The 69,338-nt window shown below is 55.1% G+C and overlaps 2 protein-coding genes across 4 annotated transcripts; one reads left to right on the forward strand and one right to left on the reverse strand.

Moving 5' to 3' along the window:
- The first annotated feature begins 3,026 nt into the window (after positions 1 to 3,026).
- Ttyh3 (tweety family member 3) lies at positions 3,027 to 30,149 on the forward strand. 3 transcript variants are annotated; one of them, XM_051161125.1, is made up of 15 exons: positions 3,027 to 3,304; positions 16,602 to 16,771; positions 17,033 to 17,144; positions 17,248 to 17,468; positions 17,804 to 17,899; positions 19,007 to 19,079; positions 19,324 to 19,399; positions 20,434 to 20,489; positions 21,072 to 21,164; positions 23,240 to 23,332; positions 23,509 to 23,645; positions 26,409 to 26,582; positions 27,214 to 27,289; positions 28,218 to 28,318; positions 29,879 to 30,149. In XM_051161125.1, the coding sequence occupies exons 1-14, from the start codon at positions 3,182 to 3,184 to the stop codon at positions 28,296 to 28,298; spliced, it is 1,581 nt and encodes a 526-aa protein (XP_051017082.1). In that variant the 5' UTR covers positions 3,027 to 3,181; the 3' UTR covers positions 28,299 to 28,318; positions 29,879 to 30,149. The 3 variants fall into 3 exon arrangements, with proteins under 3 accessions (XP_051017082.1, XP_051017084.1, XP_051017085.1); XM_051161127.1 differs by lacking the exon at positions 28,218 to 28,318; XM_051161128.1 differs by lacking the exons at positions 27,214 to 27,289; positions 28,218 to 28,318.
- Positions 30,150 to 39,181: 9,032 nt separating this feature from the next.
- Positions 39,182 to 46,526, reverse strand: Lfng (LFNG O-fucosylpeptide 3-beta-N-acetylglucosaminyltransferase). The gene is made up of 8 exons (XM_051161134.1): positions 46,015 to 46,526; positions 41,820 to 41,868; positions 41,295 to 41,394; positions 41,027 to 41,180; positions 40,799 to 40,884; positions 40,358 to 40,523; positions 39,686 to 39,771; positions 39,182 to 39,528 (listed from the first exon to the last, which is right to left on the reverse strand). Exons 1-8 carry the CDS (start codon positions 46,441 to 46,443, stop codon positions 39,462 to 39,464), a joined length of 1,137 nt encoding a protein of 378 aa, XP_051017091.1. The 5' UTR covers positions 46,444 to 46,526; the 3' UTR covers positions 39,182 to 39,461.
- Positions 46,527 to 69,338: the final 22,812 nt, after the last annotated feature.

Consider the following 69,338-nt stretch of genomic DNA (forward strand, 5'->3'; position numbering starts at 1 on the left):
GTTTGTTTGTTTGTCTGGTTTTGTTTTTTTGTTTTTCGAGACAGGGTTTCTCTGTGTAGCCTTGACTGTCCTAGACTCACTTTGTAGACCAGGCTGACCTCGAACTCACAGAGATCCGCCTGCCTCTGCCTCCCGAGTGCTGGGACTAAAGGCGTGCACCACCATGCCTGGCTTCATGTGTTCATTTTTATTCAAGAACACTCACCCATGTGTTCGGGTATGGAGGCCAGAGGTCAGCATCACGTATCTTCCTCTTTCAGTTTCAGCCTTATTTTTGAGATGGGGGGGGGGGTCTCTCACCAAACCCAGAGCTCACCAATTGGCTAGACCGGCTGGCTAGGAAGGCCCCAAGATCCAGCCGTCGTTGCCTCCTCCTACCTCCAACATGGGAGTTACAGGTACATATCACTATAACCCGGCTTGTACATGAGTGTTAATGGATTCGAACTCAGGTCCTCACTATAACCCGGCTTGTACATGAGTGTTAATGGATTTGAACTCAGGTCCTCACGCTCGCACAGCAAGCACTTTATCCAGCCCCTCATCTCTGACCTCAGCTCACAAACCCTACTTAGTCAAACGAAGGAAGAGAGGGAGAGAGAAAAGGCGGGGGGGGGGGGGGGGGGGGCGGGGAGGAAGGAGGGAAAAACGAAGGGTGGATGGCCTGGCAAGGAACCATGGTGGGTCCTTGACTGACACGATTTTCTGGGTGTCCTGAACAATGGCTTCTCTTCCCATCAAGTGGGCAAAAGTCCAGCTTCCAGCCATAGTTATGCTGGGATGAGCAGGAAGACTAGCTGGAGCTCTGGCCAGACTGTGCCAGCCAAAGTGGGCAGGGTGCTGGCCTTCCCTCCCGCCCTGGGCCCAGCATCACGACTTGGCACTCTCTCCTTTAACTCTCCTTCCCCCTCGAGACAGGATGCCTATTTCACAAGGTTCCTTTCTGCAGCAACTGTCTGAACACCATTAGGGTGGGGGCTCAGCCCCACCAGGGGACATGCTGGCTGTTGGGGGTGGGGCTGGTCCCCCACTGTACAGGAGAGTCGAGGTAACAACCTAGGCAGGTCCACTGGAGCGGGCATCTTACCTGCTGTCCTGACTTCAGCCTGCACTCTTCTGACACCAGGGAGCAGAGCTTGGCAGGCCAAGTGGCCTTAATCTTGGAAGACTTGGGAGGCCACTCATTGCTATTTGGTCCTAGAGTAAAAAACGTAAACCAAGCCGGAAGCAATGGCTACAGACCTGTAATCCCAGCACTCAGGAGGCAGAGGCAGGTGGATCTCTGTGAGTTCAAGGCCAGCCTGGTCTACAAAGCAAGTCAAGTCTACATAGAGAAACTCTGTCTTGAAATATCAAAATAAAGCCTGGCATAGAGGTGGCACACGCCTGTAATCCCAGCACTTGGGGAGGCAGAGGCAGGCAGATTGCTGTGAGTTCGAGGCCAGCCTGGTCTACAGAGCTAGTCCAGGACAGCTAAGGCTACACAGAGAAACCCTGTCTCGAAATACCAAAAAAGAAAAGAAAAACCAAAATAAGAGGAGGAGGAAGAGAAAGAGGAAGAAGAGGAGGAGGAGGAGAAGGAGGAGGAGGAGGCAGCTGCAGCAGCCACCTAAGTCAGACTTTAGACATTAGGGACCTTTAGGAATGGATAGCTTCTTGCCTACCGCCCCAGGCTATTTTCCCTCTGGGTGGCTTCCCCCAGCCACCAGAGCACTGGAAACCCACAGCTCTGGAAGGGCCTCCGCCTTTGGGCCATAGTGGAAGAAAGCAAGTGCCTCAGGCAGTTGGATAAGCTGAACGAAAGACAGGCCAGTCAGGAAGCCACTGCCCAGCGGGTCAGGAGGGGGCGGGGCTAGCTGGCGGATGAAAGAGAAGCTGATGTGTACCCAGTTTCTAAGAACACTGGGGTCCTGAAATAAGGCCCCAGGGTTGTGAGGGGACAGAGCCAAGAGGATATGTAGGCCAGCCACCTCTGGGAGAAGAGCGAGAACATGGAAGGTGGGGCCTCGCAGCTACCCTTTCTATAGGCTGTGTCCTGACCTGTAGCCTAGTTTCCAAGAGGCGGGTACAGGGAACATCCTGTCTTAGGTTTTTAAAATGATGCAACTTAAAGGGATGCAGTGGCCCGGGCCTGTTACTGTTATACTACTACCTGGGAGGTTAAAGCAAGAGGATTGCAAGTCTGAGGCTACCTTGGTCAACTTTCTGAGATTCTGCTGTCTCGATATAAAAAATAAAACAGGAGACTGGGGATGGAGGGCAGTGGTAGAATGCTTACCTAGCGCGCATAAGGCCCTGGTTCAATAACTTAAAAACAAAGCAGGCCACTCCACAGGAAGGGTAGGTGGGTAGACAACCCATCTGCCATCGTCGCCTTACACACGTCTTTATGGCTTATGTGCCAGGCTTTGTTCTGAGCACTTTACACTCGGTTTTTTGTGTGTGTGTTTTTTTTTAAATCTCCACAAAGCCTTTTCGAGGGGCTGTCACTCGCCCAATATCACACAGCTAGAGTTCCAGAATGCAGATCGTGTCCATGTAGACAGGCCACTGAGTTCCTGGCAAGCTCCTGTGAGGAAACGTGTAAAGACAAAACCAGCCAGCAAACGCATGGGTCAGAGGGCAAGCAACACGTGAGGCTCAGGTTCCAGCCTCCGAGGTCTACAGGGAAGAAATGGCCGAAGAGGCTGAGGGTCTTGCCAATCCGAGGGGTGGAACTAGTAGGCAAAACGACCAATGGCAATGCAGGGGCGGGAGAATAGGTTTGTTGAGGGCAGGGCCTATGGGAGATACGCCAATGACAGCCCGGGGGTAGGAACTGAGCTGGTATGGGCGGAGCTTGGGGACTGCCGGCCAATGGAGGCGTGGGGGCGGAGCCTAAGGATGGGGAGGAGGGCTGGGGTGGGGCCTGGGGGCGGCCGGCCTATGGCGGAGTGGGGGTGGGGCCTGAGGGCGAGCAGGCGGGTGCACGGAGGGGGCGGCGGCAGCGGCGGCGAACAAAGAGGCGGCGGGCGCGGGCGGCCGAGCGGAGCCGAGCGGTGCCGAGCCGGGCCGAGCCGGGCCGTGCCGTGGCCCACTATAGCAGGCACGATGCGGGCAGCTGAGCAGGGGTCGGCGGGTCCCTGAGCCCCGTGCACCGGGCGGCGAGGGAAGCCCGGCGCAGCACCCGTGGCCTCCCGCCATGGCCGGGGTCAGCTACGCGGCGCCCTGGTGGGTGAGCCTCCTGCACCGGCTGCCGCACTTCGACCTGCGGTGGGAGGCTACCAGCAGCCAATTCCGGCCCGAGGACGTCGACTACCAGCAGGTGACGCGCGCCCCCCGGTTGCGGGGTCAGGGGCCCCGCGGGGGTCATGGCCCCTCCCGAAAGGCTAGAGTTTCCCCATCCCCATACGAGGCCGTGGCCCTTTTCTTCTAGGGGCCCTCTCCTGTCCACTGATAATATCTCCAGGGGTTAACATCGAACCCCCCCGGAAGGTGCTCAGTCCCTCCGTATAACCGAGGCTTCCTATCTGGATTGGTGGAGCTGCCTCTCTCCCTTGTTGGACCCCGTCTGATCCTATGGGTTCCTGCCAGGTCCATCTCCATCCTTTGGACTGCCAGGGGCTCCCCAGTAGAGCACCCCAGTAGCCAAGGCTGGGATCCTGGATTCAAACAGGAGGTTATTTCTCGCCCTCGTCCCCCAGCTAGGGAATCCCATTGCCAGGCTGTTGGTGGGTGAGTAGCCTGGGCCATGGCCAACCCTCTGTGGCTCCTAATGACTCCTTGCTTCACGGTCAGGCTGTGGGATGTACACAGGGTGTCGCGTGGTTGTGGGAAACCAAGGTGCCAGCATTCTCTCAACCCAGGGTAGCAAATAAGGACTGGCTGAAGTGGGGGTGAAGTGGGCCTCAGTCTGGGCGGGAGGGGGCGGAGGGGGGCATGGGACACTTGGCAGCCCTCTCCCCGCGAAGCCCTAAGTCTGGCGTCATGCCAATTCCCAGCACCACCCCCCACTACTGAACCTCTGTCATTTGAGTGCAGAGCAGGGGGCCAGTCTGTGGGCTTTTCCTTCCTGCTCCATATTCCAGCGGGTGATCATCCGCTTGGTCACCGGAGCACGAAAGAGTTTCTCTGTCCAGGTATCCCTGGACAGTAGCCTGGGAGTCAAGTGCCCCTGGGGCTGTGTCATACCTTTCTCTGCAGCCCCCTTTATCCCCATGAGAACTGGAAGTTGAGGGTGAAAGCACAGGGTTGTCCCTGCTCCGGCTCTATGCCTACCCAACCCCAGCTGCAAGCAGCGTTCCTGGGCAGCCTGGGCAGATTAGAATGCGAGAGCCAGGGGTTAGGACGGAGCCTGAGCCCCTAGATATAGCCAGGAGGAGAAGATCTGGAACTCACCTGGGGATTTTTGGAGTAGGACCAGCCCTGGGTGGGGGTAGGGGTACACATGTGCTTCTCTTACTGTGTGATGGTGTTGTCATTTCTCCTTCCTGGAAAAGCAGTATGACCTGTTCTGGAAGGTTGAATACCTAGGGTTTGCCTCCTTTATCAGTCAGTTTTGACGGGTCCAGCTGGCACCTGGGGTGGCCAGGTTGCATTTCCCGAGGTCGATGGGCCGCCACCTGCACCTGCCGTAGACTTGAACTTGCTGTTGCTTTTTCTGGCACTGTTGTGGATGGGGTGAAGGGGGTGGGGGATGGGGGGGCAGGGGGGGTGCTTACAGCCCCAGGGAACTGAAGGTAGTGGTTGAAGCCCTTGGCTTTGTGGGTCTCCAGATCCGTGGGCCCTCAGGTCTGTGGCCCCAGCTGAGCCTGGTCCTGCCTGCTTTTGCAGCTCCACTGTGGGAGGCCTCTGACTCACTCTCCCTCCTGCCTCCTCTCCCAGGAGCAGAATTAGCCACTGAATAATTCACAGTGTGGAACCCAGCCTGGCTCCATCCCCCGCCGCCTCCGCTCCTGAAACCGGGGCTGTGGTGCCCGTGCCCGTGTCCCTACCCTCTATGATCTGGTGCTTTGAGGCAACTGCTCAGTGTCTTGAAGTAGGAGCTGATGGTGATGGTTTTCTCACCTGTAGGGAGAAAGGCAGGAGCTCCCTTTCTGGGTGGGGTGGGCAATGGTTTCTCACAGACTCCCATCCGGTTTTCCCTGGTGAGGTTTTGCTAACTGTGTGGAGTTGCATATACATGCCTCTGTGGGGGCTTTCCTGTCCCACTGTGTCCAGTGACCTTTCTCACCCATCTTGACCTATGGTACCCTCTGAGCCATCCACCCTACCCCTACCTGAGCTGTTGCCCAGCAGTCTCTCTCTCAACCCAGGGTGGGAAATTATGCCTGGCTGAAGTGGGGTGAAGTGGGCCTCAGTTAGGGGGCAAGGGAGCAGCACGGGGGTACTTGGCAGCCTTCTCCCCTCGAAACCCCTAAGTCTGGCGTCAGGCCAAGGGGAAAAAGAAGCTTCTGTGTCTCCTGGCATTGGGATACCACCAGGCTTGTCCTTTGCTCCCTTCTCCACTCACGGCCCACTGTCTGGAACCTAGTGGAACCCACAATTAGACTCCCAGTCAAACCCTGTGTGGAGCTGCCTGTACTCGTCTCCTTTTGCATGGGGTGTGCAGCTGTCTGTAGTATTGTACAAACTAGGGCTTAGCCTCATTCAGGGAGCCCTGGGGGGGGGGCAGCAGAGTCTTGCCTCAGACCTTTTTACCCATACCTCCTGGAGCCCACAGCAGGGTTGGACTGGCTGTTGCATGGGTGTCTTGGGATTCTGCTGGTACTGGGACTCCAGAGCGCCAGCGTCCCATACAGCTTGCACCCAGATGATGGCGGAGTTAGCACCCTGTCCTGTTGAGACTGGGTCTCTCAGACCATGATGTGTCTTCCACTTAGAAGCCTGTAACCGTGTTGAGTGGAAGGACCACCAGTAGTCAGTCAGCCCCCAGGTGGAAGATGATGGTGACTTCATGACAGAAAGACCTTCTGCAGTCTGGTCCACCTTCTATACTGGCTTCTCACTAGGCTGTCCTCAGGAGCTGCTACCTAGGCTCCTTTGGGGTTGGGCCATCCCCCAGCATTTCCCAGCTCCCCTACCTCACCGGGGTGGCTGGATTTTAGAACCATCTGTGCACACAGGTGCATTCACCTCACGGAGAGGCACCGAAGTCCTAGCAACAGACAGCATGGGACCCAGAAGCTCTGGGGTGACATGGCCTGCTGCCATCTTGTCCTGACTAAAGTCTTGATTTTCATTTGGTCCTGCCCTGGCTGTCCATGGTCCCTAGGCTTAGGTATCAGACCTCTCTCAGAGCAGAGGGTTGACATCTGCTGACCTCATTCTGCTGGGGGTGGGATGGGGGGAGATATCTGCTTCCTTGTCCTTTATCTGTCCTCATGACCCAGCACGACCCTGCTTCCTCTGGTAGGGGGTTCAAATTTACGTTCCTTGCCGCCGCCGTGTCTGGTTTACTGTCTCTACCAGTTCAAGGCAGGCAGGAGCCGTCTGCTGATGGAGAACTGTTAGTGATGGGGCTAAGAGCAGGGGCTGTGGGCCTTGGCAGTCTGGTAAGGCGTCCCTGAGGAGATATTACCTAGCCTGCCTTAAAGACTACCAGCCAAAGCTTGGGATTCACCAGCCTTCTCTCTGACTCACTATACACCCGCCCGATCCTGGAACACAGGGGGCCGGTGGCACACTAGCCATTCAGATAGCTGGTAGCACTTGCCTGCAGTTTAGTCACGTTGTGGGACCATTTTCCATCAGTCTGGAGGCTCAGATGGCTGATAAGACTTAAAGGAAGCCAGGCACGGTGGTACAAACCTGTCATCCCGGCCACCCAGGAGGCAAGTTCAAGGCCAGCCTGGCCTGCAGGATGAGTTTAAAACCAGCAATTTAGCAGATCCTATCTCTTTTTTTAAAAAGGGGGGAGGGGGGAAGCAGTGAGGGGTGGGTGTGGAGAACACAGCTCAGTGGTAGAGCACTTACCTAGCATGGGCAAGACTCTGGGCTTGGTCTGCAGGAACGTTAATTAAAAGGGAGGGAGGGACCCAGGCGGTGTAGTCAGGGCTTGAGAAAGGGCCTAAGTAATGGGAACACAGTAGACAAAGGCATGAGGCAGAGAAGCCCAGGCGTCAGCTCCGAGACCCCATGCCTGGGAAGGTGCCGCCTTGGAGGTCCTCCTGGGTGCCCTGTGTTGTGTCACCATCTAGGCTCTAGGTGAGTAGCCCCTGGGGCCAGGAATCTGTTCCCAGAACTTGCAGCTGGCTCATAAGAACTGGGCTTCTCAGCTGGGCGTGGTGGTGCACGCCTTTAATCCCAGTCCTCGGGAGGCAGAGGCAGAGGCGGGCGGATCACTGTGAGTTCGAGGCCAGCCTGGTCTACAAATGGAGTCCAGGACAGCCAAGGCTACACAGAGAGACTCTGTCTAAAACAAACAAACAAACAAACAAAAAAGAGAACTGGACCCCTTGGTGTACAGGGCCAGCAGCCTGGCAGGCAGGTTGGCAGCCTGTTTGTGTCCTCTGGGCAGGGCTGGCTTCATTGCCATCCTCAGGAAATGAGCTCTGTCTGAAAAAGCAGCCTTATCGCCTGCTTCCAGCTTACACAGGCAGTGCACGTCTGTGGGACACTGGGGGGGGGGGGGGGGCGGTGACCATGCAAAGAAGACAAAGGAGCCACCCAGCTGGAGTCCGTCCATGCGCTTGCATTTTTGGGATGACGCCACGTAAAAGCAAGAGTTGTATTGCATGCTGCTGTGTTACTTTCCTTCTATCCCTCCTTCCTCCCTCACCGGTGCTGGAGATCAAACCAGGGCCTCGTGTGTGCTAGGCCAGTGGGCTGACCCCGAGCCACGCCCCCAAGCTTTGTCTCACTTTTTAAAAATTGCTGGCTTTGTTTTTGACTTGTGTGTATAGGTATACGTATGTCTGTCTGTGGTGTGTGAGTGTGTGCGAGTGCCCGCACAGTACATATGTGTGCATCGTTGAGTATGTGCACATGCACGCGTGCATTCCTGCCCTTGCACCGTGCATGAGGTAGGGTCTCTTGTTGGCTGCCACTGCATGTGCCAGGCTAGCGTGGCCTGCAGGATTCTGGGGAATCTCCTGTCTCTGCCTCCCGTCTCACTATACAAAGGAGTTCTGGGTAATTTGAACTCGGGTCGTTCAGAAGTGCTGTACCCACTGAGCCGTCTCGTGTCAGGGCTGGCCTTGAACCCAGTATGTTAAGGATGAGCTCACGTTCACAGCATCAACAGCCCATAGTACTCCACCGGGTCTAGAGCTGAGTGGAAGCTTCTGGAGCAACCCCTGGGTGGGAGACGGTGGTCCAAGCAGGGGCCCTGTGGATAGAACCCAGCACGTCATGCACTCTAGGAAAGTGTTCTACCAACTGGCTACATCTAGAGCCTTTGTTTAGATACTCTGTACTTTGTTTGGTTTTTGGTTTTGGTTTTGTTCTTCGAGACAGGGTTTCTCTGGGTAGCCTTGGCTGTCCTGGACTCGCTTTGTTAGACCAGGCTGGCCTCAAACTCACAGAGAACAGCCTGCCTCTGCCTCCTGGGTGCTGGAATTACAGATGTGCGCCGCCACGCCCGGCTGATACTCAGTGCTGTAGACAGACTTGCCCATTCATGTGCTTCTGGGTGCTTCCCAGTGTCTCATAGCGCCAGCCAGTATTCTGAAGTTTCAAGTGAGAGAAGAAGGCCAAAATGCAGAACCCTTCTACCACTGCCCCACCCCGCCCCCCAAGTCTAGAGCTGGATGGAGGCTTCCCGAGCAACTCCTGGTGGGAGATGATGGTGCAAGAAACGGGCCCTGTGCTGGGGGAGGCAGGCACATCCCTACCAGGCCCACTTGGCTGTGTGTGTTTTTGCATGGTGGCAGTTAGTACTGAATCCCAGGGGAAAATCATGGACCACGTCTGAATCAGACCTACTTATGGCCAGGAGTAGTGACCTGGACCATGGCACCCACTCTCCTGAGGATGGTTGCCAGGGCCAAGCTGCCTGGATCTGGAAGATGATGGGCCTTCATCAGGCCCTGGTGTTCAGCTATGCCATGGCTGCTGCTATAGGAGACTCAGAGTGGAGTGCCATGATCAGCCCTGGGACCAGTAGGCTATGGATCTCTGGCCATGCAGTCCTTGGTCCTCCAGAAGTCACAAGAAGAGAGTCTTTAAGAGAGCTTCCACTGGCCAGACATGTTGCCTCACACTTTTAATCCTAGAGGTAGGCGGATCTCTGAGTTCGAGGCCAGCTTGGTCTACAGAGCAAGTTCAGAACACCAAGGGCTGCACAGAGAAACCCTTTCTCAAAATCCCAAAAAGAGCCAGGCATGGTGGCACACGCTTTTAATCCCAGCATTCAGGAGGCAGAAGCAGGCGGATCGCTGTGAGTTCAAGGCCAGCCTGGTCTACAAAGTGAGTCTAGGACAGCCAGGTGTGGCGGTACGTGCCTATAGTCCTGGTACATGAGAGGCTGAGACAGAAAGGAATATCATGAGTTTGAGGCCAGCCTGGTCTATATACCCTGTCTCAAAAGCAAGCAAATAGACCAGTGAGGTGGCATGGTGGGTAAAGCCCAAAGACTTGAACTCAATCCCCAGGTGCCATGTGAAGGGGGAGGGGAGAACCAGCCTCATGGAGTTGCTGCACACATGTGCAGGGGCATATATGTCTCCTCCACACATGATAAATTTAAATATAATGATAAAATTAAAACAGCAAGTTGTGTTAAGATTGTAGCTTGGCTGATAGCATGTTTGCCTAGCCAGTACAAGGTCCAGCACCATATAAAGTAGGGCAGCCATGCATGCCTGTAATCTCGGCATTTAGAGGTGGAGGCAGAGGACCAGGAATTCAAGGCCACCCTGCTCTATATAGAGAGTTCGAAGCCAACCTGGGCTACACATGACCCTGTCTCCAACAAACACAAAAATCAAGCCCAGAGGCTCCTGCATAGAGTAGAGGTTGCGGTCAGACTTCCCCAAAGGCCCTTCTGGGCTTTCTCCAGAGATGCCTGCCTTCCTCTGGCTTCCTGGTAAGCTCAGCTCATAGCGCAACCTTTCCCCTCCCACGTCCTGTCCCTGACCCCACCTCACCCCATGAGGACGCCCTGCCCTGTACCTGGGGCCCATGCCGGGTCATCTGGCCACTACCTGGAGCTCTCGGTCATGCTTTGGAGGGAAACTGTGTGCTCTGTTGCCCTGCCCGCCTGGGTGACAACTGCCTTGCTCCAGGGCCTTATATTACTCGTTTCTACAACTCTTTTCTAGGGTAGCACTGGAGTTGGACATTTGGGTCCTCCCTAGGCAGAGGCCCATTGGGCTGGACACATGGACCATAGCTCCAGGGCTCTCTCTATGGACCCAGCTTTAGAGCAGTTGTGTGGTCTCCTGCCTGCACGCACCCCCTCACCCACAGGCAGTTCTGGTAAGGCCTGAAAGAGGAACCTTGCTCTGGAGCCCAGGGCCTTGGGGTGAGGGGGATGGGAAGTACGTCACGTGATCACCGAGGGATTAGACATGTGACCACATAGGCCAGACAGACCATTGGACTTGCAGTCCCTTCTACAGCCACGCCAGCCTGGGGTACACATGTCTCTTAGTGGTTTCTGGTAGTCTTGGTCTAGGCTGGGTGGCTGCTGCAGCTCAGAACAGAGACGCTGTGTGGGCACTCTGGGGACTGTGTCACGGGACTGGGAGCCACTTGCCCTGCTGGATATGGACACACGGGGACACTTTGCTGAGGGTACCCCCGAGCTGAGGTTCGAGGAGGGGCCTGTCAGCCTATCTGACAATGGCTACCTCTAGAATAAGGCCTAAGGGACACTAGTGTCTGGCTGCACAGCCCTAGGCACCTCAACTTAAAACCTCAGGGAGGAGGGTGAGAGCACAGTGGTAATAAATTGGGCCCCTGCTCCCCACTTACTCCTGGCGCCTGCAGAGCAGCCATCAACTGCACTCTCCCTAGGCCCTGCCACGAACTCACTGTCATGGAATTTGTGAAACCCAAGCCTGGCCCTGTGGAAAATCTGTTTTTAATTCCTGGCCTGCATCACTGGTTCCTCAGCCCAGTTCGGGGTGGGGACCCCCCCCCCCATGGTCGTGCAGCCAGCTCAGCACCCTGGCAGCCTATCCAGGACAGTGGGTGGAGGACCCCAGATTCCCCACTGTGGGGGCGAAGAGTGGGCTTCCTGACTGGCAGTAGATGTCTAGAAGCACAGATTGGGTGGGCTCTGGGGACCCTCCCCCCCCCCCCAAACCTCAGCTCAGGGAGGCTGGCCTGTGGCTCAAACATGCTGAGGCAGCTGGACACATACTCAGCTAGTTGTGTGTCCCTCGTGATCCCTGGGCATGGTTTCATCCTGATGGGCCCGCCCCTTTCCTCCCTCTGTCCCGACTCCACATGTGGAGTCTTAGCCTGACCCAGCAAGCCCCCCCGCCCTCCCCATACCTCATAGGTTGTCTCTTTCCTCTGGCAGATGCAGGCTTGTCATTGAAAACTTTCTGTACACGAAGGCAGGGAAACCTTTCCCTACCTTCTGTCACCCCTCCTGTCCATGTCCCAACCTTGTGCCCTAGGTCTTGTCCTCCTCCCTGACCCCTTCCTGGGCTCTGTATCACAGAGCCATCTCTGAGCCCTGGCTCTCCTAGGGTGCCCAGAGAGGAACCCATGACCCCACATGGCAGTCTACATGACCCACTTCTACTTCCTGTTTCCTATGGCCACTGAATTATGCTACTGGGGTCTTAAGAGCCCTCTGGTGGCCCAGAGGGAAAGCACTCTAGGCCCACATCCTCAGGTCTGCTCTGCGGTGATCGATCCCTACTCTGGACAAGCAGGTGTCACTCTGTGATGACTCCCTGTGACTCTAGGCAGACAGGCCGGACTCTGGTAGCTCATCGCTATCCAGAAACATAGTTGTTACTGGCGGCCATATGTTCCCTCTAGACAAGTGTCCAGACGCTTCCACACTGGTGGACCCAGGGCCTCTACGACACTGTGCTGGCTGGTCTTGTGTCAGCTTGACACACAAACTAGAGTTATCTGAAAGAGAATTGAGAAAAATGCCTCCATAAGATCCAGCTGTAGGGCATTTTGTTGTTGTTTTGGTTTTGGTTTTTGGTTTTTGGAGACAGGGTTTCTCTGTGTGGCCTTGGCTGTCCTGGACCTACTTTGTAGACCAGGCTGGCCTTGAACTCACAGAGATCCGCCTGCCTCTGCCTCTGCCTCTCAAGTGCTGGGATTAAAAGCATGCACCACCACCACCCGGCTTGTAAGGCATTTTCTTCATTAGTGATTGCTAGGAAAGGGCCCAGCCCATTGAGGGTGGTGCCAACCCTGGCCTGGTGCTCCTGGGTTCGATAAGAAAGCAGGCTGAGCAAGCCATGAGGAGCAAGCCAGTAAGCAGCAACCCTCCATGGCCTCTGCATCAGCTCCTGCCTCCAGGGTCCTACTCTGCCTGAGTTCTTGTCCTGACTTCCTCCGGTGAAGGTGTAAGGTGAATAAACCCTTTCCTCCCCAACTTGCCTTTTGGTCACGGTGTTTCATCACAGCAACAGATGCCCACGTGGAAGTTTGCTCCTGGCCTTTAGCATGTGCAAAAGGTGCATATATTGTGTGGCTCACTGGTATTGCATCCTGGGAGCTGGGAGACTTACAATAGGAGACCTCTGGGAGCTGGTGCGGGTGCTGTTCCCTGCCCACTTTTGCTGGGAGCCTGGCTCCTGCAGCCACACTGTGGCCAGTAGCTCAGGACAGGAATGGGGGCTTGCCTCACCCGACAGAGCCTCTAGATCACTTTTACCGCAGACGGAAAATTCCATGTGGTCAGAGCCTAGATGCTGAGTGGCATTTCCCACTATCATTCTCAATGGCCTGTGGGCAGCGGTGGCTGCTCTGCCATTGACTACATTGGCCTAGTGCCCTGTGGAAGCATGTCCTCTGGGATCTGGCCTCAGAAACCTGAGAAGGGGTCACGCTGTCTCACTCATCTGTCCCATAGAGCCTCGGGGTGTCTACACTGATGTGCTTTCCCCTCAGTGTAAACTGGAGGGTGCTACCTCCTTCATTCTTGGGGCTGGTACAGTTTTGTTGTTGATTTTTTGTTGTTATTGTTGTTGATGGTTTTTGAGACAGGGTCTCTCTGTGTAGCATTGGTTGTCCTGGACTCACTTTGTAGACCAGGCTGGCCTCAAACTCATAACATCCGCTTGCCTCTGCCTCCCAAGTGCTGGGATTAAAGGTGTGCACCACCACGCCCAGCGGAGCTGGTACAGTTTATAGGCTGTCCCTGGCCTCAGGGACTGACTAAACTTTCATTACAGTTGACCCCGTCTGGGAGGAATAGGCCATGCTAGAAGGTTCCCCCAGCCTTATGGGATTTGGGGAGCGGGGGAACCTCGGTTTATTCCTGCTGTGGTTGAACACATCCTCTGGGCACAGGTCCTGGGTAGATTGGAGGTTGCAGTAGAGATGTTAGCATCATCTTGTCTCCTCCGTGACACCCTGATGTCACTTTCTAGCATCCCACTGGTAATATGCAAGCTGACCCTGAGGCACAGAGAGCAGAACTAACATGGTCAGAACGGCTTTTCTAGAGCAAAGCAGACCAAGATGGAAAAGGGAGGAACGGGTGTGGACACTTGGCTGCCCTGAGAGTAAGGAGTTGAGAATGCCAGACACCTGCCTGGTGTGATTGTCACTGCATATAGGGCTTGACTAGCATTGGGATTTTGGGGTGATGCCCTTTCTTTGACTCCTAAGAGTACCTACCAGTTTTTGGATGGTCATGGCTTGCTTTCTTTTGGGATGAGCGTTTTATTTTGTTGTTTGGTTTGGTTTGGTTTTGAGACAGGGTTTCTCTGTGTAACATCCCCAGCTGTCCTGGACTTGCTTTGTAGACCAGGCTGGCCTTGAACTCAGAGATCGCCTGCCTCTGCCTCCCAAGTGCTGGGATTACAGGCGTGTGCTAACACGCCTGCCTCCATGGGGTTTCTTAAAGCTAATTTCTCCCTCTCCCTCTCTTCTCTTAGACATGGTCTCACCATGTAGACCAGGCTGGCCTCAGACTCACAGAGATCTGCCCCCTGCTGCCTCCCCAGTGCTGAGGTTATAAGAACAGGAGCCCTGGGGCTCAGAGGGACACACCTGTTGGTGTGTGTGTGTGTGTGTGTGTGTGTGTGTGTGTGTGTGTGTGTGTAGGTGCAATTGCGAGCAGATGTATAAACACAGACCCGAGTGTTTGAGTTGGACAAGGGAGTGTGCTTTCCCCAGCTGTAGCCCTCAGTTTATGTAACTTGCCCACGCCCTTCTGAACACGTGGGTTTTTCTAGGGGTTCCCCACAAAGGCAGAACTCAAGGCCTTTACTCTCTTCAGCCCAGGGATTCCAGCAGTGATGGTGACTCCGTTGCAGACTGACCTTGCCTATTCTTTGCCTACAGATTGCCTAACGTCTCTGCCCATCCTTTTTCTTTTTTATTTATGTGTGTACATGTGTGTATGTGTGCACCCATATACATGCCATGGGGTGTGTGTGTGTGTGTGTGTGTGTGTGTGTGTGTGTGTGTGTGTGTGTAGGTCAGAGGACAACTTAGCTCTTCTTCTACCATGTGGGTCCCAGGAATCGAACTCAGGTCTTCAGGCTTGAAGCCCGGTGCTGGCCATGTTTTTCATGTTTCTGAGCTCTATCCCCAGCCCCTCTCCAGTGAGGAGGAGGTGTACATTCTAGATGTGTGGGCCAAATGGGCTGGGTGGCATGGAGAGCCCTAGGGTGGCCCTTTGGCACCCAGGGAGAGAATGCTTGGTCCTTTGCCTCTAACGTGAGGTGGAGACCTACAGGGGATTGGCACCCTTGGTCCATGTAGGTGTGAGCAGATGACAGCAGATCCAGAGGGAGCCAGGGGATGCTGCAGCTCAAGTGTGCTGGGATTTACCCATGGCCACTGTGTGTAGGGCCTAGTACCGGGCTACAGGCCCTGTCTGTGTGAGGCCCCTATGACTGGGCTGATGCAAGCTGGCATGCTCCTGTCCCCACGTCTCTGTGTACGCCTGGGTCAGCCCTCCTGGGCTTTGGAGGCCTTTCTGATGTGAGTCCTAGGGCTCACAGGGATGGCTCTGGCACCCCCACCACACATGTTCCCCTCCACGCAAGAAAGGTGGGTCTTTACCATACATGCAAATATAGCAAGATGCCTCCTACCTCCAGTGCCTCGCAGTGCCCAGGTTGCTGGGTAACTACAGGGTGCAGTGTAAAGGGACAAAGTAAAGCTGGTGGGGGGTGGGCTGCATGTGGCGTCACGGTGGAGCTCTAGCCTTTCCCTGAGGGCTTTTCTGTGCTGTACCACGAGCATAGGCCCAGTCTCCAATGGCGCCCCTCAGCACTGGGCTTTGGATCATAGAACCCTAGTTCTTGGCCCACACTAACTGAACGTGCCAGCAGCACCTTCATGGCCAGATGGAAAGTATGGAGGCCTGCCTCCAGGTGTGAGAGCCAGCTGGCTTCTGGGAGGGCAGGGAGCCGCCATCCTTTTGCTGCCTGGCAACTGTCTCCTGGGAAATGGCCCGCTGTGTTGCCAGGGCTGTGGATGGAACAGCCTGTGGTCCCAAAGGGAGCCTGCTTGTTCTATGTCCATAGCTCCTCAGGCATTGGCCCCAAGGAGGGGTCCCTTGCTCCCCAAGGGCCACAGCAATTTTTCCCTGATGGGGGAAGGTAAGGAGAGGCTGGGAATGGAGCCAAGAGAGGCTCAGTCAGGGAGTCTGGGGACCGTCTGGTAAACCGTCCGGCATCCTTTAGTTGTCCCGGCTGTCCAACAACACTGCGCTTCCGTACCCCTGCACAGGAAGTGAGCTGAGACCACATTTCCCTTCACGTGGGTTACTAAGAGAGCCTGTTTACTGCTCTGTCCTTTCCGTCTGCTTCTCTAACACGTGGGGGAGAGGCACAGCATACTCCCCGGTGCACACGTAGCAGTCCGAGTACTTCCGGGTTTGGGGGTGTTTTCTCTCTCCCTGACACAGGTCCTGGGGTTGAACTCAGGGTGTCACCCTTGGTAGCAGGTACCATTTATTGTCTAGTAAGCTATCTCACAGAACCAGCTTTTTTGTTTTGTTTTTGTTTTTAAAATAAGATTTATTTTCATTTCATATGCATGGGTGTTTTGCCTGCATGTATGTCTGTGCACCACATGCGTGCTTCATACCCTCAGAGGCCAGAAGAGGGCGTCAAATCCCTTTCTGATTGTTGTTTCAGACTGTTAGCAGCTGTATGGGTGAATGAGTGTTGAACCCTGGTCCCTTGGAAGAGAGAGAACAGCCAGTGCACTTAGCCACTGAGCCATCCCTACTCCCGGCGTTTTTGTTTTCCTGAAATAGAGTTCTGTTATGTATTCCATATCCTTGAACTAACCATATAGCACAGACTGGACACCAACTTACAGTGTCTCTCCTGCTTTAGCTTTCCCGGTTCTGGAATTGCAGTCATGAGCCACCCGATGCATGGCTCTGAGGTTTCTTTACTGGGGAAAGCACATGGCCTGGCAAACTAAAACGCAGAGCCACTGAAGGGCTGACATGGGACAGTGCCCCAGCGCCACACTCGCCAGCGTGCTTCTGTCTACCTGCCCACTCTCAGGCGCTGCTGCTGCTGGGGGCCGCTGCCCTGGCCTGCCTGGCCCTAGATCTCCTCTTCCTGCTCTTCTATTCCTTCTGGCTGTGCTGCCGGCGGAGGAAGACCGATGAACACCTCGATGCTGACTGTTGCTGCACCGCCTGGTGTGTCATCATTGCCACCTTGGTCTGCAGGTGAGCCAGAGAGGGCGGCGGCATGGGCTGAGACTTGTTCTGGAGGGCCCTGTGTGGAGAGGGGTGTGGCAGGTGCATGGGGGCAGGGTTGGGGCAGTGTGGGCGGGGCCAGACCCAGGAAAGGGGCGGGACCAATAGCTGGAAAGGGTAGGATCAGGAGAGTATGGGGAAGAGGCAAGGAGCCTAGGGGGCTGCAGGCTCCAGGACGCGGTGATGAGAAGGTTTGGCTATGTATCTGATCAATCGTTCTGCCTCCCCCAGTGCGGGCATCGCAGTGGGATTCTACGGCAACGGGGAGACCAGCGATGGCGTTCATCGAGCCACCTACTCCCTCCGCCATGCCAACCGCACAGTGGCAGGGGTCCAGGACCGCGTGAGTGGCTGGCTGGGGAGCGTCTTGTCTGCTCTAGAACCTCCTGTGTGCATGTGGGATGATCCGGTAGTACAGGTGACAGCTCATATTGCTACTCCTGCAGGTGTGGGACACGTCTGCGGCCCTGAACCGCACAGCAGAGCCAAACCTGCAGAGCCTGGAGAAGCAGCTGGCTGGGCGGCAGGAGCCACTGAGGGCTGTGCAGCGGCTACAGAGCCTGCTGGGGACACTGCTGGGCTACACTGCCACCATCCCCTTTTGGAGGAACCCTGGAGTATCGCTGGAGGTGCTAGCTGAACAGGTCGACCTCTATGACTGGTACAGGTGTGCCAAACCTCTTTCCCACCTTCCCCCTAGGGTCCACCCCACCTGGGTAGAGCAACCTCATCCTGGGACCATTTTGTACCTAGTCCCTGAGGTTGTCAGTCACAGCAGGAATCCCTGTGGGAGGAGTCGCTGCCTTTTTCAAGACTTGACATCAAGTTAGGCTTGGAGGTACACAACTGTGATCCTGACAGCAGGGCAGCTGAGGCAAAGGGGCTGGGAGCACCAGGCCAGTCTGGGGCTAAATGACAATGCCCTGTCAAAAAAAGACACAAGCCCCAGGCTGTTTATTCAGCCCTCATCCATACCCAGCCTTTGCCTGTGTGTGTCCACAGGTGGCTGGGGTACCTGGGTCTGCTGTTGCTTGATGTCATCATCTGCCTCCTGGTGCTGGTGGGCCTCATCCGCAGCTCCAAGGGTATCTTGGTTGGGTGAGTCAGAGGGGAAGGTGGGTCCCTGTGGGCCCATGGATAGAGGGGCGGGGTGATGGCGTGAGGTGATACAGCCCTGTCTCCTCTCCATCTGTCCATGAGCCTCTCCCTAAGAGCAGCCTTTCTCCCTGAGATGCAGTGCTGCTGTGACCAGTGTCATGAACCACTCGCCTGTTGGTGGTCATTAGCTGTGCACACCCCTAGGAGAGTCAGCACAGGGGCTACTTATAGCCACCTAGCCAAGTCTCAAAGTGGTGGAGGGACACCAGGTAGCCTGGCTGGGTTCCAGCCCACCTCTGCTACTTACCATGTCAGCCACCTTGAGCCAGTGACCCACTGGTACCCAACCCATCTCCTCTGAAGGACGAGGGCAGCTTACCAATGGGTTGGCTGCAAGGTGGTGATGTCACTGTTCCACCTGAGCAGTCACCTGTCAGTTACTGTGTGGATCTGGCACTGGTGAGCCCCGAGAAGCCTCCAGCACCTGCCAGTGGTACCCACGTGCCCTGCAAAGATGAAACAGATAAGCTGAGGGTCAGGTGATAGTGCCTAAGTCGAAAGCAAAGCCAGAGACAATAAGTTCAGTGTGTGTGATGCACCCACAGAGCTCCAAGAGAGAGCATGATGGGGCAGAGGCCCTCGGGAGTAAGGGATGCATGGACACTGGGGAAGGTTGGCATGCAGGCCTGCAGTTAGGTGGCGTATAGAAGATCAGGGAGGCCTGTGTGGCTGGATCAGGCCCGAGGGAGGGAGGAGCCAGCCACGCAGAAGAATAGGTAGCATGGCTGGAGGGCTTGATATGGTCAAGATCTTGTGTAAACAGGACATATGAGACCTGGGGTACCATGGATCTTCTAGCAAGCCCAGGCTGCTCACTTGTCCCCAGCTATGGGGTGAGTCTCATCCCAGGCAGGAGGAGCTGGAACATTTGTCTATGTCCTGGGCCTTAAGTGGCGCTCTCAGAGAACTTACTGTCCCGTGTGTGTCGGACCACCCCACCCCCACCCCCACCTCAGGCTGAGGCCCTGGGGGCTTGGCACTCTGTCCCACAGCTGTGTGTGTGGCATGTCACCCTTTCCCAGCCTGACAGGTCTTCTTTGCCCCAAGGGTCTGCTTGCTGGGTGTCTTGGCCCTGGTCATCAGCTGGGGTGCACTGGGCTTGGAGCTGGCCGTGTCTGTGGTGAGTGGCAGGGGGACCAGGAATCGTCATCTGATGGGCTTTAGTGGGGAGGAGGAAGCCACACTCCTGTCCCCTCTCATCTTACCCTGGGTCACACAGGTTCTTTTCCCCTGTATTCCATCCTGCCTCCCTGAATAGAGGTCAGGCCCTAGGGGTCAGAATCTCCCTAAGAACCCTGGGTGGGCATGGTTTCCTTCTGAGGCCCAGCCTGGTCACCCATCCTTTCTTGCCCTACCCACCTCAGGCCTCCAGCGACTTCTGCGTAGACCCTGACACCTTTGTGACCAAGATGGTGGAGGAGCACTCAGTACTGAGTGGGGGTGAGTCTGTGGCCATGTGTGGGACTGGAGTGACACTGGGACAGCCAGGTGGAAGAGGCTGAGGCTGCCCTGCCCTCACAGGCCTTTGACCTCAGGGAGGCGTGGTGAAGGGCAGGAAGTGGGTGCCCCAGGCTGCTTTCACATAAACAACTGGGGGGCGGGGCACCTGCTAACCAGGAGGCTGCATCTCTGGGGGATGCTTGAGGCAGAAACCCCAGTTGTGTTTGTGAGGCAGCTAATGGGGAACAGGGAGTGTGGGAAGCCCCACAGTTGGGAGTGTGGGCTTTCCTGTTGAGAATGAGGGAGAGCCCCAGACATGATGTGATAGCCTCGGAAAGGCTTCCTGGGGTTGGACGCAGCACACACCTGGAATCCCAGTTCTCAGGAGGCTACCACAGTAGGATCTTTGAGTTCTGGACCGACCTGGGTGAGACTCTCAAAAACATAAAAAATAAAATAAACAAAAGCTCCCCAAGGCTGCTGGCAGGCTCAAAGGACAGATGAAGGAGCAAGCTTTAGCTAAGAGAACAGGACAATGGAGCCTTGAGCAGGCAGGAAGTGGGCTGGGCTGAGGCGGGACTTCCTGACACACTTAACTGCAGGAAGAGAGTGAGGAGCTGTGTTCCTGGTCCTGCAGCCCCAGGAGCCCTAGAAACCCAGTGGAACCCAGACCTAAGGCTGAGTGTGGGGCCTGGCATAGAGCTGCCATCCTACTCACTGCTCCAGAGCAGGAAGAACCACCCCCTGAGAGTGCTGCACACTTCAGGGGCCCCACTCTGAGGACAGACTCAGCCACAATCTCCCTGGAGGTCACTGCTCAGCCTCACACCCATGCAAGCATACATGCCTGTGTGTGCGAATGCATGTACATACAAGTATGTGTGAGAGCACGGATGCAGACATGCACCATCTGTAAGCATCGGCGCATGTAGGCACCCAGACACAGGCAGACACACCTGAGGACAATGCGAATGCATGTACTTGCATGTCGACCCAGACTGGACCCTCAGCACCCCCCACCCCTCTTTTCACAGACATTTTACAATACTACTTGGCTTGCTCACCCCGTGCCACCAACCCCTTTCAGCAGGTGAGAGCAAGGCTTGTCCTGGGTGGCCAAGGGCAGGGACACAGTGTCGGGGAGAGGCTGAAAGGGTCACGGGCCCAGCCTCCTGCTGGCCCCTTGGACTCTGTGCCAACCCAACTTAGCAGGTGGCGGGGGGGGGGGTGGCAATACTAACCTGTTACCTCATCCTTGTGGTGACCTGTTTAATGTGGCTCTTAGGATGCCTTTCATTCTTTGGGGCTCCCCCAGCAGCCCCGCAGGACAGAGGGTAGCTGACTGGCAAATGTGAGCAGGTCCCAGTGATGGCATTTGAAGAGTTTGGCAGCTCCAGCTAGCCATATCCTGTTCCTGCTGCTTCTTACCCCAGTGGGGTGTGGGTACCCTTTGCATCCTAAAGACACATCTCCATTGAGAATGTTGTGCCTTGCTCTCTGAAGGGAGTGCAGGCTTTTGGTACCACCTCAGAGGTGTGTATTTTGTCCTCTGTGGAGAAGGGGTGTCCTGGGGCCTGGCCACCCATGTTGGGGAGAGGCGGGGGCATGGTGGAGGAGGGGGGCAGAGGAAGCAGCTGGCAGCCACCGGACTCCGCACTTTTCTCTGGAGCAGAAGCTGTCAGGCAGCCACAAGGCTCTGGTAGAAATGCAGGATATCGTGGCCGAGCTGCTGAGGAGTGTCCCGCGGGAGCACCCAGCCACCAAGGTGAGGGGCTGTGGGCAAGGGTGGCCCTGGTTGCTGGGAATCCGGGGCTTCCTGATTGTTCTCCTCCCTTCCCCACACAGTCTTTTCACTCTCCCCTCCTTCCCTCACCCTCCACTCTTTTTCCCTGGGCATTTTCCACAGATTTGTAAAATATTTGAGAGGCTGGCGAGATGGCTCGGGCTGTAAAGGGTCTCTACTGCCAAGCCTGATTCAACCTGAGTTTAATCCCTGAGACCCAGGATTGGTGGAAGGAGGGAAGTGACCCCTACAAGTTATCCCCTGACTTCCATGTGGTCAGCGTTGCATGCACGCACAGCGCAAACACACACACACACACACACACACACACACACACACAACCCACATAAAACGTAATAAAATGGCTTTGTTCTATACTAATGAGTAATAAGAGCTTAGCATGGTGACACACCTATAATCACAGGACTTGGGAGGCTGAGGCAAGATCTTCAGTTCTAGGCCAACCTGGGCTACATGGCTAAACCCTGTCTCAAAAAAGCAAGGGCTGCCCGGGTATGGCGGTACATACCTGACTCCCAACAAACACTAGGGAAGGATCTGGCCTTTTAGGTCATCATCAGCTATATAGGGAGGGAGGTTCCAGCCTGGGCTACAATGAGACCCTATTTCTCACTAGCATAGCAGTAAAGTGCCTGCCATATATGTGAAAGGCCCTGGGTTCCATCCCAGCTCGGCAAAAAGAAAAGGCTCTCCAGACTATGACTCTCTGGGGCTTTGGGCTTGATCTTTATTAGGCCACGAGCTGTGGACACAACTCAGTCTATGACAGCAGGTTGTTTTCCTAGCACAAACTCTCAGATTATAAGTGAACTCTTTAATAATGTCTTACAGCCAGGTAAGGTGGCATAGTCCTGTAGTTCCAGCACTCAAGAGGCAGGATCAGGTGGATCTTTGTGAGTTTGAGGACAGCCAGGGTTATATAGTGAGACCCTATCTTAAAAATAAAAAATAAATAAAAGGTCTTGCTATGCAGCAATCCTTCTGCCTGTGTTTCTGTACTGCTGGGGTTACAGGCTTGCTACCACAGCCAGCCTAAAGTAAGGCTTTTGTAAAATTTATTTTTAACTTTATTTTATGTGCATGGGTGTTTTCAACTGCATTGTGCATACGTGCCACGTGTGTGCCTGGTGCCTGTGCAGGCCAGAGGAGGGCAGCAGATCCGTGGGAACTAGAGTCACAGATGGCTATGAGCCACCATGTAGGTGCTGAAAATCCACCCTGGGTCTTCTGGAAGCGCAGCCAGTGCTCTTAACCACAGAGCTATCTCTTCCACCTCCTAAAATACGAGTTTCTTCCATGACAGTCAGGGAAATCCAGCCAGGTGTGGTGGCGTGCCCCTCAAGTTCTGGCACTGAAGACCCTGAGGAAGGATGATTGCAACCAATTTGTAGAACTGAGCAAGACTCTTGACAAAATTAATTAGATTTAATCTGTCAGGCTGGAGAAGTGGCTCAGTAATTAAGAGCACTGACTCCTCTTCTGGAGATCCTGAGTTCAATTCCCAGCAGCCACTTGGTGGTTTAGGACCATCTATACTCTCTAATGCCCTCTTCTGGCATGCAGGTGTACATGCAGATATAATACTCATTCATAAAAATAAATAATTTTTTTGTTTTGTTTTTTGAGACAAGGTCTCTCTGTGAAGCCTGGGCTGTCTTGGACTCGCTTTGTAGACCAGGCTGGCCTCGAACTCATAGCGATCCACCTGCCTCTGCCTCCCGAGTGCGAGTGCTGGGATTAAAGGCATGTGCCACCACGCCAGGCCATAAATAAGTATTTTTTAAGAAACTTTTTCATCTGTCTTCTAAGCAGTGACCACATTGGACAAGTGTCTGTGGTTTCAATGGGCCAAGGCATGGGGAACCCAGGCTTGCCATTTCTGAAGACCCTAGGGGCTATACGGAGACAGGGCTCAGGGGACGGTCTCTGGGGCTAGTTGTGAAATGAAGGGATACTGGGGGTGAGATGGGGGGACGCCATGGCTCCTTTGGGTCTTCCCAGTCATCATCAAGTGGTGTGTGGCTTCTCCACCCCAGGATCCCTTGCTCCGAGTCCAGGAGGTGCTAAATGGCACGGAAGTGAACCTCCAGCACCTTACCGCCTTGGTGGACTGCCGGAGCTTGCACCTGGTGAGGCCACCGGGCAGCTGGGGGCAGGGCAGAGGGGAGCCACGGGAAAGAGATGGGTGGCCCTTAAGATAACGGTGGGTCCTCTGACCCGCCTGTGTAAGGATGTCCGGTGTTGCCTGCAGAGTTGATCTCACTGCCGGTCCCGAATTTTCTCATGTCTCACTCCTCCTGCACAGGACTACGTCCAGGCCCTGACAGGCTTCTGCTACGATGGTGTGGAGGGTCTCATCTACCTGGCCTTCTTCTCCTTCATCACAGCCCTCATGTTCAGCTCCATCGTCTGCAGTGTTCCACATACCTGGCAACAGAAGAGGTAAGGTTTTCACCGGGGTCCGGGAGCTTGGTCCTTCCAGATGCTCAGGTCCCAGTGTCCAGAGGTGAGAGACATCCACTCCCTCACCTCTTAATATTTCCCAGGCCTCGGACGCAGGCTGGGGGCTGCATGCTCTTAGGTAAGCCCATGGTGATGATGATGGTGGTGGTATTGATGGCGATGAAATTTCCATCCAGAGCAGGCAAGGGGCAAAACCAGGCTCTCCTGCCCCCTTGTGTTGGCTTTGTGCCCTACACCCTAAAGACTGCTGTGGAATGTCTTCTGTGATCCCAGAGACAGATGTGCGCAGCTGTGGGTGGTGAAGACTTAGCTCCCGCAGTAGGAAGCTCAGGTGGCCCGGATGGGGCCCCTGTGTCTTTATCTTTGAAGTCAGGAGTCTTCATGGCCCCTGCCTCAGTCTCCTCAGCCTAGGACGAGGGTGAGGGGTCATGGAGTTAGGCTTCTCTCTTCTTGACCCATCCATCTCCCAGCCCTCTCACACTCCTCCGTTGAGGCCACGGGTGCTGTTTGTGGCCCAGCTCAGATGGCAAGCGTCTTAGCTCAGGTGTGTCCCCTGCCTGTGCTGTCATTCTGTTCCTTCCCCTGCGATGATGATGGAGATAGCAATAGTAAAGAGGGTTGTGATAATACCAGCACTTGAGGCGAAAGCAGGCGGATCTCTGTAAGTTCAAGGCCAGCCTGGTCTACATAGAGAGTTAGTTCCAGGAGAGCCAGGGCTACAAAGAGAGACTTTGCCTCAAAACAAACAAACAAACAAACAGAAAAACAGCTGAGCATTGGTGACACATACCTTTTAATCCTAGCACTCAGGAAGTAGAGACAGGCCGACCTCTTTTTTGTTTGTTTGTTTGTTTGGGTTTTGTTTGTTTGGTGTTTTTTTGTTTTGTTTTGTTTTTTTTGTTTTTTTTGGGTTTTTTTGTTTTTTTTGTTTTTTTTTTGAGATAGGATTCCTCTGTGTAGCCTTGGCTGTCCTGGAACTCACTCTGTAGACCAGGCTGGCCTCGAACTCAGAGATCCACCTGCCTCTGCCTCCCAAACACTGGGATTAAAGGTGTGCACCACTACTGCCCTGCGACAGGTGGACCTCTGAGTTCAAGGCTAGCCTGGTCTACAGAGCAATTTCCAGGACTATACACAGAGAAACCCTGTTTTGAAAAACCAAACAAGTGCCAGGCATGGTGGCACACACCTTTAATCCCAGCACTCGGGAGGCAGAAGCAGGTGGATCTCTGTGAGTTCACGGCCAGCTTGGTCTACAAAGTGAGTCCAGGACAGCCAAGGCTACACAGAAAGACCCTGTTTTGGAAAACCAAACAAACAGGAAATTAAAAAAAAGGTAGGTGGTGATGGTGGTGAGAGTGATGAGAACGGATGGTGTGTGGTGGTGATAGTAAGGGTAGTGATGGGTGGCGTTGATAACAGCCCAGTGATGGTGGTGCTGATGATGAGGATGATGATTATCATAAGGATGACAGTGACTGTCATGATGAGAGCAATGGTGGCGATAATAGAATGCAAGTGCTTATGGCGGTGACGATGGTGGTGACAGTGATGGTACTGGTGGTGGTAACGGTTGCAGTTGTGATATGATTCCCACGATGATGGAGATGATGGGGGCAATGGCAGAAGTCATGGTGAAAGCAAAGATGCTGGTAGTTGTGGTAGTAATGATGGTGGTAGTGATCCTGATTGACGATGGAGGTAGTGATGGTGGCGTTGGTATGGGTCACGATGCTGCTGATGGTAATGACACTGCGGGTGGGGGTGGTGATTCTAGCCATAGTGAGTGGCAGTCAGTCATGATGTTGGTGGGTGACAGTGATGGTAGTGACAGCAGTAGTAATGCTAGTGGTGATGACAGTGGGGGCATACGTGGGAACTGCAGGAGAGTGGCTAAGAGCCCCAAAATTTCCTATCTGTGTTCAGGTCCTGACTCTACCCTTGCTTACTATGTGGCTGAACAGGTTGCCACGTTGCTCTAGTAAAAAGAGAGCTGCGAGAGGACACACAGTGTGGCACTGGAGTGCTGGCTTAGGGTGAACCGTGCATACTGCCTCTTCCAGAGGATTCATGTTTAGTTCCCAGCACCCATGCTAGGCAGCTAACAATTGCTTAACCTCCAGCTCCAGCGGCGCCAGTGCCCTCTACTGGTCTCTACAGGCACCTGCACTCATGTGCACAGACTCCTTACTCACACAAGTGACCAGAAATAAAAATAAAAAGTAATTCTCGGGCCAGGCGTGGTGGCACATGCCTTTAATTCCAGTACCCGAGAGGCAGAGGCAGGTGGGTCCCTGTGAGTTCGAGGCCAGCCTGGTCTACAAAGAAAGCAAGTCCCAGACAACCAAGGCTACACAGAGAAACCCTAGCTCGAAAAACAAAAAAAAAAAAAAAAAAGTAATTCTGTTTTTAAAGGGCCACATATTGGAGGCCAAGCGAAAGCTGTGTGTGAGGGTCTTGCCTGGGGTCAGCTGGGGTCACACCAGCAGCTCACACTGTCCCGGCTCTGAGGGCTTCCCACCCAGTGGTTCCAGAACAACCTAAGTCTGGCCCACAGAGGACATCAGGGCAGGTCACCTAAGGCCCCTCAAGGTTGAGGACAAGCCCCGCAAAACCAAAAGAGAACATCCTAGCCCAGGCTCGTTGCTGTCTCAGAGGACAAAGATGGCAATCCCATAACTGCCATGCGTCAATGGCCCAGAGTAAGGAGGCTGAGCCTCTGCTGCTATCCCCTCCCTGCAGAGGCCCAGATGAGGATGGGGAAGAGGAGGCTGCCCCAGGGCCACGGCAGGCACACGACAGCCTCTACCGAGTGCACATGCCCAGTCTGTACAGCTGCGGAAGCAGCTACGGCAGTGAGGCCAGCATCCCGGCCGCCGCCCACACCGTCAGCAATGCCCCGGTCACCGAGTACATGTGAGTTGTGGAGGTTGGGGACAGGCAGAGCTAGGGCCAGGGACAGTGCACATAGTCGGCTGGGGGAGTCAGGCTTAGGGGCTGGGGAGGCAGGGCGCAGGGAGGTGTTGGGGGATGGGGGACTTTCATCCAGGCTGGGCAGCCAAGGCTTCAGGCAGAATGGTCTGGTACTAAGTGTCCCCTGTGACCAGGGGAGCCCAGTCACAGGCAGTGGGGCGACTACATGGCCAGGTGGAGGGTGTGTGCCTTGTGGTAGGTTGGTAACCTGGTGGGAAGTAGCCTCTGACTGCGCCAGGAAGGCCGGCGTGCATTGAGGACCGGTCTGAGTTTGATACTGTGAAGTTAGCATTGGCGGAGCTGGCTAGGCACAGGGCCCGGCTGGCTCTGCAATATTCACACCTGTGATCCTATCACTCAGTAGGTGGAGGCAGGAGGCCAGGGGAGCTTAAGGCCATCCTTGGCTGCATAGCAAGTTCAAGGCCAGCCTGGGCTGCGTGAGACCCTATCTAAACCAAACCAAACCAACAGCAAACACCACAAAAACAACAATAGAAAGAGGGGCCCCTCCCCCGCAGAGTGAGGACCATGTGGCCTGTGACTGTTCACATGCTCTCTCTCCCCTTCCACTCAGGAGCCAGAATGCCAATTTCCAGAATCCCCGCTGTGAGAACACCCCCCTCATTGGGCGCGAGTCCCCACCGCCCTCAGTAAGTCTCAGGGCAGGAGGGTGGGTGGGGAGACTCTCGGGCCGTGAAGGCTTTGCCGACCTGCCGCCACTGTGCCCTGGCGTGGCTCTCATAGGCTGCTGTGCTCTTGAGCAGACTGTGGACCTGCAATACCAGGGCCTAAATAAATAGGGCTGGGTGGGTCTTCCAGCTCTTGCCACCTTTGAGGAACCCTGGGGGTCAGTGTGGGCAGCCTTGGGGTCCTGCTACCCATAGGTCAGCCCTTGCTTCTTTCTTGGGGGGGCCCAGTACCCTCTCCCACCTTTCCCCCAGGCTTCCCAAAGCCTTGGCTAGGCAGCTCCATCATCAGAGCCAGCTTTGTTTTCTCCCTCCCTCCTTCCCTCTCTCCTTTACCTGCCCTTCCTCCTATCTCTGTCCTCTCTTGTCTTTCCTTCCTTCCATTTTCCTCCTCCCTCCTGCTCTTCTTCCTTCCTTCCTCCCTGCCTGCCTTTCTTCCTCCCTATCTTCCTTTCTTTCCCTAAACAGCCACCCATGTCTTAGTCCCAGGCTGTTCTAGCCCAGGCCTGATGTCCCTTCCAAGCCCCAGGAGCTGAGACACAAACAAAAGGATCAGGGTGGATTTGGTAGCAAAGAGAAGGAGCTATTGAAAAGGTGGGGGCCCCTGGGACTTGCCTAAGGGCTTGGGCTGTGAAGATAGGACCTAGGAAGCTGAAGGCCGCCTTGCCAGTGTGTCAGCCACATAACCACAATGTCCTCTAGCACAGGGTTGGGCTGGGGTGCCCAGAGCCTGGACCAGGGATTGTCAGGCCTCTGTGTCACATTCAGCTGCCCTCACCCTTGGCCCTCTGGTCTTGTGATCCACTTGGGGCCAGCCACGCCTGGCGTTGAGGACACCCCCCTCTTTCTCTCTCTCTCTCTCCTGCATCCCTCCCACCCTGGGCCCTCCTAGCGCTACCTGGCTGCCCTGGACTCTGGCAGCCATGCAGGCTGGCAATTTAAACCCATGGACAGCGCCCGAACACTGTGGTAGCTGTACCCTCAGAGTGACAGGTACTGACCCGCCCGGCCCCCCATCCCGCACGGCTGCCCGCCTGTACCTCCATGCCTTGCACCCTCTGCTCACCACCATCCTCCACCCACTGTTTGTGGGGCCGGAGGCCTCTGAAGTGGTCCTGAGCCCACTGGTGTCACAGTGAATCCCCGGTCCAGGCTTGACTCTGTCATCAGCTGCAGGTGGCCCTGCCCATCTTGTCACTTCCACCCAGGCCCCGTGTGCATCTGACTTTGGATGCAGAGCTGGGTTCCCGGGTATATGGTCCTGCATGTTGGCCCATGCACACAGGTACATACGGGTATGCTCACATGGGTGTGAACTTCTGCCCCATGTCCTTGTACCTGTTTGGGCTCCTCCAGGCCTCTGGGCTGCCGCCTTCCGTCCCATCCCACCAGTTGTCCCATCCCAACACCCTGTCCCTTGTCACCGCTGCATGTCCATGGAATGACATGGCTCTGGGCCCCTGCTCCTCCCACCCCTGCACCATGGCCGCCTCATAGGCTGCTTGCCATCTTAACCTAGAATGTTTCAGGAAAGCACTCAGGACCCCAGGAGTGTTGTCCCTCTCATCTGGGGACTGTGGAGCCAGCCTGTGCTGGGTGGGGTGGGGATCATCCTGCTGGCCTTCTGAGTGCTGGTGACCTGTGTCCCTGCCACGGGCATGCAAACTCTTTACACACTGCCTGGCCTTGGCACATGCGTCAAGGTGTGCTCCTCTGCAAACACAGGCAGACCGACACACGCGCGCGCGCGCCGCACACACACACACACACACACACACACACACAGAGTACTCAAGCCTTCACACCTGTGGTACTGCTAGGGTGGCCGAGATGTGTTGGCCATCTGCAGAAGCCGGCAGTTACCTCTGTCCCAAGGCACATCCGGGAGGAATTTAGTTTCCCCATCCAAGGCGTGGGGCAGTCACTGTAGTCTGAAGCAACCCACCCTCACCCCCCGTTTCTTGGGGGTGATGGAGTTGAATGGTTGGGGAGGAGGCTTAGGCCTTCCAACTCCAGTGGACTCAGCAGCTGTGGTCTGTAGCCTAGCTTCAGTGGACCTGCCCTGGGAGGCCTTGTCTTGACCCAGGGCACAGCTCTGCAGCAGGGGCGCAGGGGTGGGGCCTAGGCAGCCACCTTCATGTTCTCAGCCCGCATGAAGCACTTAGGGCCTTTGAGCTCAGTTCTTGGAGGAGGCAAGGCTCTAACTGGGACTCTGAAAGTGGCTTAGTGACAGAAGGGGACGGAATGTTCTCTTCATTCAGGAAGGGGGCTTGCCTCAGTGGTCCAGCCTGGCTTGTAAAGGCTGACCTTCGGACTCTTCGTAGCATCACTTTCCTAATCTGTACCAAGCCCTTGGTCTGGGCCCTGGGCCAGTGGCCTCTTACTTTAGGACTCTGCCAATCATGCTCTGCACTGCTGTACTCTGCCCACCGAGGGTCGAGGGTCAGCTGTGGCTCCCCCCTACCAAGGACCAAAGAGGCTGCTGGCTGCTGGCTGCTCAGCCCTGCCCAGGACCCCAGCTGACCCTGCTCCCTCCCCCCCTCTCTCCTCTAGTACACCTCCAGCATGAGAGCCAAATACCTCGCCACGAGCCAGCCTCGCCCCGACTCCAGCGGCAGCGGGCACTAGACCGCACACCGGCCAGCCATCTGTCCCCACGTGCCAATCGCCCCACCCTTCCTATGCCAGCACTGCTGCTTCCATCCCGCCGGACCCTCTGCAAGCCTCACCGGGCCAGCCCTAGGCACCACTGATGGCCCCCCACTATACCCACCCTGCAGGAGGCACTCAGCATGAGACCCGAGCCAGCCTGAGAAATGAGGCTTCCGGGCACCCGGGCACCGACCTGGACAGGCACTGCTACCAGCAACCCAACCCTGCCTGCCTCCCCCTCTCCCCGCATCCTTCTGTCCTCTTGGGTTCTCTGAGCCCTGCTGTGCCAGGTGCTTCCACCCCCACATTCCTTCTACAGGTGGCCCTCCGTGCTGTCCCTTGCACTCTGGGCGATCCCTTCCTTCAGCTGCACAGAGCCTTTCCCGGTATTGCCCTGGCCCCCCGACTCTTCTGAGAAGCACTTCTCCGCTGATAGGCAGTGGAAGCCCCTGTGTCTGGCGCCCACCTGCTCGTCAGTGATCGGCTCCTTCACACACTCTCATCTTTGCAACGTCCAGCGCCTGGCTTCTCTTATCCACCTGGCCTACTCGGTCCTTCCCGTCTGTTCGGAGCTGCCTCCAGGGTGGGGCTCTTCCTCCACCTCCTCCTACCTGTGTGACTCTCTCCCTCAGCACCCAACCAGCCCTCCCCGGACAGCAGGTGCCACGCAGAGCCCAGATCACTCCCTGGCTTCTCGGCGTTGGCCACCTCCTTGGTGCCAAACCCTCTCTTCCCATTCATTCCTGAAGAGTGGCAGCTTTGTCCCATTTGGTTGGTTTTGTTTTTTGTTTTTGTTTTTGTTTTTTTCCACTGACCACGTTTGTCATCTCCAGGGCAGTCTAGGACATGGGCGAAGCAGGACACTGCCCACTTCTCTCCCTTCTCAATTCCCTTCTCGCCCAGGACAAGCGGCAGTGCCCTCTGGAGCCCAACCTTGAGGGGCTGGACCTGAGATGGCCGTGAATGTGCCCCCAGCCTCAGAATGCCCCTTTTGGGACTAACCACTAACCTCACTCTCAGCCGCCACGGGCACTCCTGGCTGATCCTGAGCCAGCAAGCATGACCCCTAAGTCTAGCCTGGAGCCAGGGCTAGAATGGTCATTTCTTTGTGGGGTGCTGCCAGGGAGGGGCCAGACCCACAAGCAATTCAAAGGGCCTAGAGACCCCTCCCCAGGCAGGTGCTGCCCCAGAAGGAGCATGTCCTGGGGACTGGGGACTGAAGTCCACGTGGCCTCAGTTGTCACCACCCCCCTCCCCCAGAACATCGCTTGCCTAAGGTGCTTTTGGCTTTAGTGTGTGATGTTTGCTGTGCTTCCTGCTGTGAGGGCCTGCCCCCCAGTCAGCTCCCAAATCAGCACTTGGAGGCTCTACCCTGGCCCAGCCAGCCAGCGCGCATGAGCTCTGGTCTGTGGGCCAGGATGGGCAGCTATGGGCCAGGGCCTCGGAGCGTGTGCAGGGGGCCAAGGCAGGGACCCTGGGGCAGTTGGTTTACAGACCTGTGGTCCTCCTGGAGCAACCTGGCAGCTACGGATCCCAGAACCCAGGCCTTCGGCTCTCCCCAGAGGGAAGAAGCTTTACATTGCTTTCTCTCTCAACCCCTTTCTTTGTGTCTGGTATCTGGGACCAAAAGGAGTGGGCAGAGGACTCAGTGGCCCTTGGGGTCCTAGTCTGGGCATCTGGAGCTCCTGAGCATGACAGAACCTCAGTGGAGGGGACGACGCCCTTGGCTCCAACTGGTCTGATGCCAGGAACCTATAGGGCCCAGCTGCGGCCAGTCTGTCCTCTCTGGGTGTGTTCCTGGCCGCAGGTCCAGAGGGAGGCATGGGGCACCCCTGCCCCCCCTCCGCCCCCATCTGGCTGCCTATGTGTGCCCTGGGGCCTCTCAGAAGCACAAATGCTGCCCCGCTGGCCACGAGCTGGCCACAGGTGAATGTACATAGCATGGGAGGCGGGCACTGCCCATAAGTGGCTGTGAACTTGTGCCGTGTTGGGAGTCCTGACCGTCATGTGCGTGCGTGCGTGCCCCCATCTGTGACTTTTTCACTCACCGAGGCTGAAGAAAGGAAGCGAGGGGAAATGAAAAGGGGGTTCCCACCCCGACCTCTGCAGAAGAGACGGCTCCTGCCACTGTGGTTTGTTTCATTTTCTTTTTTTTTTTTTTTCTTTTTTTGGGTGCCACTTGTCTACTCAGTCCCTGTGGTCCCTCCACATCTCTAGCGGGTAAGCAGTCCAATGACAGCTACCTGTGATTGGTCCCCACTCCCTTTTACCCCAGGGGACCCCACAACTCTGGTGGATAACAAGGAGGGCTGAGCCACCAAACCAGACCCAGGTTCCTAGCCAAACCAGGAGGAAGGATCTGGCTGGGAAAGAAATGCTGATGGGACTGGTGGCTACCACACACACACACTCTGGTTTATGTAAGACAGATCCTGGCCTGGAGCATCCGCCAACCCTCCTAGCGCCCACCCACCCTTGTCACACTATGCAATTCCTGGCCCCAGTCCCAAGTCCTGCCCTACCCCAGATCCCAGCTCTGCCCAGCCCAGAAGGTGGTTAGCTCCTGGGCCAAAGGTGACCAGGGTCTCATTTGGTTTTAATCACAATGGTGGTATGCCATGCCCTCTGTCATATATAGATTTTTGTGACATTTGCCTCCCAGTTTGTCCCTCGGCCTGCATCTGCCCCCAGTGGACAATGTCATCTGAATGGAGCCAGCCCCCCAAGTTCCCCCCTCCCCAGCCTCCGTAGGGCCATGGCTGTGTGTCACTGTTGCTGTGTTTTCATTTTTTATTTTTTTTAAACTGGGTTTGGGGTTTGATTTTTCTTTGGGGAACTTTATTTTTCTTGGCAAATAACTACAGTTCTTGTCCATGTAATTTCTGTGGTCTCTATTCAGCTTGGGTTTCATGTTTTAAAATAAACAGTTAAAAAAAAAAAAACAAAATAACCAGGTCTCTTTCCTGAACTGGCCTGGAGGATCCAGAGTCATAGGCTGTACACAGTGTGGATGACACACAGGGGGTGCTGAGTGAGGAGTGTGGGGAGCCATGTCTAAATACTTTATGGATAGGGGCAGGACCTCATAGGCTGGGAGGAAGCCATAGAGAACACCACCATCAAGCAGCCATTTAAACTCAATTGCTTCTAGCTGCTGAGTCAGGAAGAAAGTATAGAAGATGGGGACCAATCAGAAAGCTCTGTACCGTAGCATGGCTCCATGGAGACCAGTGAGGGGCTGTGGGTGTGGCTCAGTGGTAGAGCACCTGCCTAGAATCCCCCAGTGAGGGGCTGGGGTGTGGCTCAGTGGTAGAGCCCCTGCCTAGAATCCTCCAGTGAGGGGCTGGGGTGTGGCTCAGTGAGAGAGCCCCTGCCTAGAATCCCCCAGTGAGGGGCTGGGGGTGTGGCTCAGTGGGAGAGCCCCTGCCTAGAATCCGCCAGTGAGGGGCTGGGCTGTGGCTCAGTGGTAGAGCACCTGCCTAGAATCCCCCAGTGAGGGGCTGGGTGTGGCTCAGTGGTAGAGCACCTGCCTAGGATCTCCCAGTGAGGGGCTGGGTGTGGCTCAGTGGTAGAGCACCTGCCTAGAATCCCCCAGTGAGGGGCTGGGTGTGGCTCAGTGGTAGAGCCCCTGCCTAGAGGCCTCCATTGAGGGGGTTGTATGTGAGAAGCTAGAACAAGGTTTGTGGAAGGGTCCAGCAGAGGGTACTGCTCCCCTCTCGGGAGGCATAAGTCTACATCCCTGAGTTCCCAATAGTCCGCATCCAAAGTGCTCAAAGATTCCAATGGGACGTTTATGTTGGAGAGGAGGGGAGCAAGCAATGGCTTTGCTGAGAATGCTGAATCTGGCACCTGCTACTTGAGCCACACTCAAGAACAGCACGGGAGCCTCGCACTTGACTCCTCATACTGCATAAATCAGACATTAGATGTACTGCGGGGGGTAGGGGGTGTGTAGTGTGAGGATTCACCTAGCATGTGTGAGACCTATGGTTCAACTCTCAGCACTACAGAGGGAAAAACCAATAAAGTAGAAATTGGAGGATATATTTAGTATCACATGGAACTTTGAGGCCAAAGCAAAGGCCTGCAGTTTTCTTCCTTGCTGCCATCCTTTGATCCAGGGGAAGGTCTCAGGAAAGCTGGCACTCAGACTGGGGGAAGTTATCAGCTGTGGTCACCGGGTGGCGCCCAAGAACCATGGTGGGTTGTGGCGCGGGTGGATGCCTAGATGGGACCATTACTGCTCTAAGACCCATAAATCCATGACAACATCTAGGCCATTTCCAGGGTCCATTATGGGGCACCTCTTGGTCCTGGGGTCCCTTCCAGGAGTTCGCCAAGTGTCTTTCCATATGTATTTGGGCAGAAAGCAGGGTTGGTTAGATTTTATATATTTCCTTCATCTTTTTTAAAAAAAAAAAACTTGTTTTAATGTTTTTATTTTATGTGTATTTCTTTATGTATATATTTTATTGTATGTGCATTGTGTTTTGCCTGCATGTATGTCTGTGCACCACATGCATGCAGTACCTGCAGAGGCCAGAAGAGAGCGTTAGGCCAGAGCACTTGGAACTGGAGTTAATAGACCTGGAATTCACAGGAAGAGCAGCTAGTGCTCTAAACTATGGAGCCATCTCTCCAGTCTCCTGTTTGTCTACCTACTTACTTATTTATTTTGAGACAGGGTTTCCCAGTGTAGCCTTGGCTGTCCTAGACTCGCTTTGTAGACCAGGCTGGCCTTGAACTCACAGCGATCCCCCTGCCTCTGCCTCTGCTGGGATTAAAGACGTGCGCCACCACGCCTGGCTTCTCCTGTTTTGTTTTGTTTTTTTTTTTTTTTTTTTAAACAAAGTCCAGGCTGGCCTTGGCCTTGAATTCTGTGTAGCCAAAGATGCTCATTTGGTGCTAGTTTGAACCCAGGACTTGGTAAGCATTCCACTAACCGAGCCATACTGTCAGCTCTGTGCGCATGCGCAGTGCGCGCGCGCGCGATCTAGGTAGAAGTGAGACTCCCTGTGAAAGGCAAGACAACTTACCCTAGAGGGGAAAGACGGCAGACGGGGTGAATATGGTCAGAACACGTGATGAATGGAACTATCTTAATGAAATTAATTACTGTATACAAAGAAAACACAGCAATAAAAAGTAGTACCAAAACGCTAGTGAGATGATTCAGCTGTTTAAGGTACTTGCTGTTGGGGCTGGAGAGACGGAAGCACTGACTGCTCTTCCAGAGTGACCCGGGGTTCAACTCCCAGCACCCACACAGCAGCTCACAACTGTCTGTAACTCCTGTTCCAGAGGATCCGATGCTGTCACACAGACAGACATGCAGGCAAAACATCAATGTACCTTTTCCTCTAAGTTTGGCCCCTGGGGCCGCCGTAGGGAGAGGAGAGAACCTAGTCCCTCAGATTATGTTCTGATTTGGTGCGTGCAATGTGACACATGAATACCACCACCACCTCAGTATTTGTAACCTCTTTTAAAAATTCAAATGATGTGTATAGGTGTTTGTATGTGTGTCCGTCCGTAGAGGCCAGAAAAGGGTATTGCATGCCCTAAGACAGTTAGTTACAGGCAGTGGCGAGCGGCCATGTGGGTGCTGGGAACCAAACCTGGGTCCTTCTGTAAGAGCAGCAAGTGCTCTTAACTGCCGAGCCATCTCTCCAGCCCCAATAAATATATCCACCCCCCTCCCCTCTTTATTTTAATGTCAAGTATGTTTTTGGGGATAGAGGTCAAGGCCGGGGTCAGGTGAGCATAGGGGCTAAGGAAGGTGTGCCACAGGCCTGGCCAATTGAGTCTGTGTCTGCTCTGGGTCTCCTGTTCCTCCTGAGACCTCAGACCCAGAATGCAGAGTGCACAGGCTGAAGCCACCCAGCGGGGGTCTGACTTCTACCTTCAGAGGGGAGATGGAAACCCTAACCTTGTTGCCCATTGTCCTTCCAGGCTTTCCTCTGACTATGTCCCCTCAGACCCCACCCCCTGGGGTGCCTTTGTCCAGGCTGTACCAAACTGCAGCAGGCGCGTACACACACACACACACACACACACACACACACACACACACACACACACACGCTGACTCGTGCTCACACACGCTGCGGTTTTGGCCTTCCGGCTCCAGCAGTGAGGCACCTCTTCCAGGAAGTTAGCCCTGCTGACCCCAGAGGGGAGGGAAGTTCAGAGAAGGAAGTTGAAAACTTCAGCCCTCCTGGGAGAGGCAGCTCGGCTACCCTTCCTACCACTCAGCATGAGAGAGGAAACTGGGGGCCCCCTTCCTGACACCCTATAGCTTGCATCTGAGTTTTACTTTGAGTGGGGGTGGGATGGCATCCTTTTATAGGTAGCCTTGGCTGACCGGGAACTCTTGGCAACTCTCCTGCCTCTGCCTCCCAAGTGCGGAGATTTACAGCCATGGAACCTGGCTTGCATGCTACTTCTGAAAGTTCCACAAGGATGGGTACTTCAGGACTGGACACCTGGCTGGGCCCTTTCTGGTGCACTTTGCTTGGGTTATGTTGGTGGCAAGGATGTGCCCCAGTGCACCTTGGGAAGAAGGTGAGTCCCCTCCCGGGCTGAGTAATTGTCCAAAGATGAGAGCCCCCCCACCCCCTCTCTTGCTTAGACCCTCATGAAGGTGGGCATTAAAAGGCAACTTGCAACCTTTAATCCCAACACTCCAGGAGGCAGAGGCAGGCAGATCTCTGAGCTCGTGGCCAGCCTGGTCTACAGAGCGAGTTCCAGGACAGCCAAGGCTACACAGAGAAAGCCTCTGGTGATGGGGGTGGGCTGTGAAGAGGTCAGCTTGCTTCCTTTCTGAGGAATAACTCTCCTGCTGGCTATCCTGGGGAGAAGCAGTTAAGGTTGCTGGCTATACCCCTTCAACTAGGTTCCTGTGTTTCAGATGATTTTTTTTTTTTTTTTTTTTTTGGAAACAAGACCTCACTTTGTAGCCCAGGCTGGCCCTGACCTCATGATCCTCCTGCCTCAGCAGCCTCTTGAATACTAGGGTTAAAGACCTATGCCACCTCACTAGGTTCCCACACTGGTCCTTGCTGCTACTGTCCCCCCAGGATCAAGGCCCTTTGGCTCCAATTCCAATGGAAACCCCACCCTGGCTGGGGGACCCCCAACTCCATGTTCATGAGGCCAGTGCAGCCGTACCTCACCCCTGTCCCTGCCAGCTCCGTGAGGAGGCTGATGCCAGCTGCAGGAGGCGTTGTGACGAGCAGGGCAGAGGGCAGTAGGCCTCTGACTCACCCAGGCAGGAAGGAGGCCCACAGCCTATGTGCAGACTGTTCCACCATGACCTTTCCACCCCCTGGCAAATGTCAGCTTCCTCATCCAGAAGTGGGGCCCTGAGCTGCCACCACTGAAGGGTCCTCTATCCCCACCCCCTGTTCCTGCTGCCACGGGCCTTAAAAAGCCAAACTGCAGGGCCAAGGACGGGTAGGGGTGTCAGTCCCTGGCCAGTCACTCCATAAGGCAAGAACAGTTACCAGTAAGCACCATGCCCCGTCCACTTGGGGGTGCTGAGCCCACAATTGTGGGCAGTGTCTGGTGGAGTGGGGGAGGAGCAGCTCTCTAATCAAGTGGGGTGGGGAAGGAAGTTAAAGGACACAGGGGTGACAAGTAGTGAGGACCCAGAGCCCCAGAGCAGACCAGGGTCAGCTCAGAGCGGGTAGGCGCCTGCAGAGGGGCAGCGCCAGCTTGACAGTTCGGAGGAGGAGGAGTTGGGGGGGTGGGGTGAGGATCCTCCTGCTCAGTCACCCTCCCCACCCTCCATGGCAAGATTTGAGGAAGCTCCCTGAAGAGTCCTTACCAGCTCCACCCACGACCAGCCATCCTCAGGATACCACCAAGCTTCTCAAAGACAGATGAGAGGCCAGGCAGTGTTGGCAGGATTAGTAGAGAAGCAGATTTAGGGGCTGTCATTTATCCCAGTAGCCTAAACCCATCCTGATTTAGCCTGCTTCAAGCCTCAGTTTCCCCGTCTGTAAAATGGGTCTCTGGCCAGGCCACAGTAGCCAGTGTTCCTCCTGGAGGAAGGTTTGGATTCCTATGTATCACAAAGGAATGGCCTGACCAAGCGGCTACTTCCATCAGCCCTGTCCAATGCCCACCTCTCAGCACAGTACCAACCCACCACTCACAAACCTACACCCAAGCAGGCCACACTTCATCTACCTTAACACTGTGCCCCTCCCAAGTAGCCAGCTTGTACGATTCCTACCAACTGTCTTCTCCCTGGCATGACCCAGTCTCCTCAGCCTTCATCTGCATGTCCCCGGCCCCTAGAGTTACCTTGATGGACAGGTAGGCGGCTTAGACCCAGCTCCCAAGCAAGACTAGGGCCCCTCGGGTTGCTGCAAAGAGCACCTTTATTCAGAGGAAGGGCGTCACCACGGCAACCGCACATCAATTCCCTGAGAGCTTTTCCCTTATCATCGTTAGCTTGCCTAGCTAAGGTCTTTGCAGAAAGAACACAGAACACAGGCCACGGGGTGGGGGTGGGGTGAGGTGAGGCTCGGGGTGCTGTAGAGGACGGCTGGGGGGTGAGCGAGGAGAGGGGGTGTAGCAGGGTTCCAGATACTGGAAGGCACAAATAAGGCATTCACGGTCCAGCTTTCCAAAAGACCAAGCCTGTTAGGCTTCTGCTTTTTTCTGATCCACAGAAAACATAAAATAAAGACACTCTCCAGTTTCCCCCCCCCCCAAAACAGCCACCCCTCCCTCTCCTTTTACATCTCCCAGCCATCTTCCCCCCACCCCCGCAAGAAACAGCACAGTAAAAAAATACTGTCACAATATTTACAGGCACACCCACTATGGGCGACTTTCTCTCTACTTTGGAGAGGAGATAAAATTCATAACTCTGAACCCCACGGGTGTGGGAGACAAAGATAGGACCTCAAGGGGTAGGGCTGAGGACTACACCCCCACCCTGGAGGGCAAGGAGGAGGGGGTCACTATTCACCTGAATGGCCACTGGCAGTTCCCCAAGCCAGAGCTCATAGGAGGGGCCCAGGCCTCTTGCTACCTGAACCAACTTCCGTAGCCCTGGGCACAGCTCAGTTATCAGGGAAGGTTCTGGGTAGGTGCTGACGCCCCAACTTAGAGACTGTGCTACAAGGCAGCACCCATGCACCCCCTAGGAGAACCCTGAGGCTTCTCCCCCTACCCATTCCCCCCACCCCGACTACTGCAGAGATCTGAACATAGATCCCACAAAACCTGCCCTTGGAGTGGCCCTCAGAGTGCAGAGGAGTTAGGGACAGACCTGCCACTCCTTGAAAAACACGACTGCCCAGCAGTCTGCAACACGGGTAGGCACGCCACACAAACACACAAACATAGACACACACAAATACACACAGCCCTGAAGAGCCTCGTACAGCAAGGCCAGGACACACAACAGGGGGTCCCTGGGCCCTTTGGATACCAGGGGCACCCAGGGACAGGGTCTCGGCCACGGCTGCTAGAAGATAGCGGTGCGGGGACACCAGGGCGTGTCCGGGTACAGGTGGCAGTGGATAGAGCGGAACCTGTGGGGATAGAGCAAGACTGGTCTGTGTAGGGTGGGAGGAGGGTGCCACGCATCCTCTGGCAGTCCCGACAGCACCTGTGTGGTTCCTGGAGCACACACACACACAAGTAATCCAGATGCTTATGGGTATTTGGCAACCTTTCCCAAGCACTTACCTGGATGGGTCAGCCTCCACAGAGAAGGGGCCCTTGATGTGCACCGCATTCCGCTTGTTTTCAAACATGCCATAGCTCAGGGTCACCTGTGTTGGGAGCAATGGAGTGATGCTGGAGTGGAGGCCAGCTGGCTAGTCCTGCTGGACACCTGCAGGACACCTGGGGACTACAACCATCAACAAGACAAACCAGGTGTGTCCCCCCTCAAAGGGCAGAGTCAGCAACATAGAAGAGGATGTTTTTTTTTGTTTTTGTTTTTTTTTTTTTGGTTTTTTCGAGACAGGGTTTCTCTGTGTAGCCTTGGCCATCCTGGACTCACTTTGTAGACCAGGCTGGCCTCGAACTCACAGCGATCCGCCTGCCTCTGCCTCCCGAAGAAGAGGATGTTTTATCTTCTTATTTTATTTTACTTTTTTGAAGAACCGGAGAGTAAACCTGGTGTGCCTCATATGGGCCAGCAGCTCGGTATAGAATGTGACACCTGAGAGACAAACCCCCATTTGACGCAGGGACCCCGAGCTATCCAGTGCTACACAGAGAAACTCTTGTCTCAAAAAGCCGAAATAAATAAATATACAAATAAGCAATGTCCCTTCCTTGGCGGTGTCCTTCCCCCTCTGTCCCTGCCAAGTTCCCTCCTTGGCCACCCGGGCCTGGGGACTGCATGCATACCTGCTCATGGAGCTCGGTGGTGGGCACTTGCTGCAGATTCTCCAGGTGGGAGTGGAAGAGGCCACTCCGGATGAGGGGCACGCCCAGCAGTGCCTCCACGATGTAGCCGATGGTGCAGTCATCGGGGAGTCGGATGCGCTCAGCCGTACTCATGAAGTGCCCCCCACTGCAAAAGGGAAGGGCCAGGGAACAGTAAGCGGAGGCTTTGAAGCTCAAAAAGAGGGGGTACGCTATGGCTCCCTCCCTCTGTGATCTATAGCTCTATGCCTAAGGGTTTCACCCAAGGGTGCTATAGCCAGGGAGTACCTGGGAACACAGCTGTCTATGGACACCTAAGGGAGAGGAGAAGGCGGCTGGCAGAGGGTGGCCCAAGCCAGGACCTGCAGTGGAGTATGGACACCCTGCTGTGTGGGTAGTCTCACCTAAGCAGAGGACACTCACCTGGCCCATGGGCCCATCTTTAGGGCCAGCCCTCGGCTGATGCAGAAGCCAGCTCCTCCGGTGGCAAACCAAAAGTGGACTGGTCGCTGGTGGGGGGGGGGGGGGGGCAGGGAGGGAAGTGAAATGGCCCTTATGAGACTCCCGGCTTCCACCAGGTTGCAAGTGTTCAGCCCCTCCCTAGCTCCTCAGGGTGTGTGCAGCTGAGACAGTGTGAGAGAAGACACTTACCACCTTGTGCTCGCTGATGCGTTCTGTGGCCTGGATAGGCCTGTCCAGGCTGGGTTTACCGATGTACACGTCTTGGGTGTGGGGATAGCTAGCCAGCAGCCGAAGCAGCGCCCGGAGGTTGACGTAGTTGTCATCATCCACGTGACAGAACCACCTGAACAAGGGGCGGGATGCTGTCAGGGACAGCAGACAGAGGGGTGGGGACTGCCAGGCAGCCAGGGAAGTGGGCACAGGACAGGGCACAGCAGAGGCAAGGTAAAAAACTCACTTCTTCCCAGACTCAATGAAACGGTCATACTCCACAGCCATCTTGCAGGACAGAGCCTGGCGGCTATGGGCCGCAGAGCAGTTGGTCAGTACCACGTTGCCTGTGCACAGGGGGAGGGCTGTGAGCAGACCGGGGGGAGGGGGCGCAGGGGGGCCGCAAGAGCAGAAGGGGCTCTCCTCCGACTGCCTCAGACCTCACTCCCAGCCCAACCCCCTCCCCAGGGTAGCCTCTGCCTATTCATCCAACCAGCTTTCCGCCCCCCCCAGTACGGGCCACCTGTTGCTGCTAGCTTGACTCAAAGAGTCCCTAGAGGATTGAAAGGGTCTCCTCTGCATAAGAATCGGGGGGGCCCTGGGAATGGTGGGGAGGGACATGAAGCAAACAAGGGAGAAACTGGCCTCTCAGCCGGGCAGCCGGTGACCTCTGACCTCTCAGCTTGGGGGGGGGGGAGAAGTTGCTTGGGATCAGCGCCCCGCCCGGCCTCCCCGCCCCCCCCCCCGCACCCCATCCAATCCTGGGATGTACCTGTGAGTTTGGCCAGAGCTTCGTCCTCCCCGTCGGTGAAGATAAATGTCTGGAAGAAACAGGCCTCTTGAGCCTTCAGCTCAGCCAAAGTATCCTTGGAGTGCCCTAAGCTTTAGGTCTATATTCCCCCCACCCCACCCCACCCCCGATCCTGCACAACTGCCTGAATTTTTCACTGCAAGTAAACTGAGTTTCAAGTGCCTGGGGTGGAGGGGGGGGGGAGGGGTGGCAGCTGGCTTGGTGGGGGGAGAGGCGGGCTCACACTCCAACCCCAGACAGCTGGGCCCAAGGTCATCACCATAGGCAGCTGGGAGGCACGAGCCAGGTGGGATTCCCCACCCACCAGCCAGGTAAACTGGCTTCAGCTAACCCTCCCGCCAACCTGTGCACCTGGCGGGGCACACACCCTTATTGACACAGACTGCCAGCCCGCCCAGCCTGCAGGCTCTCCAAGCTGTAGGAGGGGGTGGGGGTGAGGGTGGGGGGGACAGGAGGAGGAGGAGGAGGTCGGCTTTGGGAAGCTGAGCCTCCACTCACTCCGGTCGGGGACAAAGGCCTCTGCTGGGCTGCTGCCAAGCCCTGGCAGACAAAGGGCCCCGGAGGGAGGATGAATCACCAGCCATTGTCCGCCGGCTTTGTCCTGGGCTGGGCCAGCCTTAACTCTGCCGAGTTAAGCAGGAGTGGCCGGCCTGCCATTTCCATACAGCTGGCCTGGTTAACTGGGCCGGCTGAGCAAGAGGTCCGGTGCACAGGGGTATGGGTGAGGGGCCATTGGCCATGCAGTACTCTGGCCTGGACCTCCTGCTATGCCCTATAGTGCAGGTTTCCCCAGGCACAGCAGCCAACCATGTTCTGGGAGGTCACCGGCGGTCAGCGTGATGGTGGCAGTACAGGACTTTTGCTCCCAGACCCACAGCAGTGCATCCGAGCAGTCAGTCCTGTTTAGGAGAGAACTGCACCCTAATCACTAAAGGCCTTGCCCAAGGCCACAGCCAAGACTCCACCTGGCCCAGCACCGGGCCACCCCCTGCCAGGATTGCTCTGCGGAAGGGGAGGGGGGGCGCCGGGGCGGGGCCAGGAGCTGCCGGCACCCGCCTGGGCCCGTCGGCACACGGGAAGGAATGTTCCTTCCTCCGCCGGCCCGCCCAGCGCGTGCCGCCTGCCGCACCCTGGCATTGCAGAGTGCAACCCTGGGGCGGGTGGGGGATGCTCACAGCAGAGGCAGCACACTTCCCCCATCCTAGCCCCCCACGACCACCAGCCTTCGCTTTGCTTTTGTGCACAAAAGGGTCCCAAGGAAACTTGGGCATGTGCATGCGAATCTGGAGGCCAGCATGTACCCTACCCAGCCACTCAAAGAAGGAACTACCCCAGGCTTGGAGGGGTACTGCACCATGCCCTGACCAGCCCTAGTTCTTTACCCAGGCTGACCCCATAACCAGAGATGCTCACTCCAGTGCAGCCAGGATTAGGGGAGCAAAAGATGGGATCTACAAACATGCACCCCTCCTTCCAGGTCTCTGTAGACACCAGGGCAGCCCACACGCACAGACTCGTGCACCACCCCGCACCCCCACCCCACCCCCCTGCACCCCAGCATCTCAACCCAGGAATGCCGTGGGAGGTGCAGCGGGCCGGCCTGTGCAGACGCCGCTGCTTCAGGATTAAAAGGAAAAATGCTTTCTTAATGAGATCAAGAGAGAAGGCCGGTTCTCCCGCGCTTAGATGGTGTCCTAAAAACCCAGCCCAAGGCTATGGAGATTAAAGTCACCTTTGTTCATTTGGGGGGTGGGGGGGTTGGCGCAGAGAACCGTCTTTGAGAGGCAGAGATGTTGGGGGTATGTGGGTACTCTGCCTGCTGTCCCTCCAATACAGGGCAATCAGGAGAGGAGGGAGAACAGGGGTTGCACCTGTGGGTACCACTCAAGTCCCCAGAAACTGGAAAAATGGGTGCCCAATACAGCTAGCCTGTCCAGAGCCAAGAAGTAGGCTTTCCCTCGAGACCCTGGGAGGTGAGCACCACTTTCTTCTCCCTGGTATATATAGCAGAGACCAGAGAGGATGCCAGCCTGTGGCCACACTCAGGAAGAAGTAATGGGAGACCCTCATCTCCTAAGCCTCCCTCCACCCCTGTTCCACAAACTTCTCTGAAGGACGACCATCAGGGCAGTGAGAGCAGCCGAGATGGTGAGGGCAGGCAAGGGGGTGTGTGTGGGGGGGTGAGAGACACACAGGAAGCAGCATTGTTCCTGGAGCCGAGATTCAAAGAAACACAGGATGCCAAGTTCTGCCCCAGCCATTGTGGCTGTGGCGGTGGCAGCCTGCAGCCTGGCGCTCTCCTTAAGAGTGGTGGGGGAGGAGCAAGCAGGCCAGAGGCCAGGCCTCTCAGCCTGTCCCCCACTGACCAGCCTCTACCATCTCTCCAAAGGCTGCCTGCTCTTTTGGGGAGGGTGGCAGGGTGTTACAACTTGCTTGATGCCAAGATTGCCCTTCTTGGACCACAGGACTGATGCAGATGGCGCCTCCTCCTCCGAGAAGCCCTCTTTCCATTCATACCCAACCCAGGCTTTAATGCAGCTTCTCTCGCCTTCCATCCTACTGCAGCCGCCCTGAACAGCCAGAGAAAGCAGGACCCTTGCTCATGCATAGCACACCACAAGAAGGGCTTTGCTTGCCATGTGCATGAGTTGAGCATGGGGGTAAATCCAGCCTTTTCTGTGTGTGTGTGTGTGTGTGTGTGTGTGTGTGTGTGTGTGTGAACACCCTTACTCTGAATGACTGCTAGGATCACCAGGGCTCAAGCCCCCGAGGGTACACAGTCAGCTTTATAATATCTTATTAGAAAGACAATATTTCACTTTTCAGGGAGCAAGAGACAGAGGGTCAGAAAGGCCCTAGGCTTTTCACCAGACCACATAGCCCAACTGAAACTTGCTTCCGAGTCCTCTCCGCCCGGGGACAAAGTCCCCAAATCTCCAAATGAGAGTTTCTCAGAACTCGGGGGGGGGGGCACGGGGGGGGCGGGGGAGGATACACACTATCCAATATCACACAGCAAGAAGGCTGAATGCTGGAGGGAGGGGTGGGTGCCCCACGAGGGCTGTCATTGGGGGGGCGGTGGAAGGAAGGACGCAGAGGCCCCCTCATCACCAGGCAACCTGAGTGGCCAGCACGCCAGCCAACGGTTCCCATGGAGCGCATAGCTGTACACAAGAGGCCGACGCCTTTCTCGGCTGGAGAAAGGGGCTTTGTTGCTTTGCCCAAGGGGCCGGCGTGAGAGCAGCCTAGCGCTGGGAATCCTAAAGACACCGCAGCCAAACAAAACCCATGGCCCCCCGCTGGTCCCCTCCCGACCAGCCCTTGGGAAAAGGACGCCTCATTCTCAGGAGGCTGCCTTGGGGTTCTCAAGGCCCCTCTCTGACCAAGACTAGATTAGGAACCTGTCATGTTAAAACTCCACTGTGTCCTAAAACAGCCCCTAGCCAGGCTTGATGGCCTCCTGCTTCCAGGGGCTGGAGCAGGAAGGAAAAGAACCTTCATCTTCACACCAAGTACCCAACCTCCCCCCACACACACTTCGAAGTGCACTCTGCTCTCCCGCCCCAACGGTCCTGTTGTAGCCTCCAGGGAGATTTTCAAAGTGGGGTGTGTCTTTTTATTATGTGTATGAAGTTGATCTAACTGGGGGCGGGTTGGGGGTGGGAGGGCTCAGCTACTAAAGACTGGGGTTCTGCACAAGCTTGGAAAACCAGCACCCATTTCTTTCACTATGCCTTCTCCTCCCTGATTTTCACCCAGGAAGAAGGGGGGGTCCGTTTAGAGTGGAGGGGGACCTAGGATGGAGCTGGCTGGGTCCATGCCAATTTGCTTGGAAAAGTTTGGCAACAAATATGGCCATTCACTCCTGTGTTTAGGAGAAGCATCACAAGGCCAACCCGAAAGTTGGAGACTACTCGTCCAGACTTAGCACATGTGGCAGGGGTGACCCTGGCAACATGCGGGGAAACTTCCAAGGCTGAATGAAAGGCAAAGTGGGCCCCAGCAGCCACACGGAGCTAGAATGGGACTTATCGGTTTCATCGCTTCCCAGATAGCCCCAAAGCTGTTATTGATGCAGCCAGAGCCGCTATCGACAGTCCTCAGTTGGACAAGAGGGTGTCCTACTTCCTCCTGCCCAGGCCGCACAGGGTCTCACCATCTCCTTGTGGCGCGAGATCCAGGTCTCGAACAGCAGGTCGAGACGCGCGCGATGAAACTTTCTGGTGGTCTTGACCGCGATGAAGACGTCACGAGGGGACAGGACCTCGGCCGGGGGGCGCGGGTGGCCGTCGCCCTGGCGGGAAGCGACCCCGGGCGGTGGATCTGCGTCTCTGCGCGCGCGGGTGAGTAGGCTGAAGTATTCGGAGAGGCTGTGCACCTCGCGGGCGATTACTCCGGGCTCCACGGCCGCCCTGGAACCTGGACCCGGAGCCGCCCCAGCGGAGCCAGTCAGGCTGCGCAGCGCGCGCCGTCCGCGCTCGGCGGGCATTGGAGTAGGTGGCGGGTCCGCGGTAAGCACCAAGAGACAAGCCAGCAACGCTCCTGCCAGCGCTAGCAGCAGGCGTCTGCCGCAGCGCTGGAGCATGGTGGCCGGTGGCCGCACGTTGTGCCTTTCCAGAGCCAGCTGGTCCGGCTGCCCCAGGCTCCCGGTCCAGCTGCGCGCCTCCCGCTCCTTGCGCCCTTAAACCTTCCCTGTCGGCCACGCCCCCGAGCGCTTATTGGCTGCTAGCTTGGGGCGTAACCTCTAAAGCGAGCTCTAACTCCCACGTGGGACATCAACGGGGGGCTGGGAACGACCCAGCTGGGGCACCCAGGGCACCCGCCTCCTTTGTACACGAGCATGTCCCACTCCCGCCGAATCACCCTCCGGAGCTGCTCTGGGCGACACCCAGACTGACCAACTCCCGCCACGCCACGGCTGCATGTGGAGGGAAGCGCCTCCCGGCGCTGGGACCAGGATGATAACACCGGTGCTCCTCCGCGGGCGACATCCTTAGCTTCTCGCTGTGTTTCCTGTCCCCCAGCGGGCTTCCTTCCCTGGGGACCGTGCTGACCGAGCCAAAGTGATAGCCAGCGGGGTGTCCTGAATGATTAATTCTGGGTTGCTCTTACTGACACTTGTGCCTTCGGTGTGGACCTGAGGTTCAGGCGAGAAGGTACCTGCTACCAAATTCTAAGTCCGTCTGTCCGTCCGCCACCCGCCACCTCGCACCCCCAAACCCCCAGGCAGGCCTGTCCTGGCACCATGTTCCTATACGAGGAGGGTTGGTCCCTGAAAACCTCAGGCGCCCCGTAGCGAGGGGACACTTGGGCCGCCCATTCCCTCGCGGGATGAAAGGCTACCTTCTGTTCCATTTGGTTCCTCAGCACTCCCACCAGATGTGACCCAGCTGTGCGCCCTCCCAGCCCCGCCTCCCCGGCACACGGCCCCCTTCCCACGGGCGGGGGCCTTGCTTGCGCCTAGCACGAGCGGGGGCGGCAGGAATGTGCGCCTGATGGTAGGGTGAGAGGCTGCTTGTCCGGAAATGGCCAAGGGTCCCCGGAGTTGGGAGCAGGGTCCAAGCCCGAGCCTGCCTCATCTTCCGGGAGCTCAGCTGGAGGCGGCTCTCCGCCTGGCTGCCCCTGGGTCTGGTTGGCTTCAGTTTCCGAAGAGTCCCCCATCCAAGAGAAGTCTGAGGCCATGCCGCCACCGCGGATAAACCGCTGTCCCTTCTGTCGCCTATCCCCTAGCACTTATAAATTAAGAGTGGAGTGGCCTATTTAGTCCTTTATATACTACACTCTATTTACACTCCTCTCTAAGAATGTTATAATAAGGTAGCAGGTTGGAGCCCAGGCTGGATCAGGTAAAGAAGGGGCTGGCCAGATGGCTCAGTGGGGAAAAAAAGGCCACTACCGCCTAGACTATGGATTTGAGTTTAATTCCCAGGACCCACGTGGTCAAAAGGAATCAACAGTATGTTGTCCTCTCACCTCCAAACGTTCAACTCGGCCTGAGCAACACACACACAAACACACACCTGTCTTTATATATATATACATATATATATATATATTTTTTTTTTTTTCCTCTTCTGAAGACAGGTATGATAGCCCAAGTAACATACAGGAGGATTGCTGAGTCATATAGTGAACCTCAGGTCAGCCTCTGTTACAGTGTGAAAAGGGGATGGCGATGTATGTAGCTCAGCTGGCGGACTTGGCAGGATGGTTGCCTTAGCATGCACGAACCCTTGGTTCCATCGCAGAACCAAAGAAAAGCTCGCCTGGTGGCCCATGCTTGTAAGACCAGCCTTCTGTAGGGTCGGAGGTTGAGATCTGTCTCAGCGGGTAGTGAGCTCGAGGCCAGCCTGAGCTACATGAGACCCTATCTCAAAGGAAAAATAAAACGACATTGAACTGATGCGTAGCCAGGCTCCTCCTCCACCCTCTTGCCCCCCTCCGGTCCCCCCACCCCCAAGGATTGGATCTGTGGTCCATTTGCTTCGGAGAGCCCTGTGGGACAACACAGGCCGGCTGTGGTGGGAGGGAGTGGGATATAAAGGTTCCCAGGCTTCTTCCTGACCCCCCTCCCCCAGGTAATTAGGAGACACCACCTCTGGTGGGCAGATGCCTAAGCAGATGGTGCTGGCTGTGCCGAGTGACAAGTCTCCCATGGCGTCACCTCCTGCTATAAACCCCTCCCCCACCGCCTGCCAGAGCCCTGCCCCTCAAGGGCAAGGAAAAAAAAATCCTACCTGGTATCTGATGGACTGCTCTCCAAACGTAAAAGCATCCTGGGCCCAGCCTCAGCCTCAGAGGCTCATCCTTTCCTGCCACCATCCTAGTCACCATCCGAATATTTGAGTCCTCTTTCCTGGAGTCCTCTATGCTATTCGCCCCTGTCTACATAGTACCTGCTCTGATCGACACCCCGCCCCCTTCCCTATTCCGTGGCTCCCCACTGTCACCTGTTATGAATTCGAGTCTCTCCTGGTGTCCACATGTCTTGTGGCAGTCCTAGCCACCACCATCCCCTCATGACTCTTCCTTTCCCAGACACCACCACCACTACCACCCAACTTCCCACATGGCTTCAATTTAAACCAAAGGCAAAGGTTCCTTAGTGGGCACCCACCAAGTCTGCCACGGCAGGAGAGGTAACAGGAAATAGCCATGCCTTCCTTCAGTACCCACCTGACCCGGTCCTAGCAGGATGACAATCTCTGTGAGCCTCCATCCCAGGCCCTCCGCCCCCGCCCCCACCCCCTGGGGACTCCCTCCAGCTCCTGAGAACCTCACGGTCGCCATTTTTCAGGGTCATTGTGGCTTTCATGTAGTGTGCCCCTTGTAAAGAAAGTAAGCTGATGCGCAGAGGGAGGCTGGCGCGGTGCGCAAAAGAGCAGCTGTGCAGAGGAGATCCGGTCAGCCGTGTCCATGAACCTGGGCTGAAGCGGGAGTAAGGAGCCTTGTTCTGGCTGTGGCTACTGATCTGAGAATGGCAGGTCAAAGCCTTACAGCATTTTTGTGGGCTGGGGGGCGGGGGTGGTGGAGTGGGGTGGGGTGGGGACCGGGCTGCAGGCTCTGGCAAGAGTGATTCCGTTTCTTTGCTGTCAGGAGAATGGAATTTCGTGGTTACTCCTTGAGGTCTGGAGAACCAGAGGGAGACTTGACTGGCCAGCCTCCATTACTTCCTCGGCCCAGCTCTAACCTGGAGCACCCCCTTCCCCCTAGCCCCTAAGGCTCACTTCAGGGACCCACTGGGCATCATAGGAGGGTGGGGCACTCATCCCAGGACAGGAAATGAGGGGCTGGAGAGAGAAGACTAGGATATTCAAGAAGCCCGTTGGGGTCCTCAGGAACAGTCCCCGGAAGAGAGATCTTAGGGTTGAGGTCCAGACACAGTGAACCACACCCCCAGCCCCTCACTGGGGGGTTCTAGGCAAGAACTCAAACTCTATTGTTAAGCCACACCTCTAGCTCTTTTTTTAACTTTCCTTTTTTTTTTTTTTTTTTCAACGACAAAATTTATTTTGAGGCTGCGAGTCCTTGGGCTCCAGCTTTGTTCCTTTTCCTTACAGTCCTGGGACTTTGCTGACCTTGACACGGGAGAGCACGTTAATGGCTTACAGAGAGTGGCTCATCTGGACCTGGTGACGCAGGCCTTTAACAGGCGTGGTGGCACTTTAGAGGTAGAGGTAGGTAGATATCTGTGACGCGAGGCCAGCCTGGTCTACCAGAGGGTTCTAAGACAACCAGGGTCCTGTTACACAGAGAAACCCTGTCTCAAAAAAAAAGGGGGGGGGAGCGGGGAGAACATGTGGGTTCCAGGCTCTGGCCATTGTATTGCCACCTGCATGGCAGAGGAATCCTTTGCTCACCGGTCATGCCAGGAGGCACACTGAGAAACTCAGAGTTGTCTTTCTGACTCTACAGAGTCCCCTCGGTCCCATAACTTTCCTTGTCAACTTTCTGCCCTCCAATCTGAACCCATTGCGCAGTCCTTTTTTCTCTCACTCTTTGAGCAGGATTTGAATTCTGTATTTTTGATGTCCCCTAATGAGATACCTGAGTCACTGCTTTCTTCTTTCTTTTCTTTCTTTCTTTTTGGTTTTTCGAGAGAGTTTCTCTCTGTAGCCTTGGCTATCCTGGACTCACTTTGTAGACCAGTCTGGCCTCGAACTCACAGCGATTCACCTGCCTCTGCCTCCCGAGTGCTGGGATTAAAGGTGTGCGCCACCACACCCAGCTCACAGCTTTCATTTTGAGGGGCCAAATTTACCTTTTCCTTATTTACTGCCAACAACAGGGACATAGTTGGGTTCCCCCGGGCTTATTGGTGGCAGAGCAGGTAAGAGGGCCAACCTGGCCCTCTCAAATGTGAGGCATAGCTTTTGCATCCTGTATCAGTTAGGACTGCATCCTGAATCCTGTCCGTCCCTGGCTGGTAGATGCCTGAGTGGCTGTCTATGTCTGATCAAAACAGCTGGGGACTAGAGCTATGCCCCCAGGGACCACAGTTCCCCTGTAGGCTGAACCAGCGGTCTCCGGTTGAAGTCAAACTCATGAAGTCCTAAGGACACAGCCAGGGCCTTCCCTTGCCCTACTAGCCTCTTTGGACTAGTTTGGAACTGCCTTTCTGCCTCTCTCCTCCTGGTGTCTCAAGGCCCCTACAGTAGCCTGCCTTCCCTTGCGCGGGCCTGGGAAGATCTCTGGAGACTGAATAAGTGAACCATTAACTCGGCGAGAAGCCATCCGAGGCAGCCCGCACCCATCACTGCTTGGAATTGACAGTCTGGGAACCAGCCTCCCTTAGCAGGGCAGCAGGGCACGGTAGCCACACACCTGTAATCCCAGCACTCAAAAGGCGGAGGCAGGAGGATCAAGAGTACAAGGCCAGCCTGAGCTACTTGAAATCCTGTTTCAAACACACACACACACACACACACACACACACACACACACACACGGGGGGGGGGGGGGGGGGGGGGAGCCAGAGGAGGTAGCTTGGTTGGTAAAGTGTTTACTGCACAAGAACAAGAGCTCAAGTTCAAGTCCCAGAACCAACATAAAAAAGCCAGGCAAGATGGTGTGCACTTATAACCACAGCACTGGTGAGTTAGAGACAAGCAACCTCCTTCTTGGGACTAGTCACCAGCCACCCTAGCCTTCCTGTTGAGTTGATTCAGGACAGTGAGAGACCCTGTCTCAAAAGAAAACAAAAACAAAGTGTATGAGAGACTGAAGTTGAGACCTCTGGTCTGGACTGGCACACACACACACACACACACACACACACACACACACGTGTATGGGGGTAAGGCAGTGTCCCTTAAGCCACAGTGAAGTGACACAGGTAGGGCCAGGGCTTTTTTTTTTTTTTTTAAATCTGGTGCACATGCACCAAAGATGTGGCCTGAGGAAGCACAGCACAGAAGATTCTGTCACTCCTGGCAGAGGGGGAAGGGACAGGGTTGGCTAGGAGCTCAGCACAGCCAGCTCCAGCATCAGCAGGGAGTGGGGGAGGGCAGAGGCATAGGCATGGAGGAGTACAAGGCTAGGAACAACATGGCAGCTGGTTCCCATCAGCTGGGGTGGGCACTATCCACGAACAGATCAGACAGACTGCAGCTGCCAGAGAGAGCTGCCCCATCCAGACCCACCCATCTGCCTGCTCTGCCCAGCATCCCTCAGCACTGCCCACACTGTGGTCCTGGGCCAGCTCCCGGCTCGCTACAGGCTGAGAGCTTCATTCCACGCTGTAATAAGGATGTGGCTGGTGCCTTCTGCCCTGGTGCTTTGCAGGCATAATAATTCAATGGACCCCGTTGGTTGATTGATCCTTGACCGCAGTGTGGGTTAGAGCCTGGTTCCTTTGACTAGGTGGCTGGGCAAGGCTTCAGAGGGCACTCTGGTTTGGGGTGTCCTGATAAGCTCCAGAGGGTGCCCCTTGCCCAATTCTCTCATCTTGGTATTTACCAGGTGAACAAGAATAGCCTGCTGTTGGTGGGGCAGTGGTGGCACACGCCTTTAATCCCAGCACTTGAGAGGCAGAGGCAGGCGGATTGCTGTGAGTCTGAGGCCAGCCTGGTCTACAAAGCAAGTCCAGGACAGTCAAGGCTACACAAAGAAACCCTGTCTAGAAAACAAACAAACAAACAAACAAACAAAAAAGCCTGCTTACTTGTCATTCTTTCTGAAGGCAGGGTAATATTTTAATCCATGTCCAAGTCTGGCACAAAGTAGGGCTCAGTGAGCATGCTGCATAGAGGACAGAAAATGGGTGGATGATGGGGTAGCTGGATGGGAGGGAGGATGGGTGGATGTTCAAATGGGTGAATGGGCAATCAGGTAAATGGGAGAATAGATTAAATGAATGGGTAGGTGAATGGAAGGATGGATGAATGGATGATGGATGGATGGATGGATGGATGGGTGATGGATGGGTAGATGATGGATGGATGGATGATGGATGGATGGATGGAGAGATAGAGGGATGGAGGGATGGAGGGATGGATGGGTAGATGATGGATGGACGGATGATGGATGGACGGATGATGGATGGATGGTGGATGGATGGATGGTGGATGGATGGAGGGATGGATGATGGATGGAGGGATGGATGGATGGGTGGATGGATGGAGAGATGGATGGATGGGTAGATGATGGATGGATGGGTGATGGATGGATGGAAAGATGGATGGATGGGTGATGGATGGAGAGATGGATGGATGGGTGATGGATGGAAAGATGGATGGATGGAGAGATGGATGGATGGGTGATCGGATGATGGGTGGATGGATGATGGATGGATGGGTGATGGATGGGTAGATGATGGATGGATGGATGGATGGATGGATGATGGATGGATGGAGGGATGGATGGGTGGATGGATGGAGAGATGGATGGATGGGTAGATGATGGATGGATGGATGGACGGATGATGGATGGATGGATGATGGATGGGTAGATGATGGATGGATGGATGATGGGTGGTGGATGGACAATGGATGGATGGATGATGGATGGGTGGATGATGGATGGGTGGATGAATGAGTGGGAAGATGGATGGATGGGTCAATGGAGTGGATGAATGGCTAAATGAACAGGGAGATAAATGCATGAATGGACAGTCTTCTGGATAGGAGGATGGGTGAATGAAGTGGGTGTATGGGTGGGAGGAATATGGACAGATGCATGGATGGATGGGCAAGAGGATGTGCAAATGGTGTGGATGGATAGACAGACACCAGGGAAAGGCATGTGGATACCCATGAAGGTGCCAGATGTCAGCTCCATGAGAGCAGAACCCGTCAAGGCTCAGCCCTGACATCTACAATCTGAGTAATGTACAGACATGGTGCAGATGGACAGGTGGGAGAGCAGACGTGCAGGCGTGCTGTGGGTTGAGGAGTCATTTGTTGCCTCTGTCCTCCAAACCATGGGTCTTGGGAATAAAAAAGCGTGACAGAGCCACCTGCTAACCTCTGAGCTGGCCCAGGGCACAGACCTCACGGGACATGGGACCAATACCTAAGACTAGGTTTCAGGTACTCCGCAGAGGAAAACAGTACCACAGCTATCACACAGGCCTCCAAGGGTCTCCCAGGGGTTGAGAGAGAAAAGGAGGCATGTGCTGAGCTCCACAGAATGGCGGCAAGAACCCGTCTGCCTGGGAGCCACATTCTCCCTGCCTGAGCTGGTTGAGCTCCTATGACCATATGAGGACAGCTGGGCGTGGGGGTGGGGGAAGCTGGCTGACTTAATGTGATTTGCAATGCCCAGTGACAGAGTTCGACCACCACCCAGATCCACTTCCTGACATCCTGCAGAGGCCAGACACCCCCCTCCAGGGAGACGCCAGAGCCACCGCAACCCAGCCAGCCTTTGTTTCTTTGAGAATGGCCAGTTTGTGCAGCTGCCATGGGCAGGCAGGAGTGAGACCAGTGGTACTGGAGCCTGCTGGTCATGACCCCATGCCCAGTCAGTGGGAGGCAATCCCAGAAACAGTAGAAGTAGGCTCTGGGCTGATGGTGCTCAAATGGGATGATGTTTATTGAGTGATGGAGTCTCTCCCTGACCATCAGTTCTTCCTCAGTAAAGTGCTCTGATGCTTCTCCTCCTTTATTTTATTTATATACTATTTAGTAGTACTAGGAGTTGAATTTAGGGCCTCAATATACTGACCAGGTGCTCTGCCGCTGAGTTACAACCCAGTCCCTCACTGGGGGATTCTAGGCAGGTGCTCTCCCACTGAGCCACACCCCAGCCCCTCACTAGGGGATTCTAGGCAGGTGCTCTACCACTGAGCCACACCCCAGCCCCTCACTGGAGGATTCTAGGCAGGTGCTCTCCCACTGAGCCACACTCCAACCCCTCACTGGAGGATTCTAGGCAGGTGCTCTACCACTGAGCCACACCCCAGCCCCTCACTGGAGGATTCTAGGCAGGGCTCCACACTGAGCCACAGCCCAGCCCCTCACTGGGGGATTCTAGGCAGGTGCTCTCCCACTGAGCCACACCCCAGCCCCTCACTGGAGGATTCTAGGCAGGGGCTCTCCCACTGAGCCACACTCCAACCCCTCACTGGAGGATTCTAGGCAGGTGCTCTACCACTGAGCCACACCCCAGCCCCTCACTGGAGGATTCTAGGCAGGGGCTCCACCACTGAGCCACAGCCCAGCCCCTCACTGGGGGATTCTAGGCAGGTGCTCTCCCACTGAGCCACACCCCAGCCCCTCACTGGAGGATTCTAGGCAGGGGCTCTCCCACTGAGCCACACCCCAGCCCCTCACTGGAGGATTCTAGGCAGGGGCTCTCCCACTGAGCCACACCCCAGCCCCTCACTGGAGGATTCTAGGCAGGGGCTCTACCACTGAGCCACACCCCAGCCCCTCACTGGAGGATTCTAGGCAGGGGCTCCACCACTGAGCCACACCCCAGCTCTCTTTTCACTTTTTGTTTTGAGGCAGAATCTCAGTAAGTTTTTCAAACTGGCTATCCTGCCTCCATCTCTCAAGTGGCCACCATGACAGGTATTCACCACTAGGGTCAACTTTCTGCATCCTCTTAAGGGTGGGCTAGAAATGACATCTAAGGTCATCCAGGCTGGTGTGGAAAGGGCTGGGGCCGCTACATACCAGAACTAGAATGACAACGACTGTCCTCCCGACTGTCCACCGTCCTCTCTCCTGCTTCACCACATAGCCCCCGCATTTTCTCTATCCTTCACTTAGCATGGGCGAATTTATATCATTTATTTATTGGTGTGTATACATGTGTGCAAATGCATGTGTGCATGTGTGGGGGACAGCCATCTATATCAGGTAACTTGCTTTCCCCCTCACCACTTTACTTTTTGAGGCAGGGTCTCTCACTAAACCTAGACCTTTATCATTTCAGCTAGGCTGGCTGATGAGCAAGCTCCCTGGGACCCACCTGCCTCTACACTCTCCCCAGCCTTGGGATTAGAGGTGAGGTACGTGCCACCATGCCTGTAGGCCTGGGGGTCTAGATTAAAGCTCTTCTGTTTTCACAGCAGTCACTTTACCCTTAAAGCCAACTCCTTAGTTCTTATTAACGTAACTCAAATGTCTCGTCTCCAGATGTGTCCTGGGCTAGCCTAAAACTTAAAGCAATCCTTTCAGGCCAGGTGGTGGTGGCGCACACCTTTAATCCCAGCACTTGGGAGGCAGAAGCAGGTGGACCTCTGTGAGTTCAAGGCCAGCCTCGTCTACAGAGCAAGTTCCAGGACAGCCAGAACTCAGAGAAACCCTGACTCGAAAAAAAAAACAAGCAAACAAACAAACAAGCAGCAATCCTTTTGCCTCAGCTTCCAAGTGATGGGTTAGCCTTATCATAGGTATGAACCACTCTTCTTGGCTTAGCATAGGGAATTGGGGGAAAAAATTGTTCTGTGAGATCTCTTTACATGTGTACATGTGTGTGCATGGACATGTAAAGTATGTATGTGGAGGTCAGATGACAGCTTGCAGGAGGCAGTCCTTTCTTCTCACCATGTTGGTTCCAGGAATTGACCTGGCCTGCCGGGGTTTGACTAACGCTCGGGAGGGGAATTTGCCTGTGTAGGGACAGAACACAAGACATGAAGAAGGTGAGCAAGTCTTTGATCAAGCTCTCAAATTTTATTTTTCAGATAGAAGGTTTTATAAGGCTGGAGGCAGGGAAGCATATTGCTATGGCAACCCAGCTGCAGGCTATCTCAAGATGCGAGGAACTCCAAGCAGGTCACAATGTTTTGCCACCCTGAATATCTTGCTATCTTTAACTAATCTAACTGCTAAACTACAACAGGGTGGCTCCATCTAAATCTTATCTTTAACTGCCGAACCTCGACAGAGTCAGCTGGTTTCTGGTAAATGACAGACTGCTGGAGAAACAGGAACCTAGGCTCTGACAAGATGGCTGAACATTGGTCATATGGCCTACCGTCCCCAATAAGGAATCAAACTCAGGTCCTCAAGCTTGGCAGCAAACAAGCACCTTAGCCCACTGAGTCATTTGGTTGACCCAGCACGGGGACTACACAATTCAGGCTGGTGGAGGGATCCTATCATGTCTGGAGAGGTTGGGCGAGGATAGTACTCAATGAGAGAGAGAAAACTAGGGTGACCTGGAACCCAAAGTGCAGGCTCAGGACGCCACGTGAGAGATAGCAGGGAGCCATATGAGGTTTGCAAGCCCAAGGCAAGTGCAGCAAACTATAAATGAAGAGATGACTTTGAGTCCCACGTTGGTCAGTGTGTGTCCAGCCTGAGCTCCTGTGTCTGTGTGCCTGAAGCCTTAGGTGGGAGAAAGCTGGGTGGGGCTTGGAGACAGCCTGGGCCAGCTTTTGTTTTCTTATGCCACCCATCTCCGCTTCCTTAGGAGGCTCTAGTCAATGTTAGCGGTTAGTCTTGCAGGGGATGTGGGTCCTGTAGGGGGTTCACCTAGGTAGCTGTGAAGGAGGGGGGCGGAACAGGAGGCTGGAGCACTGCAGAGGCAAGCTGAGACCAGCAGGGGAGGAAACAGGGTTTCTGAAGCTCTCCTCTCTCTGTCACCAGGGCTGCTCTGTTCCTTTGCCGTCTTCAGGGCCTGTGGAACAGTGGTGATTTGGGTCCCAGGCATCTGACAAGGAATGCCAAGAAGACGTTTGGTTACCACAATTGAGCAGAAATGGGTTGGGGCTGTGGCTTAAGAGTAGAGCACCGGAGCCCAGGCATGGTGGCTCACACCTTTAATCCCAGCACTCTGGAAATAGAGGCAGCGGCTCTCTGTGAGTTTGAGGCCAGCCTTGTCTACAAAGCAAATCCAGGACAGACAGGACTACAAGAGAAACCCTGTCTCAACAAACAAGCAAGCAAAAAAATGTAGAGTACTCACCTAGAATCCTCCAGTGAGGGGCTGGGGTGTGGCTCAGTGGTAGAGTACCTGCCTAGAATCCCCCTGTGAGGGGCTGGGGTGTGGCTCAGTGGTAGAGCACCTGCCTAGAATCCCCCAGTGAGGGGCTGGGGTGTGGCTCAGTGGTAGAGTACCTGCCTAGAATCCCCCAGTGAGGGGCTGGGATGTGGCTCAGTGGTAGAGCTCCTGCCTAGAATCCCCCTGTGAGGGGCTGGGGTGTGGCTCAGTGGTAGAGTACCTGCCGAGAATCCCCCAGTGAGGGGCTGGGCTGTGCCTCAGTTGTGGAGCAGCTGGCTAGAATCTCTGGTGTTTGTGTCGAGGGCATGGTTCACAAAGCCCTTGGTTCTATGCCCAGCATGACAACAATATGCAAGCACCGCTGGGGAGAAATGTGCATATGCTGGACGTTGATGGAAAGCTAGGGTGCTGCTAAGCCACCCAGCTCATACAGGACGTGGGATCCCACAAAAAGTCTCAGCCACAATGCAGCTGCTGAGAAGTGGCAGGCCTCCCCTCAGGGGCTCTCCAGGGTGGCTTTTTCTGCCATGCCTGTGTTCCTCATGAGCTGGGCATGTGCCCAGCCATGTGGCCCCAGGAGTTGTTTTCTCCCGCCTTCTTGCAAGAGGTCACTCAAGGGCAGAGGATGTCGCCGCAGTCAGGACATGTGGCCGCCAAGAGCGGAAGGATCGCACTGGGGGCTTCCGCAGGTAGCGGCCTTGATGGACTGGGGGCGCTGGGCACGGAGCCAGGCAGCTCCGAGAGGCCCAACAAGGGCTTGAAGAGGGCAGAAGCGATGGAGCCAGCCTCCACCGGTCCCTGACACCTCCAGGGCTTCCAGGTGGAGCAGGCTGAGGACCCAGTGGAGGGAGGGGCCTGGGGTAGCTGTTTGCTCAGCTAAAGGTTTAATTTCCAAAACAGGAAGGCGTGTATTGACACAAGCCGCAGCCACAGACGGAACTGGGCCTCATGCCTGCCAGGTTCAGCCCCCGGGGCTCCCTCCTGCCTAATGCAGGGAGCTCCTCACTGATCCTGCCACCTAGCTGATGCACACGCAGCTTCCCCTAGCCCGCACCTCCCACCTCCATACACACACACACACACACACACACACACACACACACACACACACACACACACACACACACACACACACACACACACACACACACACACACACACACACACACACACACACACACACACACACACACACACACACACACACACACACACACACACACACACACACCCCTCGGGTCTAAGTACCTGCTTTGCAAGCTTCAGGTCCCGTGGATGGTGTGTGGGGGAGGGGTCTTGATGAAAAAGACTTGAGGAGCAGGAAGGCAGAGGCCCTCCCTCCCCCAGCCTCATTTTTATAAATAAGGAAGCCACAGTGGCTCATAAAGGGAAGTCGGCCAGCCTGGGTCACACAGCATGAGTGATGGCGTCTCGAACATACCTAGGTGTGACTCTGTTTACTTCCCCCTTGGCCCCCACACGCAACGCAACACACTATCTGCCCAGCGGAGGGTTGGATCCCTAAGTGTCCCCCTGTGTCCTGTCTAGCAAACTTGAAGGGAAGGAGACCCTGAGTTGGCTTGCTGCTGTCACTGCAAACACAAACCACAGGAAGCAAGCCAAGAGGCAAAGCGCACAAGCTTTAGGGCTAAAATCCCATTCCACAGGAGAAGACTGAAGCCCTGACCAATGCCACACACAGGAATCACCATGCATCTTAGGGGACCACGTTGGGAAGCAGGTATCCCCAGGCCACACTGCACAGTTGCCTAGGATGTGACTCACATTAGCCATCCTAGGGCTGTGTAACCTCCATGCCCTAAAGCCCTTCCTCCAGACTGCACCATCCTCAGTGCTTTGTCCTGCAACGGGCCACCCCTCCCTTCTGTCTCATTCAATATAGCCTCTTCTGTTACTCTATCCTTATGACCCAGTTTCCCTTCTTGTCTGTGCCTCGGGGCAGGAGACCCTGGCTGAGGGACACTGTCCCTCTTTGAGGCAGGTCCAATGGTGGATCGGGTATCCCAGGTGGGGCAGGCAGGCGCGTCTGCCTGCTGGTCTTCAATAGCCCAAGATTAGGTTCCCTCCCCCAGGGACCCCTGTTGTGTGGCCATTATGATAGCCTGGGAACCAAGGCCTCCCAGCCAGCCAGAACCTGGCCTGCCTGCCCCTGGAGCCTAGGCCTCAAATTGGGTCCCAGCATCCTCCGGGGCCTTTTGAACAGCCAGAGGTCAGAGAGACACCCACAGCCAGAGTGAGCACCAAGGAAGACATGGACCCAGGTTTTCGGTCACACACTTTCTCTATTGCCCAGGACCACTGCTTTTCCAGAAGGGGGGCTGGGGCGGAGAGGGGGGATGGGGGGGAAGAGTGGCCTGTTTGTAGTTGCATGCAGTGTGGCTACACATTTAGTGTGTGACTCTGGTCAGTATGCAAGCTAGACAGAGATGCAGAGAAGCCCTGACAGTGCATGGCCCCACCTCGCTGGTCTTGAGACTCTTCAGCTTTTCTTGCTCACTTCATCAATGTCCCCACCCATCCACCCATGCAAGATAGCAAGGCTGACATCTTTCCGACCCCAGCTGAGGGTAGAAGCCCAGCTTTTTGGCCTTGTGCAGAGCCCAGCTCGCTTCTCTTGCACCTCATTAAGAACACGCACATAGGTGGTCATGTGGTTTATTAACTAAACTGGAACAAGTTAAGTTTTAGTATTGAGCATGGAACCACCTAGGGCCTTATACTCTACCACTGAGCCCCACCCCAGCCCCTCACTGGGGGATTCTAGGCAGGGGCTCTACCACTGAACCACACTCCAGCCCCTCACTGGGGGATTCTAGGCAGGTGCTCTGCCACTGAGCCACACCCCAGCCCCTCACTGGGGGATTCTAGGCAGGTGCTCTACCACTGAGCCATGCCCCAGCCCCTCACTGGGGGATTCCAGGCAGGTGCTCTACCATTGAGCCACACCCTAGCCCCTCACTGGGGGATTCTAGGCAAGTGCTCTACCACTGAGCCACACCCCAGCCCCTCACTAGGGGATTCTAGGCAGGGGCTCTACCACTGAACCACACTCCAACCCCTCACTGGGGGATTCTGGGCAGGTGCTTCACTGCTGAGCACATTCTCCAATCCCTAAACTAGGATACTTAAGGAAGCATTAGGGAGCACTGATATTAGACACTCCTGGGACAAAGTGGGATGGTTGCAGGAAACTGAGAGTCAGGTGGAGATGCACCTCCATTGGTAAGCACACATCCAGTGTGCAAGATTGAGCAGGTGTCCACAGAGTAGCGCTGTGTACTCATGCATATGTGTGTAAGCATTTTTGGACATGGCGAGCTGCTTGGCTACGCATGTGATTGGGCTGTGTGCAGGAGTGTGCCTGTCCCCTGTACGTGCATACCCAAGGTGTCCAGTCAGCATGAGGGCAGATCTTTCCCCAGCCTAGGCGGTCCATTGGAGCTGGGAGGCAGATACAGGCCGAACCTGGCTGAAGGCTGCCGCGCTGGGTCCCGGTGTTGGCCCATGATCTGATGCCTGCTTCCTTTCCAGTACCAGGACAGGCTCGGACAGGAGGTTGTAGGTCCAAAAGGTCATGCTTATAAGCTGCGTCATGTGGTTGTGGAGGCTGAATCAGCACCTGCAGAATCCATTGGCCTCTCCATGGCTTCTTCTTCAAGGAAGTCTTCCCTGGCCTCAGCTGCAGTGGAGACCTGAGAGCATCACTTCAGAGTAGAGGAGAAACGCCCGGCACCTGCCAGGCCTCAGTCCCTGCTCCAGCAGCTCTTTCTCCATCTTTGTCCTCCAGCAACCCGCCTCCTCACTGGATACACTCAAGTGTTTTCAGCCGTAAGGAGTGATTGGGGCTGGAGATGGCCTCCGCGAAGGGCCCACAGTCAGGTCGCGCCTGGGACCTACAGAGTCAACTGTTTGGGTCAGGGCCCTTGTGACTCTGGTGACCACCGTAAACATGCTAAGCAGGTGCTTTATCACTGGGCCACACCCAGCCCCTCACTGATGGATTCTAGGCAGATGTTTCACCCCTGGAAATATTGTATCTCCAGTCCACTTTTAACCCAAACAAAAACAGGGCATATAGCCCTGGCTGTTCTGGAATTCACTATGTAGACCAAGCTGGCCTCGAATCCACAGAGATACCCCTGCCTCTGACTCCTGAGTGCAGCACGACACCATGATCTATTTTACTTTTGTTTGGAGACAGGAGTTCACTAAGTTGCCCAGGCTGGCCTTAGACTTACTCTGTAGCCCAGGCTGGCCTTGAATCTGCTCTTTTTTCTGCCTCAGCTCCACCTACCAGTAGCTGAATTACAACCCTCTGCTACCAGGCCTTGCTCATCAGCCTCTTTGGACCTTCTTGTTGGCAGCTGCTCTGGTCACTAAGCCTGGTGCCTGACTGTCCTTCTGTCCTCTTTGTGCCAGCCTTGTGACTCACAAAGGAGAGGTGCCTTTCATGAGACAAGCTGACTGCTGGGTGACTCCTACAGGAGTCATCAAGGTCCCCCGTGGCCAGTCTTGAGGGGCTTCTAGCTGAAATGTCATTGAGATGTCACCTTATACTGGATGCAGGAGAAGATGAGTAAGTCAGGGGCAGCCTTGCATCCTGGAGGCAGAGGCAGGTGGATCTCTGAATTCGAGGCCAGCCTAGCCCACAAAACAAGTTTCAGGACAGCCAGGCTACACAGAGAAACACTTTCTTGAAAAATAAAGAAATGGTCGGGCGTGGTGGCGCATGCCTTTAATTCCAGCACTCAGGGAGGCAGAGGCAGGCAGATCTCTGTGAGTTCGAGGCCAGCCTGGTCTACAAAGTGAGTCTAGGACAGCCTAGGCTACACAGGGAAACCCTGTCTCAAAAAAGGAAAGAAAGAAAGAAAAAGAAGAAATGAATGAATGAACAAACAAATGGCCAGGTGGTAGCACACCTTTGATCCTGGCAAGGACAGGCCGATCTCTGTGAGTTTCCAGGATAGCCAGGGCTACACAGAGAAAAGGAGGATGAAGAAGAAGAGGAAGAGGAGGAGAAAGAAGAAGGAGGAGGAGGAGGCAGAGAGATAGAGGTGTTGCTGCCAAGCTTCACCAATGTGAAAGACTCAACCCCTGAAAGTGGTCCTTTGTGTACAAACACATGCACACATACATGCGCGTGCTCACACACACAAATGAATAAATAAATAAATGTGATTTTAAACTTCCCTTTGAAAAGGGAACAGAGAGCAGGGTCTGACAACATATGCCTTGTCATCTCAGTACTCAGGAAGCTGAGGCAAGAGGGTCGTATGCTCAAGGTTAGCCTCGGGGAAGGAGGCAGAGAGACGGCAATGGGCCAGGCCAGTGGCTGTATGGACTGAGGAGATATGGAGGGTGTCGCGAGGCCTAGAAGGACACCATCACGGTGTGGGAACCCTCAGGTACAAAGGCCCGGTGACCAGCCAAGTTCTTCTCCACTGGCCCCCTCAGAGAGAATCTGGGTGCCATTTCCCGGAAGCCTGATCTATGCTAAACGAGAGGGTTCCACTTTTCAGGGAATTGGGGAGCCTATGTTAGAAATGGACAGGATTGAGTTGGGCTCGGGATGGGGGCAGGGTGTCTTTCCTCAGAGATCTAGAAATCCCAGCCTGTGAGAAGTCTGGGGTGAGAAGGAGCCCACTTCTCACCTCCTGAGCAGCAGCAGATGTTTTGGCTGGACTCACACCCGTTCTGGTCTTTTAAGGGGACAAGAGTCCTCATTATCCCGGGAGATCTGTCCTGCAGTGACCCATAGTCCTCCTGGAGTAGCAATGGGCTAAACCCTGATCTATGGCTTAAGTCTGGGGCGTGGTCCTTTCATCCATGGAACATTGCAGTAAGTCCACGTGGTACCCAGTGGGCGCCCCCAGTTTGCGCCCCTTCTAGGCACTGGAGGATAAGCGCGTGGAGCTGCTATAACAAGTGTGTTCCAGCTGGGTGAATTTAGCAAGAACTGATTGTCTCCCAGTTCCCAAGGTCAAGGTGACAGCTCCCTCTGATTTTCCTGAGGGCCACCATCATCTGTCCTGAGGCAAGCTGATGCATGGACCGAGGCACGGAGTGTGGCCCGAGGGCTGTGGGAACACCATTCTGGATAGGATATTTCAAGTGTAAAGGCCATGTGGGTGGAGAACTCTTTAGGGGGGTCTCATATCAGATATCCTAAATGCCGAGCACAACTTGGGAGACAGAGGCAGGTATATTGCTGTGAGTTCGAGGCCAGCCTGGTCTACTAAGCGAGTCCAGGACAGCCAAGGCTACACAGAGAGAGCCTGTCTCGAAGAGGAAAAAAAAAAGATATTCTGCATATCAGAACAATTCATAACAGTATCAAATTATAGTTATGAAGTTGCAACAAAATAGCTTTATGGTTGGAAGTTCACCACAACTTGAGGGACTGTATATGTTAACGGGTCTCAGCATTAGGAAGGTTGAGAGGCACAGATCAAGACGAAGGCCCCTCGCTCAATTTCCAATTCCTTCATGGAGGCTTTGCCAGGTTCTCATGAGGATCTCTGTTAAGGTCCCTTTCTCTTATTTAAAAAAAAAAAAAAAAGGTATTTTGGGGGCTGGAGAAATGGCTCAATGGTTAAGAGCACTGGCACTCCTCCTCCAGAGGACCCAGGTTCAATTCCCAGCACCCACCATGGCATTCTTGTAGAGCAAGGACAACTTGCTGGAGTCAATTCTGTCTTTCCAAGATGTGAGTCCTGGATATTGTAATCCAGTAGTCAGACTTGGTGGCAAGTGCCTTTAGTCACTGAGCTCCTTCTAGGGACAAGAACTTGAGTTGCCTTTTGGGGTGCTGTTAGCCATCCCACTATAAAAGACAGGACCACAGCCGAGCAGCGGTGGCACACACCTTTAATCCCAGCACTAGGGAGGAATCTCTGAACTCAAGGCCAGCCTGCTCTATAGAGCGAGTCCTAGGACAGCCAGGGCTACACAGAGAAACCCTGTGTCAAAAAACAACAACAAAGACAGGACCTGAGAGGATGTCTCTCCCTCACCACCAAGCTAGCTTTCCTACCTCAGGTGACATCATCTCCTGTGGGAGACTAGGGTAGAAAGCAGCACCCCTCATGGTGCAGGATGGAACTGTGACCTGCAGTCCCACCCCAGATGGCGGGCAGGCCAACTGTCCCTGTGCTCCTGTTGACTCTGAGAATGCTAGAGACCAGCCTGATTTAAGAGACATATTCGTAAACCCTTCACTCTCGGACCTGCTGAGGACTCTCTGTCCATGGCTTTCTCACACGCGTCCCTTAAGCCCAGTCATGAGGGCTGAGCAAGGGGCCACTAGATCTTCAGGAGTGAGATCAGGCTCTCTGGAAGGCACCCTCAGCTGCGGGCATGACCTAGTTCATCTCCCAAAACCAACACCTTCATTACAGGTGTGTCCTACGATGCCCTGTTTATGTGGTGTTGAGAGTGACATGCAGGGAAGACTCTATGAAGGCTAGGCAAACACTCGGGTCAATGAGCCCTGTTCAGTGTTCCTTTGGCCAAGGACAGAAACAAAGGCCAAGAGCTCTCAAGACCCTCGCCTGACAGATGTGACGTGAGTAGGCTCCAGCGCAGCAGCACGCTGCATTACCAGCTGACCCCATTCCTCAAAGCCTTTGTCTAGGGAAGCGGTGGGAACCAGCCTTGGCTTGGCCTCCCAGCCCCCAGGCTGTCGCCCCCTGGGAGGCCTGGTCAGCAAGCTCAGGTGTCTCACACAGCTGGTTCCTCTGCCTCTTGTAGGGGAGCCAGGGAAGGTTACTCCCTAAGGGCCACAGGCGGCCCTGGCCCCGCCTTCAGGGACAGTGGACAGGTGGGGTGGCCGGCTGGCGGCAGGTGAGCCCAGCCAGACCTGATGCCATATCTCTGTCCCTTGAGAGGAGAGGCCCGCACAGGTGTGTCCACAGAAGTATCCCCTGAGGTCCCTTCCCACGACTCCCCCCGCCCCACCCCCTGGGCCACCATGCCTGCCGGTGTGAGTTGCTGCCTTCCTCCGTCACCCACTTCTCCTTGGGGAGCCAGGGTTATGACCCTATTTCAGGAGGTGAAAGAAAAGACCCTCATTGTTTGTGAGAAGGGTGGGAGGTGGGGCCCACATCCCTCAAGCTGTTCCTGAAGAATCCATGCCTGTCTTGGGTTTAATCTTGGATCCTAGTGGGAGATTGAGGCAGAGAGAAGCTGGAGATTTTGCTCCAAGGAGTCCCCATTTGTTTGTCGCTTGCTTCTTGGAGTCATACTACCAAAGTTAAATCAGGCTGGGAAGTGGCCCTGTTCATAGAATACTTGCCTGGAGTGCTCAAAGCCCTGGTTTTAATCCCCTACGCCACACAAACCAGCTGTGGTGACATAACAGCTGTAAATAGCATATGGGAAGTAGAGGCAGGAGGATCAGTAGGTCAAGGAAAGCATCCTTGGCTATGTAGCAAACTAGAGGCTAGCTTGGTCTACAAGAGTGCCCTGTCTTTAAAAAAAAAGGAAAAAAAATCCAGCCAGGCGTGGTGGTGCACACCTTTAATCCCAGCACACAGGAGGCAGAGGCAGGCAGATCACTGTGAGTTCAAGGCCAGCCTGGTCTATAAAGAGAGTCCAGGACAGTCAAGGCTACACAGAGAAACCCTGTCTCGAAACACCAAAAAAAAAAAAAAAAAAAAAAAAAAAAAATCAAGCTGGGTGCAGTGGTGCACACCTGTAATCCCAACACCTGGGGAGGCAAAGGCAGGCGGATCTCTGTGAGTATGAGGCCAGCCTGGTCTACAAAGCAAGCCCAAGACAGCCAAGGCTACACAGAGAAACCCTGTTTCAGAAAAAGAAACAAACAAAAAAATCCAAAACTTAGCTTTGCTGGTTATTTGCTGGGCAACTTTAGGGGAGTGGGGTGACCACTCAGTCCGTACTACAGCGTCTTCAACCCTAAAATGGGAATGTTAGGAGGACATTGTGAGACCGAGGCCCCACACACGCTTAGTGCGTACGAATCAGCCACATCTGTCACATGAGTTACTGCTGAACTCCAGAGCCTGTGAGCAAGAGCTTGAGTCCTGCGCTGTCTCCATTAGCTGTGCCCTCCTGCACCAATTCTCTAGAGAACCCCTAGCCAAAACTGTGTTCCTTTTGGGGTTCCTCGCTTTTGTTCATGGCAGTGGTTTGAGCTGAGAAACCAAGACTCAGAGAAAACAGACCCTCCGTCGAAGGCTACACTGGCTTTGCCGCTGGGTCCACTGGCCAGGGCCGCAAGCAGGAGGCAGAACTGGGGGATGGGGACTTCCAGCTACAGCAGGTGGGAAACTGTGTGGCTTCCCAAAGTGTGAGCCTGCTCTGACTTGCAGACCAGCTCCACTCCGTGCCCAGACGCCCACACACACAGCAGATCCATGGGCCCAGAGAGGCCTTTGCCAGCCTTCATGAGAGGCTGCCTGGCTCCACCACGTCGGAGCGGGGCCAAGCGCAAAGGCTGCCTGTCCTCCGCCACCCTACGGGAGGGCACCCAAGAAAGCCACAGCCCTCTACTGGACATTCATTCATTCACTTACTCATACTGGCGTGTTCATTCATTCACTCACCCACTCATTCATTCCTCCATTCATTCATGCGTTTTGTAGACAGCAGAGGGATCTTCCTGTGTGGCCTTGACCACGTCTCCTTGTCCTCTCTGCACTGGGATGGCTCCCATTTGTCAAGGAACCTTATCTCCAGAGCTGGCTGAGGACCTGGAGACATACAGAAAGAGCAGAGTAGAGGTGACCACAGGCTCCAGTATGGTAGCTTCCGGCTTGAATCTGTTTGTTTGTTTCAAGACAGGGTTTCTCTGTGTAGCCTTGGCTGTCCTGGACTTGCTTTGTAGACCAGACTGGCTTCGAACTCATGGCGATCCACCTGCCTCTGCCTCCCTGAGTGCTGGGATTACAGGTGTGTGCCACCACTCCTGGCTTCCCAGGCTGAATCTTCTTGGGTTTCCCTGGAGAGTTTTGGCTCTTGGCCAGCCTTATCTCAAAGAGGGCAGCTGATAACCCCTTCCCATGTTGGGGTATAAAGGGGAGGGGGGCTGCTGTTGGGCCCCTGGGGTAATCATGTGAAGTCGGTCACTACTTCTTAGGCCCTGTGGCAGATGAGGAAGCAGGCTGCTTAGAGATCTGCCCAGCCTGAACCCTCATCTTGTGTGTGTGTGCGTGTGTGTGTGCTCGCACATGTGTGGAGGCCAGAAGACAACCTTAGGTGTCAGCCACAGGAACACTTGTTCACCTCCATTGAGACAGTCTCGTTGGACTGGAGCTGGCTAGTGAGCTAGCCTAGCTGGCCAATGAGCCCAGGGAGCCTCCTGTTTCTACCTCTGCATAGCTGGGATTATAACTAGTCTATAAAAGATAATGGTACTATGATTTAAAAGTCCTGGTTTTAGTTATGTGGTACGGAGGGAGTATGTTGCCTGTGAGTACAGTTGCCAGAAGAGGTCCAAAGAGGATCTCAGATCCCCTGGAGACGGAGTTACAAGGTCTGTGAGTGGTAAGAAAGGCACTCTGGTCCTCTGGAAGGGCAGAACGTACACTTGGCCACTGAGCCACGGCTCCGTGCCCGGATGAAGATATCCTAAAGAGACACTTGCGCCCCTCCCTTTGGCTATTAGGCTGCTGAAATGATGGATCCTAAGAAAATGGAGTTCTCCCAGGAATTGCACACTGGGAAGGAAGGAAGCCAAAAGCCTGGGTCAGCAGGAGTTGACACTTTTGTCCTGGGAAGAGACCTGGACCGGGGCAGACCACCTGACCAGAGAGGAGGCAGGTACAGCCTGGATGGGACCACACCTTGACCAGGACTGACTGCTGAGTTCTGCCTAACTGGGGCCCCCTAGTGACTCCGCAGTCTCATGGCAGGACCCCAAACGTAGACTTGAAAGACAGGGCGTCACAGGAGCCCTTTGTCCATTGACTAAGTCTCCTTTTCCTGCTTTTTTAAAAAAAAATATTTTATTTAGTTTTAATCTAAGTGCATTGGTGTAAAAGTGTCAGATCTTGGAGTTACAGACAGTTGTGAGCTGCCATGTGGGTGCTGGGAATTGAACCAGGGTCCTTTGAAGAAGAGGCAGTGATCTTAGCCACTGAGCCATCTCTCCAGCCCCTTTTCCTGTTTTTTTACTATCATTTTGGCTGTTTTAATTGGCTTGTGGAAGATGAGTAGATGAACCTAGTTTGTTGGGGGCTCAGGATGTGACCCCCAAGTTCGATAACAGGCACATATAGCACTTAGCTGTTCTTTTTTCGAGACAGGGTTTCTCTTGTAGTCCTGACTTTCTTTGGACTCGCTTTGTAGACCAGGCTGGCCTCGAACTCACAGAGATCCGCCTGCCTCTGCCTCCCGCGCGCTGGGATTAAAGGCGTGCACCACCACGCCCTGTGGCTCACTCAGATATTCTACGCAGGTTCTGGGAATGGAACTCAGGTCTTCAGGTGCATACCAACTGAGCTGTCACACCTATCTTTATGCAGTGTCCCCTCACCCAGGCACACGAGGGGTGAGCTGAATCAGTGGGAAGCAACAAGAAGGGCGCCTCTCTCTCAGCTG

Source organism: Acomys russatus, chromosome 19 (genome assembly GCF_903995435.1).
Source record: "Acomys russatus chromosome 19, mAcoRus1.1, whole genome shotgun sequence".
Taxonomy (NCBI): Eukaryota; Metazoa; Chordata; class Mammalia; order Rodentia; family Muridae; genus Acomys; species Acomys russatus.

What these genes read in the sequence shown, in the direction of transcription:
- Ttyh3 (XM_051161125.1), top strand. Translation starts at nt 3,182, where the DNA reads ATGGCCGGGGTCAGCTACGCGGCGCCCTGGTGGGTGAGCCTCCTGCAC. An exon ending in ATTGCCACCTTGGTCTGCAG is followed by an intron (nt 16,772 to 17,032) that starts GTGAGCCAGAGA and finishes TGCCTCCCCCAG; the next exon opens with TGCGGGCATCGCAGTGGGAT. An exon ending in TGGCAGGGGTCCAGGACCGC is followed by an intron (nt 17,145 to 17,247) that starts GTGAGTGGCTGG and finishes CTACTCCTGCAG; the next exon opens with GTGTGGGACACGTCTGCGGC.
- Lfng (XM_051161134.1), bottom strand. Translation starts at nt 46,443, where the DNA reads ATGCTCCAGCGCTGCGGCAGACGCCTGCTGCTAGCGCTGGCAGGAGCG. An exon ending in TTCATTGAGTCTGGGAAGAA is followed by an intron (nt 41,181 to 41,294) that starts GTGAGTTTTTTA and finishes CCCCTTGTTCAG; the next exon opens with GTGGTTCTGTCACGTGGATG. An exon ending in GTGGAGGCTGACCCATCCAG is followed by an intron (nt 39,529 to 39,685) that starts GTAAGTGCTTGG and finishes CTATCCCCACAG; the next exon opens with GTTCCGCTCTATCCACTGCC.